We start from the raw sequence: 72089 nt of genomic DNA on the forward strand, positions 1-72089 counted from the left end.
GGATCTCTCTCTCTCTGTCTCTGTCACTGTCTCTCTCCCTCAGGGAGCTGAGGAGAGCAAGGTGGCGCCCCCTGCCCACCTCGCCTACCTCTCCATGGGCCCTTCTTTCTCTGGCCGCCACGGGAGCCCTGCGGGCTTGGGTTCAACACCCCACACACCGCACAGGCCAAGGGCGCATGCGCGACCGCCGGGGCCTAGGGCTGGCCTCGGGGGGGGGGGGGTCCTCAGTGAAGGCCCCGCCCTCCCTCCAGGCTCTGACCCAGCTGCAGCTCTTCCATCGCCGGCCTTCTGGACTCGGCTTCAGCTGTCTCACTCCCCTCCCCCACTCCCACTCAGCTTGGAGGCCGCTTCCCTGCCTTGAAAGCATGGCTCTGGCCCTGAGGGCCACAGACCTACTGGGCTTCAAGCTCAAGGCTCTGCCTGGGCCTGCTGCTTCGGCCAGGGGCTCATTTTTTCCTGGAAAGACAAAGCCATGGCCTCACCCCACGCCTGCACTTTGCCACGGCAGGCAGCCCAGATGTAGGAAAGGCTCTGTGGAGTCAGAAGTGCCGAGACAGGCAGATGGCACCAGAGGGTTTGGGGGCAAGGGGGCAACTGGGCTAGCCCCTCACCCCGGGAGTCGGGGAGGCCCGGCCTTCCTAGTGCCCAGGCCACGGCTCCGGGGAGAAACCTGCCATGGAGGGCACGCGGGAGGCCCTCTGCCTGAGGTGGCAGGTGTCACGCCAGGGCCACTGCAAGCCTGGCTCGGCTTGCCTGCTTTCTCCAAAGGAGGCTGGCCGACCAGCCGAACCTGGCACCTGGGCCAGGCCCCTTCCAAGGGGACGAGTTCCAGAGGCTAGAGCCCTGGGGGCGGCTGCCAAGTCTCCTGGGGCGTGTGCTGGGCCCCCGTCAGAGGAGGAAGCAGCCTGGTAAACGGTGTGCCAGGCCTGAGATCTGGAGGCCTCCCACAGCCGGGTCCCTGTCCTGCCCAGGCCCCCCGAGGGAGGACGATGGTCGGGCAGTGGCGAGCGGGGGTGGGGCTGGCGCCGAGCCTACCCTTGGATGCCCCGGGGAAGGGCGCCGGGGGATGGGCTGCCCCTGGCCAGGTCTGAGGGACCGACCCAGCTCGGGGCTGTCGGGGGCAGAGAGAGAACCCCCCTCCGCCCTTTCCCTTCAGGTTCTTAGGGCTGGCCAAATCCTTCCCAAGACAGCTTGTCTGGAGAAAATCAGACCCAGCTGAAGAACATGTGTCCATGGGGGAAACCCGGGAAACTGAGTCTCCCCACACAATAGCAGAGATTCTCATCTTGCATCCTCTCCTGAGCTAATGACAAAGGTGGATGTCCCGGGTGGGCCTGTGGAATGGGAGAGGGGAGGAAGTCTATTGTCATGCAGAGGGACATGGAAAGACTTGTCTGAAGCTTATCCGCTGCACTGGGGTCAGGTCGGGAAGGGACGGCACAGAGGTGAGCAGGAACCAACCGGCCTCTCTGTGGTGGGGCTGGCCCCGGTGCAGGCGTGGGGGTGATGGCTGGAAGTGGGATGGCGCGTGAGTTGGCACCAGCCAGCGGTGGAGGCAGAGACTCAGAGGTCAGGGATCTCTCTCTCTCTGTCTCTGTCACTGTCTCTCTCCCTCAGGGAGCTGAGGAGAGCAAGGTGGCGCCCCCTGCCCACCTCGCCTACCTCTCCATGGGCCCTTCTTTCTCTGGCCGCCACGGGAGCCCTGCGGGCTTGGGTTCAACACCCCACACACCGCACAGGCCAAGGGCGCATGCGCGACCGCCGGGGCCTAGGGCTGGCCTCGGGGGGGGGGGGGGGTCCTCAGTGAAGGCCCCGCCCTCCCTCCAGGCTCTGACCCAGCTGCAGCTCTTCCATCGCCGGCCTTCTGGACTCGGCTTCAGCTGTCTCACTCCCCTCCCCCACTCCCACTCAGCTTGGAGGCCGCTTCCCTGCCTTGAAAGCATGGCTCTGGCCCTGAGGGCCACAGACCTACTGGGCTTCAAGCTCAAGGCTCTGCCTGGGCCTGCTGCTTCGGCCAGGGGCTCATTTTTTCCTGGAAAGACAAAACCATGGCCTCACCCCACGCCTGCACTTTGCCACGGCAGGCAGCCCAGATGTAGGAAAGGCTCTGTGGAGTCAGAAGTGCCGAGACAGGCAGATGGCACCAGAGGTATTGGGGGCCAGGGCGCAACTGGGCTAGCCCCTCCTCCCGGGAGTCGGGGAGGCCCGGCCTTCCTAGTGCCCAGGCCACGGCTCCGGGGAGAAACCCACCATGGAGGGCACGCGGGAGGCCCTCTGCCTGAGGTGGCAGGTGTCACGCCAGGGCCACTGCAAGCCTGGCTCGGCTTGCCTGCTTTCTCCAAAGGAGGCTGGCCGACCAGCCGAACCTGGCACCTGGGCCAGGCCCCTTCCAAGGGGACGAGTTCCAGAGGATAGAGCCCTGGGGGCGGCTGCCAAGTCTCCTGGGGCGTGTGCTGGGCCCCCGTCAGAGGAGGAAGCAGCCTGGTAAACGGTGTGCCAGGCCTGAGATCTGGAGGCCTCCCACAGCCGGGTCCCTGTCCTGCCCAGGCCCCCCGAGGGAGGACGATGGTCGGGCAGTGGCGAGCGGGGTGGGGCTGGCGCCGAGCCTGCCCTTGGATGCCCCGGGGAAGGGCGCCGGGGGATGGGATGCCCCTGGCCAGGTCTGAGGGACCGACCCAGCTCGGGGCTGTCGGGGGCAGAGAGAGAACCCCCCTCCGCCCTTTCCCTTCAGGTTCTTAGGGCTGGCCAAATCCTTCCCAAGACAGCTTGTCTGGAGAAAATCAGACCCAGCTGAAGAACATGTGTCCATGGGGGAAACCCGGGAAACTGAGTCTCCCCACACAATAGCAGAGATTCTCATCTTGCATCCTCTCCTGAGCTAATGACAAAGGTGGATGTCCCGGGTGGGCCTGTGGAATGGGAGAGGGGAGGAAGTCTATTGTCATGCAGAGGGACATGGAAAGACTTGTCTGAAGCTTATCCCCTGCACTGGGGTCAGGTCGGGAAGGGACGGCACAGAGGTGAGCAGGAACCAACCGGCCTGTCTGTGGTGGGGCTGGCCCCGGGGCAGGCGTGGGGGTGATGGCTGGAAGTGGGATGGCGCGTGAGTTGGCACCAGCCAGCGGTGGAGGCAGAGACTCAGAGGTCAGGGATCTCTCTCTCTGTCTCTGTCTCTCTCTCTCTCCCTCAGGGAGCTGAGGAGAGTAAGGTGGCGCCCCCTGCCCACCTCGCCTACCTCTCCATGGGCCCTTCTTTCTCTGGCCGCTCCGGGAGCCCTGCGGGCTTGGGTTCAACCCCCCACACACCGCACAGGCCAAGGGCGCATGCGCGACCGCCGGGGCCTAGGGCTGGCCTCGGGGGGGGGGGTCCTCAGTGAAGGCCCCCCCTCACTCCAGGCTCTGACCCAGCTGCAGCTCTTCCATCGCCGCCCTTCTGGACTCGGCTTCAGCTGTCTCCCTCCCCTCCCCCACTCCCACTCAGCTTGCAGGCCGCTTCCCTGCCTTGAAAGCATGGCTCTGGCCCTGAGGGCCACAGACCTACTGGGCTTCAAGCTCAAGGCTCTGCCTGGGCCTGCTGCTTCGGCCAGGGGCTCATTTTTTCCTGGAAAGACAAAACCATGGCCTCACCCCACGCCTGCACTTTGCCACGGCAGGCAGCCCAGATGTAGGAAAGGCTCTGTGGAGTCAGAAGTGCCGAGACAGGCAGATGGCACCAGAGTGTTTGGGGGCCAGGGCGCAACTGGGGTAGCCCCTCCTCCCGGGAGTCGGGGAGGCCCGGTCTTCCTAGTGCCCAGGCCACGGCTCCGGGGAGAAACCCGCCATGTTGGGCACGCGGGAGGCCCTCTGCCTGAGGTGGCAGGTGTCACGCCAGGGCCACTGCAAGCCTGGCTCGGCTTGCCTGCTTTCTCCAAAGGAGGCTGGCCGACCAGCCGAACCTGGCACCTGGGCCAGGCCCCTTCCAAGGGGACGAGTTGCAGAGGATAGAGCCCTGGGGGCGGCTGCCAAGTCTCCTGGGGCGTGTGCTGGGCCCCCGTCAGAGGAGGAAGCAGCCTGGTAAACGGTGTGCCAGGCCTGAGATCTGGAGGCCTCCCACAGCCGGGTCCCTGTCCTGCCCAGGCCCCCCGAGGGAGGACGATGGTCGGGCAGTGGCGAGCGGGGTGGGGCTGGCGCCGAGCCTGCCCTTGGATGCCCCGGGGAAGGGCGCCGGGGGATGGGATGCCCCTGGCCAGGTCTGAGGGACCGACCCAGCTCGGGGCTGTCGGGGGCAGAGAGAGAACCCCCCTCCGCCCTTTCCCTTCAGGTTCTTAGGGCTGGCCAAATCCTTCCCAAGACAGCTTGTCTGGAGAAAATCAGACCCAGCTGAAGAACATGTGTCCATGGGGGAAACCCGGGAAACTGAGTCTCCCCACACAATAGCAGAGATTCTCATCTTGCATCCTCTCCTGAGCTAATGACAAAGGTGGATGTCCCGGGTGGGCCTGTGGAATGGGAGAGGGGAGGAAGTCTATTGTCATGCAGAGGGACATGGAAAGACTTGTCTGAAGCTTATCCCCTGCACTGGGGTCAGGTCGGGAAGGGACGGCACAGAGGTGAGCAGGAACCAACCGGCCTGTCTGTGGTGGGGCTGTCCCCAGGGCAGGCGTGGGGGTGATGGCTGGAAGTGGGATGGCGCGTGAGTTGGCACCAGCCAGCGGTGGAGGCAGAGACTCAGAGGTCAGGGATCTCTCTCTCTGTCCCTGTCTCTCTCTCTCTCCCTCCGGGAGCTGAGGAGAGTAAGGTGGCGCCCCCTGCCCACCTCGCCTACCTCTCCATGGGCCCTTCTTTCTCTGGCCGCTCCGGGAGCCCGGCGGGCTTGGGTTCAACCCCCCACACACTGCACAGGCCAAGGGCGCATGCCTGACCTCCGGGGCCTAGGGCTGGCCTCGGGGGGGGGTGGGGGTCCTGAGTGAAGGCCCCGCCCTCCCTCCAGGCTCTGACCCAGCTGCAGCTCTTCCATCGCCGCCCTTCTGGACTCGGCTTCAGCTGTCTCCCTCCCCTCCCCCACTCCCACTCAGCTTGCAGGCCGCTTCCCTGCCTTGAAAGCATGGCTCTGGCCCTGAGGGCCACAGACCTACTGGGCTTCAAGCTCAAGGCTCTGCCTGGGCCTGCTGCTTCGGCCAGGGTCTCATTTTTTCCTGGAAAGACAAAACCATGTCCTCACCCCACGCCTGCACTTTGCCACGGCAGGCAGCCCAGGTGTAGGAAAGGCTCTGTGGAGTCAGAAGTGCCGAGACAGGCAGATGGCACCAGAGGGTTTGGGGGCCAGGGCGCAACTGCGCTAGCCCCTCCTCCCGGGAGTCGGGGAGGCCCGGCCTTCCTAGTGCCCAGGCCACGGCTCCGGGGAGAAACCCGCCATGGAGGGCAAGCGGGAGGCCCTCTGCCTGAGGTGGAAGGTGTCACGCCAGGGCCACTGCAAGCCTGGCTCGGCTTGCCTGCTTTCTCCAAAGGAGGCTGGCCGACCAGCCGAACCTGGCACCTGGGCCAGGCCCCTTCCAAGGGGACGAGTTCCAGAGGATAGAGCCCTGGGGGCGGCTGCCAAGTCTCCTGGGGCGTGTGCTGGGCCCCCGTCAGAGGAGGAAGCAGCCTGGTAAACGGTGTGCCAGGCCTGAGATCTGGAGGCCTCCCACAGCCGGGTCCCTGTCCTGCCCAGGCCCCCCGAGGGAGGACGATGGTCGGGCAGTGGCGAGCGGGGTGGGGCTGGCGCCGAGCCTGCCCTTGGATGCCCCGGGGAAGGGCGCCGGGGGATGGGATGCCCCTGGCCAGGTCTGAGGGACCGACCCAGCTCGGGGCTGTCGGGGGCAGAGAGAGAACCCCCCTCCGCCCTTTCCCTTCAGGTTCTTAGGGCTGGCCAAATCCTTCCCAAGACAGCTTGTCTGGAGAAAATCAGACCCAGCTGAAGAACATGTGTCCATGGGGGAAACCCGGGAAACTGAGTCTCCCCACACAATAGCAGAGATTCTCATCTTGCATCCTCTCCTGAGCTAATGACAAAGGTGGATGTCCCGGGTGGGCCTGTGGAATGGGAGAGGGGAGGAAGTCTATTGTCATGCAGAGGGACATGTAAAGACTTGTCTGAAGCTTATCCCCTGCACTGGGGTCAGGTCGGGAAGGGACGGCACAGAGGTGAGCAGGAACCAACCGGCCTGTCTGTGGTGGGGCTGGCCCCGGGGCAGGCGTGGGGGTGATGGCTGGAAGTGGGATGGCGCGTGAGTTGGCACCAGCCAGCGGTGGAGGCAGAGACTCAGAGGTCAGGGATCTCTCTCTCTGTCTCTGTCTCTCTCTCTCTCCCTCAGGGAGCTGAGGAGAGTAAGGTGGCGCCCCCTGCCCACCTCGCCTACCTCTCCATGGGCCCTTCTTTCTCTGGCCGCTCCGGGAGCCCTGCGGGCTTGGGTTCAACCCCCCACACACCGCACAGGCCAAGGGCGCATGCGTGACCGCCAGGGCCTAGGGCTGGCCACGGGGGGGGGTCCTCAGTGAAGGCCCCGCCCTCCCTCCAGGCTCTGACCCAGCTGCAGCTCTTCCATCGCCGCCCTTCTGGACTCGGCTTCAGCTGTCTCCCTCCCCTCCCCCACTCCCACTCAGCTTGCAGGCCGCTTCCCTGCCTTGAAAGCATGGCTCTGGCCCTGAGGGCCACAGACCTACTGGGCTTCAAGCTCAAGGCTCTGCCTGGGCCTGCTGCTTCGGCCAGGGGCTCATTTTTTCCTGGAAAGACAAAACCATGGCCTCACCCCACGCCTGCACTTTGCCACGGCAGGCAGCCCAGATGTAGGAAAGGCTCTGTGGAGTCAGAAGTGCCGAGACAGGCAGAAAGCACCAGAGGGTTTGGGGGCCAGGGCGCAACTGGGCTAGCCCCTCCTCCCGGGAGTCGGGGAGGCCCGGCCTTCCTAGTGCCCAGGCCACGGCTCCGGGGAGAAACCCGCCATGGAGGGCACGCGGGAGGCCCTCTGCCTGAGGTGGCAGGTGTCACGCCAGGGCCACTGCAAGCCTGGCTCGGCTTGCCTGCTTTCTCCAAAGGAGGCTGGCCGACCAGCCGAACCTGGCACCTGGGCCAGGCCCCTTCCAATGGGACGAGTTCCAGAGGATAGAGCCCTGGGGGCGGCTGCCAAGTCTCCTGGGGCGTGTGCTGGGCCCCCGTCAGAGGAGGAAGCAGCCTGGTAAACGGTGTGCCAGGCCTTAGATCTGGAGGCCTCCCACAGCCGGGTCCCTGTCCTGCCCAGGCCCCCCGAGGGAGGACGATGGTCGGGCAGTGGTGAGCGGGGTGGGGCTGGCGCCGAGCCTGCCCTTGGATGCCCCGGGGAAGGGCGCCGGGGGATGGGATGCCCCTGGCCAGGTCTGAGGGACCGACCCAGCTCGGGGCTGTCGGGGGCAGAGAGAGAACCCCCCCTCCGCCCTTTCCCTTCAGGTTCTTAGGGCTGGCCAAATCCTTCCCAAGACAGCTTGTCTGGAGAAAATCAGACCCAGCTGAAGAACATGTGTCCATGGGGGAAACCCGGGAAACTGAGTCTCCCCACACAATAGCAGAGATTCTCATCTTGCATCCTCTCCGGAGCTAATGACAAAGGTGGATGTCCCGGGTGGGCCTGTGGAATGGGAGAGGGGAGGAAGTCTATTGTCATGCAGAGGGACATGGAAAGACTTGTCTGAAGCTTATCCCATGCACTGGGGTCAGGTCGGGAAGAGACGGCACAGAGGTGAGCAGGAACCAACCGGCCTGTCTGTGGTGGGGCTGGCACCGGGGCAGGCGTGGGGGTGATGGCTGGAAGTGGGATGGCGCGTGAGTTGGCACCAGCCAGCGGTGGAGGCAGAGACTCAGAGGTCAGGGATCTCTCTCTCTGTCTCTGTCTCTCTCTCTCTCCCTCAGGGAGCTGAGGAGAGTAAGGTGGCGCCCCCTGCCCACCTCGCCTACCTCTCCATGGGCCCTTCTTTCTCTGGCCGCTCCGGGAGCCCTGCGGGCTTGGGTTTAACCCCCCACACACCGCACAGGCCAAGGGCGCATGCGTGACCGCCGGGGCCTAGGGCTGGCCACGGGGGGGGGGGGTCCTCAGTGAAGGCCCCGCCCTCCCTCCAGGCTCTGACCCAGCTGCAGCTCTTCCATCGCCGTCCTTCTGGACTGGGCTTCAGCTGTCTCCCTCCCCTCCCCCACTCCCACTCAGCTTGCAGGCCGCTTCCCTGCCTTGAAAGCATGGCTCTGGCCCTGAGGGCCACAGACCTACTGGGCTTCAAGCTCAAGGCTCTGCCTGGGCCTGCTGCTTCGGCCAGGGGCTCATTTTTTCCTGGAAAGACAAAACCATGGCCTCACCCCACGCCTGCACTTTGCCATGGCAGGCAGCCCAGATGTAGGAAAGGCTCTGTGGAGTCAGAAGTGCCGAGACAGGCAGATGGCACCAGAGGGTTTGGGGGCCAGGGCGCAACTGGGCTAGCCCCTCCTCCCGGGAGTCGGGGAGGCCCGGCCTTCCTAGTGCCCAGGCCACGGCTCCGGGGAGAAACCCGCCATGGAGGGCACGCGGGAGGCCCTCTGCCTGAGGTGGCAGGTGTCACGCCAGGGCCACTGCAAGCCTGGCTCGGCTTGCCTGCTTTCTCCAAAGGAGGCTGGCCGACCAGCCGAACCTGGCACCTGGGCCAGGCCCCTTCCAAGGGGACGAGTTCCAGAGGATAGAGCCCTGGGGGCGGCTGCCAAGTCTCCTGGGGCGTGTGCTGGGCCCCCGTCAGAGGAGGAAGCAGCCTGGTAAACGGTGTGCCAGGCCTGAGATCTGGAGGCCTCCCACAGCCGGGTCCCTGTCCTGCCCAGGCCCCCCGAGGGAGGACGATGGTCGGGCAGTGGCGAGCGGGGTGGGGCTGGCGCCGAGCCTGCCCTTGGATGCCCCGGGGAAGGGCGCCGGGGGATGGGCTGCCCCTGGCCAGGTCTGAGGGACCGACCCAGCTCGGGGCTGTCGGGGGCAGAGAGAGAACCCCCCTCCGCCCTTTCCCTTCAGGTTCTTAGGGCTGGCCAAATCCTTCCCAAGACAGCTTGTCTGGAGAAAATCAGACCCAGCTGAAGAACATGTGTCCATGGGGGAAACCGGGGAAACTGAGTCTCCCCACACAATAGCAGAGATTCTCATCTTGCATCCTCTCCTGAGCTAATGACAAAGGTGGATGTCCCGGGTGGGCCTGTGGAATGGGAGAGGGGAGGAAGTCTATTGTCATGCAGAGGGACATGGAAAGACTTGTCTGAAGCTTATCCCCTGCACTGGGGTCAGGTCGGGAAGGGACGGCACAGAGGTGAGCAGGAACCAACCGGCCTGTCTGTGGTGGGGCTGGCCCCGGGGCAGGCGTGGGGGTGATGGCTGGAAGTGGGATGGCGCGTGAGTTGGCACCAGCCAGCGGTGGAGGCAGAGACTCAGAGGTCAGGGATCTCTCTCTCTGTCTCTGTCTCTCTCTCTCTCCCTCAGGGAGCTGAGGAGAGTAAGGTGGCGCCCCCTGCCCACCTCGCCTACCTCTCCATGGGCCCTTCTTTCTCTGGCCGCTCCGGGAGCCCTGCGGGCTTGGGTTCAACCCCCCACACACCGCACAGGCCAAGGGCGCATGCGTGACCGCCTGGGCCTAGGGATGGCCACGGGGGGGGGGGGGGTCCTCAGTGAAGGCCCCGCCCTCCCTCCAGGCTCTGACCCAGCTGCAGCTCTTCCATCGCCGCCCTTCTGGACTGGGCTTCAGCTGTCTCCCTCCCCTCCCCCACTCCCACTCAGCTTGCAGGCCGCTTCCCTGCCTTGAAAGCATGGCTCTGGCCCTGAGGGCCACAGACCTACTGGGCTTCAAGCTCAAGGCTCTGCCTGGGCCTGCTGCTTCGGCCAGGGGCTCATTTTTTCCTGGAAAGACAAAACCATGGCCTCACCCCACGCCTGCACTTTGCCACGGCAGGCAGCCCAGATGTAGGAAAGGCTCTGTGGAGTCAGAAGTGCCGAGACAGGCAGATGGCACCAGAGGGTTTGGGGGCCAGGGCGCAACTGGGCTAGCCCCTCCTCCCGGGAGTCGGGGAGGCCCGGCCTTCCTAGTGCCCAGGCCACGGCTCCGGGGAGAAACCCGCCATGGAGGGCACGCGGGAGGCCCTCTGCCTGAGGTGGCAGGTGTCACGCCAGGGCCACTGCAAGCCTGGCTCGGCTTGCCTGCTTTCTCCAAAGGAGGCTGGCCGACCAGCCGAACCTGGCACCTGGGCCAGGCCCCTTCCAAGGGGACGAGTTCCAGAGGATAGAGCCCTGGGGGCGGCTGCCAAGTCTCCTGGGGCGTGTGCTGGGCCCCCGTCAGAGGAGGAAGCAGCCTGGTAAACGGTGTGCCAGGCCTGAGATCTGGAGGCCTCCCACAGCCGGGTCCCTGTCCTGCCCAGGCCCCCCGAGGGAGGACGATGGTCGGGCAGTGGCGAGCGGGGTGGGGCTGGCGCCGAGCCTGCCCTTGGATGCCCCGGGGAAGGGCGCCGGGGGATGGGCTGCCCCTGGCCAGGTCTGAGGGACCGACCCAGCTCGGGGCTGTCGGGGGCAGAGAGAGAACCCCCCTCCGCCCTTTCCCTTCAGGTTCTTAGGGCTGGCCAAATCCTTCCCAAGACAGCTTGTCTGGAGAAAATCAGACCCAGCTGAAGAACATGTGTCCATGGGGGAAACCCGGGAAACTGAGTCTCCCCACACAATAGCAGAGATTCTCATCTTGCATCCTCTCCTGAGCTAATGACAAAGGTGGATGTCCCGGGTGGGCCTGTGGAATGGGAGAGGAGAGGAAGTCTATTGTCATGCAGAGGGACATGGAAAGACTTGTCTGAAGCTTATCCCCTGCACTGGGGTCAGGTCGGGAAGGGACGGCACAGAGGTGAGCAGGAACCAACCGGCCTGTCTGTGGTGGGGCTGGCCCAGGGGCAGGCGGGGGGGTGATGGCTGGAAGTGGGATGGCGCGTGAGTTGGCACCAGCCAGCGGTGGAGGCAGAGACTCAGAGGTCAGGGATCTCTCTCTCTGTCCCTGTCTCTCTCTCTCTCCCTCCGGGAGCTGAGGAGAGTAAGGTGGCGCCCCCTGCCCACCTCGCCTACCTCTCCATGGGCCCTTCTTTCTCTGGCCGCTCCGGGAGCCCTGCGGGCTTGGGTTCAACCCCCCACACACCACACAGGCCAAGGGCGCATGCCTGACCGCCGGGGCCTAGGGCTGGCCTCGGGGGGGTGTGGGGGTCCTGAGTGAAGGCCCCGCCCTCCCTCCAGGCTCTGACCCAGCTGCAGCTCTTCCATCGCCGCCCTTCTGGACTCGGCTTCAGCTGTCTCCCTCCCCTCCCCCACTCCCACTCAGCTTGCAGGCCGCTTCCCTGCCTTGAAAGCATTGCTCTGGCCCTGAGGGCCACAGACCTACTGGGCTTCAAGCTCAAGGCTCTGCCTGGGCCTGCTGCTTCGGCCAGGGGCTCATTTTTTCCTGGAAAGACAAAACCATGGCCTCACCCCACGCCTGCACTTTGCCACGGCAGGCAGCCCAGATGTAGGAAAGGCTCTGTGGAGTCAGAAGTGCCGAGACAGGCAGATGGCACCAGAGGTATTGGGGGCCAGGGCGCAACTGGGCTAGCCCCTCCTCCCGGGAGTCGGGGAGGCCCGGCCTTCCTAGTGCCCAGGCCACGGCTCCGGGGAGAAACCCACCATGGAGGGCACGCGGGAGGCCCTCTGCCTGAGGTGGCAGGTGTCACGCCAGGGCCACTGCAAGCCTGGCTCGGCTTGCCTGCTTTCTCCAAAGGAGGCTGGCCGACCAGCCGAACCTGGCACCTGGGCCAGGCCCCTTCCAAGGGGACGAGTTCCAGAGGATAGAGCCCTGGGGGCGGCTGCCAAGTCTCCTGGGGCGTGTGCTGGGCCCCCGTCAGAGGAGGAAGCAGCCTGGTAAACGGTGTGCCAGGCCTGAGATCTGGAGGCCTCCCACAGCCGGGTCCCTGTCCTGCCCAGGCCCCCCGAGGGAGGACGATGGTCGGGCAGTGGCGAGCGGGGTGGGGCTGGCGCCGAGCCTGCCCTTGGATGCCCCGGGGAAGGGCGCCGGGGGATGGGATGCCCCTGGCCAGGTCTGAGGGACCGACCCAGCTCGGGGCTGTCGGGGGCAGAGAGAGAACCCCCCTCCGCCCTTTCCCTTCAGGTTCTTAGGGCTGGCCAAATCCTTCCCAAGACAGCTTGTCTGGAGAAAATCAGACCCAGCTGAAGAACATGTGTCCATGGGGGAAACCCGGGAAACTGAGTCTCCCCACACAATAGCAGAGATTCTCATCTTGCATCCTCTCCTGAGCTAATGACAAAGGTGGATGTCCCGGGTGGGCCTGTGGAATGGGAGAGGGGAGGAAGTCTATTGTCATGCAGAGGGACATGGAAAGACTTGTCTGAAGCTTATCCCCTGCACTGGGGTCAGGTCGGGAAGGGACGGCACAGAGGTGAGCAGGAACCAACCGGCCTGTCTGTGGTGGGGCTGGCCCCGGGGCAGGCGTGGGGGTGATGGCTGGAAGTGGGATGGCGCGTGAGTTGGCACCAGCCAGCGGTGGAGGCAGAGACTCAGAGGTCAGGGATCTCTCTCTCTGTCTCTGTCTCTCTCTCTCTCCCTCAGGGAGCTGAGGAGAGTAAGGTGGCGCCCCCTGCCCACCTCGCCTACCTCTCCATGGGCCCTTCTTTCTCTGGCCGCTCCGGGAGCCCTGCGGGCTTGGGTTCAACCCCCCACACACCGCACAGGCCAAGGGCGCATGCGCGACCGCCGGGGCCTAGGGCTGGCCTCGGGGGGGGGGGTCCTCAGTGAAGGCCCCCCCTCACTCCAGGCTCTGACCCAGCTGCAGCTCTTCCATCGCCGCCCTTCTGGACTCGGCTTCAGCTGTCTCCCTCCCCTCCCCCACTCCCACTCAGCTTGCAGGCCGCTTCCCTGCCTTGAAAGCATGGCTCTGGCCCTGAGGGCCACAGACCTACTGGGCTTCAAGCTCAAGGCTCTGCCTGGGCCTGCTGCTTCGGCCAGGGGCTCATTTTTTCCTGGAAAGACAAAACCATGGCCTCACCCCACGCCTGCACTTTGCCACGGCAGGCAGCCCAGATGTAGGAAAGGCTCTGTGGAGTCAGAAGTGCCGAGACAGGCAGATGGCACCAGAGTGTTTGGGGGCCAGGGCGCAACTGGGGTAGCCCCTCCTCCCGGGAGTCGGGGAGGCCCGGTCTTCCTAGTGCCCAGGCCACGGCTCCGGGGAGAAACCCGCCATGTTGGGCACGCGGGAGGCCCTCTGCCTGAGGTGGCAGGTGTCACGCCAGGGCCACTGCAAGCCTGGCTCGGCTTGCCTGCTTTCTCCAAAGGAGGCTGGCCGACCAGCCGAACCTGGCACCTGGGCCAGGCCCCTTCCAAGGGGACGAGTTGCAGAGGATAGAGCCCTGGGGGCGGCTGCCAAGTCTCCTGGGGCGTGTGCTGGGCCCCCGTCAGAGGAGGAAGCAGCCTGGTAAACGGTGTGCCAGGCCTGAGATCTGGAGGCCTCCCACAGCCGGGTCCCTGTCCTGCCCAGGCCCCCCGAGGGAGGACGATGGTCGGGCAGTGGCGAGCGGGGTGGGGCTGGCGCCGAGCCTGCCCTTGGATGCCCCGGGGAAGGGCGCCGGGGGATGGGATGCCCCTGGCCAGGTCTGAGGGACCGACCCAGCTCGGGGCTGTCGGGGGCAGAGAGAGAACCCCCCTCCGCCCTTTCCCTTCAGGTTCTTAGGGCTGGCCAAATCCTTCCCAAGACAGCTTGTCTGGAGAAAATCAGACCCAGCTGAAGAACATGTGTCCATGGGGGAAACCCGGGAAACTGAGTCTCCCCACACAATAGCAGAGATTCTCATCTTGCATCCTCTCCTGAGCTAATGACAAAGGTGGATGTCCCGGGTGGGCCTGTGGAATGGGAGAGGGGAGGAAGTCTATTGTCATGCAGAGGGACATGGAAAGACTTGTCTGAAGCTTATCCCCTGCACTGGGGTCAGGTCGGGAAGGGACGGCACAGAGGTGAGCAGGAACCAACCGGCCTGTCTGTGGTGGGGCTGTCCCCAGGGCAGGCGTGGGGGTGATGGCTGGAAGTGGGATGGCGCGTGAGTTGGCACCAGCCAGCGGTGGAGGCAGAGACTCAGAGGTCAGGGATCTCTCTCTCTGTCCCTGTCTCTCTCTCTCTCCCTCCGGGAGCTGAGGAGAGTAAGGTGGCGCCCCCTGCCCACCTCGCCTACCTCTCCATGGGCCCTTCTTTCTCTGGCCGCTCCGGGAGCCCGGCGGGCTTGGGTTCAACCCCCCACACACTGCACAGGCCAAGGGCGCATGCCTGACCTCCGGGGCCTAGGGCTGGCCTCGGGGGGGGGTGGGGGTCCTGAGTGAAGGCCCCGCCCTCCCTCCAGGCTCTGACCCAGCTGCAGCTCTTCCATCGCCGCCCTTCTGGACTCGGCTTCAGCTGTCTCCCTCCCCTCCCCCACTCCCACTCAGCTTGCAGGCCGCTTCCCTGCCTTGAAAGCATGGCTCTGGCCCTGAGGGCCACAGACCTACTGGGCTTCAAGCTCAAGGCTCTGCCTGGGCCTGCTGCTTCGGCCAGGGTCTCATTTTTTCCTGGAAAGACAAAACCATGTCCTCACCCCACGCCTGCACTTTGCCACGGCAGGCAGCCCAGGTGTAGGAAAGGCTCTGTGGAGTCAGAAGTGCCGAGACAGGCAGATGGCACCAGAGGGTTTGGGGGCCAGGGCGCAACTGCGCTAGCCCCTCCTCCCGGGAGTCGGGGAGGCCCGGCCTTCCTAGTGCCCAGGCCACGGCTCCGGGGAGAAACCCGCCATGGAGGGCAAGCGGGAGGCCCTCTGCCTGAGGTGGAAGGTGTCACGCCAGGGCCACTGCAAGCCTGGCTCGGCTTGCCTGCTTTCTCCAAAGGAGGCTGGCCGACCAGCCGAACCTGGCACCTGGGCCAGGCCCCTTCCAAGGGGACGAGTTCCAGAGGATAGAGCCCTGGGGGCGGCTGCCAAGTCTCCTGGGGCGTGTGCTGGGCCCCCGTCAGAGGAGGAAGCAGCCTGGTAAACGGTGTGCCAGGCCTGAGATCTGGAGGCCTCCCACAGCCGGGTCCCTGTCCTGCCCAGGCCCCCCGAGGGAGGACGATGGTCGGGCAGTGGCGAGCGGGGTGGGGCTGGCGCCGAGCCTGCCCTTGGATGCCCCGGGGAAGGGCGCCGGGGGATGGGATGCCCCTGGCCAGGTCTGAGGGACCGACCCAGCTCGGGGCTGTCGGGGGCAGAGAGAGAACCCCCCTCCGCCCTTTCCCTTCAGGTTCTTAGGGCTGGCCAAATCCTTCCCAAGACAGCTTGTCTGGAGAAAATCAGACCCAGCTGAAGAACATGTGTCCATGGGGGAAACCCGGGAAACTGAGTCTCCCCACACAATAGCAGAGATTCTCATCTTGCATCCTCTCCTGAGCTAATGACAAAGGTGGATGTCCCGGGTGGGCCTGTGGAATGGGAGAGGGGAGGAAGTCTATTGTCATGCAGAGGGACATGGAAAGACTTGTCTGAAGCTTATCCCCTGCACTGGGGTCAGGTCGGGAAGGGACGGCACAGAGGTGAGCAGGAACCAACCGGCCTGTCTGTGGTGGGGCTGGCCCCGGGGCAGGCGTGGGGGTGATGGCTGGAAGTGGGATGGCGCGTGAGTTGGCACCAGCCAGCGGTGGAGGCAGAGACTCAGAGGTCAGGGATCTCTCTCTCTGTCTCTGTCTCTCTCTCTCTCCCTCAGGGAGCTGAGGAGAGTAAGGTGGCGCCCCCTGCCCACCTCGCCTACCTCTCCATGGGCCCTTCTTTCTCTGGCCGCTCCGGGAGCCCTGCGGGCTTGGGTTCAACCCCCCACACACCGCACAGGCCAAGGGCGCATGCGTGACCGCCAGGGCCTAGGGCTGGCCACGGGGGGGGGGGTCCTCAGTGAAGGCCCCGCCCTCCCTCCAGGCTCTGACCCAGCTGCAGCTCTTCCATCGCCGCCCTTCTGGACTCGGCTTCAGCTGTCTCCCTCCCCTCCCCCACTCCCACTCAGCTTGCAGGCCGCTTCCCTGCCTTGAAAGCATGGCTCTGGCCCTGAGGGCCACAGACCTACTGGGCTTCAAGCTCAAGGCTCTGCCTGGGCCTGCTGCTTCGGCCAGGGGCTCATTTTTTCCTGGAAAGACAAAACCATGGCCTCACCCCACGCCTGCACTTTGCCACGGCAGGCAGCCCAGATGTAGGAAAGGCTCTGTGGAGTCAGAAGTGCCGAGACAGGCAGAAAGCACCAGAGGGTTTGGGGGCCAGGGCGCAACTGGGCTAGCCCCTCCTCCCGGGAGTCGGGGAGGCCCGGCCTTCCTAGTGCCCAGGCCACGGCTCCGGGGAGAAACCCGCCATGGAGGGCACGCGGGAGGCCCTCTGCCTGAGGTGGCAGGTGTCACGCCAGGGCCACTGCAAGCCTGGCTCGGCTTGCCTGCTTTCTCCAAAGGAGGCTGGCCGACCAGCCGAACCTGGCACCTGGGCCAGGCCCCTTCCAATGGGACGAGTTCCAGAGGATAGAGCCCTGGGGGCGGCTGCCAAGTCTCCTGGGGCGTGTGCTGGGCCCCCGTCAGAGGAGGAAGCAGCCTGGTAAACGGTGTGCCAGGCCTTAGATCTGGAGGCCTCCCACAGCCGGGTCCCTGTCCTGCCCAGGCCCCCCGAGGGAGGACGATGGTCGGGCAGTGGTGAGCGGGGTGGGGCTGGCGCCGAGCCTGCCCTTGGATGCCCCGGGGAAGGGCGCCGGGGGATGGGATGCCCCTGGCCAGGTCTGAGGGACCGACCCAGCTCGGGGCTGTCGGGGGCAGAGAGAGAACCCCCCTCCGCCCTTTCCCTTCAGGTTCTTAGGGCTGGCCAAATCCTTCCCAAGACAGCTTGTCTGGAGAAAATCAGACCCAGCTGAAGAACATGTGTCCATGGGGGAAACCCGGGAAACTGAGTCTCCCCACACAATAGCAGAGATTCTCATCTTGCATCCTCTCCGGAGCTAATGACAAAGGTGGATGTCCCGGGTGGGCCTGTGGAATGGGAGAGGGGAGGAAGTCTATTGTCATGCAGAGGGACATGGAAAGACTTGTCTGAAGCTTATCCCATGCACTGGGGTCAGGTCGGGAAGAGACGGCACAGAGGTGAGCAGGAACCAACCGGCCTGTCTGTGGTGGGGCTGGCACCGGGGCAGGCGTGGGGGTGATGGCTGGAAGTGGGATGGCGCGTGAGTTGGCACCAGCCAGCGGTGGAGGCAGAGACTCAGAGGTCAGGGATCTCTCTCTCTGTCTCTGTCTCTCTCTCTCTCCCTCAGGGAGCTGAGGAGAGTAAGGTGGCGCCCCCTGCCCACCTCGCCTACCTCTCCATGGGCCCTTCTTTCTCTGGCCGCTCCGGGAGCCCTGCGGGCTTGGGTTTAACCCCCCACACACCGCACAGGCCAAGGGCGCATGCGTGACCGCCGGGGCCTAGGGCTGGCCACGGGGGGGGGGGGTCCTCAGTGAAGGCCCCGCCCTCCCTCCAGGCTCTGACCCAGCTGCAGCTCTTCCATCGCCGTCCTTCTGGACTGGGCTTCAGCTGTCTCCCTCCCCTCCCCCACTCCCACTCAGCTTGCAGGCCGCTTCCCTGCCTTGAAAGCATGGCTCTGGCCCTGAGGGCCACAGACCTACTGGGCTTCAAGCTCAAGGCTCTGCCTGGGCCTGCTGCTTCGGCCAGGGGCTCATTTTTTCCTGGAAAGACAAAACCATGGCCTCACCCCACGCCTGCACTTTGCCATGGCAGGCAGCCCAGATGTAGGAAAGGCTCTGTGGAGTCAGAAGTGCCGAGACAGGCAGATGGCACCAGAGGGTTTGGGGGCCAGGGCGCAACTGGGCTAGCCCCTCCTCCCGGGAGTCGGGGAGGCCCGGCCTTCCTAGTGCCCAGGCCACGGCTCCGGGGAGAAACCCGCCATGGAGGGCACGCGGGAGGCCCTCTGCCTGAGGTGGCAGGTGTCACGCCAGGGCCACTGCAAGCCTGGCTCGGCTTGCCTGCTTTCTCCAAAGGAGGCTGGCCGACCAGCCGAACCTGGCACCTGGGCCAGGCCCCTTCCAAGGGGACGAGTTCCAGAGGATAGAGCCCTGGGGGCGGCTGCCAAGTCTCCTGGGGCGTGTGCTGGGCCCCCGTCAGAGGAGGAAGCAGCCTGGTAAACGGTGTGCCAGGCCTGAGATCTGGAGGCCTCCCACAGCCGGGTCCCTGTCCTGCCCAGGCCCCCCGAGGGAGGACGATGGTCGGGCAGTGGCGAGCGGGGTGGGGCTGGCGCCGAGCCTGCCCTTGGATGCCCCGGGGAAGGGCGCCGGGGGATGGGCTGCCCCTGGCCAGGTCTGAGGGACCGACCCAGCTCGGGGCTGTCGGGGGCAGAGAGAGAACCCCCCTCCGCCCTTTCCCTTCAGGTTCTTAGGGCTGGCCAAATCCTTCCCAAGACAGCTTGTCTGGAGAAAATCAGACCCAGCTGAAGAACATGTGTCCATGGGGGAAACCGGGGAAACTGAGTCTCCCCACACAATAGCAGAGATTCTCATCTTGCATCCTCTCCTGAGCTAATGACAAAGGTGGATGTCCCGGGTGGGCCTGTGGAATGGGAGAGGGGAGGAAGTCTATTGTCATGCAGAGGGACATGGAAAGACTTGTCTGAAGCTTATCCCCTGCACTGGGGTCAGGTCGGGAAGGGACGGCACAGAGGTGAGCAGGAACCAACCGGCCTGTCTGTGGTGGGGCTGGCCCCGGGGCAGGCGTGGGGGTGATGGCTGGAAGTGGGATGGCGCGTGAGTTGGCACCAGCCAGCGGTGGAGGCAGAGACTCAGAGGTCAGGGATCTCTCTCTCTGTCTCTGTCTCTCTCTCTCTCCCTCAGGGAGCTGAGGAGAGTAAGGTGGCGCCCCCTGCCCACCTCGCCTACCTCTCCATGGGCCCTTCTTTCTCTGGCCGCTCCGGGAGCCCTGCGGGCTTGGGTTCAACCCCCCACACACCGCACAGGCCAAGGGCGCATGCGTGACCGCCTGGGCCTAGGGATGGCCACGGGGGGGGGGGTCCTCAGTGAAGGCCCCGCCCTCCCTCCAGGCTCTGACCCAGCTGCAGCTCTTCCATCGCCGCCCTTCTGGACTGGGCTTCAGCTGTCTCCCTCCCCTCCCCCACTCCCACTCAGCTTGCAGGCCGCTTCCCTGCCTTGAAAGCATGGCTCTGGCCCTGAGGGCCACAGACCTACTGGGCTTCAAGCTCAAGGCTCTGCCTGGGCCTGCTGCTTCGGCCAGGGGCTCATTTTTTCCTGGAAAGACAAAACCATGGCCTCACCCCACGCCTGCACTTTGCCACGGCAGGCAGCCCAGATGTAGGAAAGGCTCTGTGGAGTCAGAAGTGCCGAGACAGGCAGATGGCACCAGAGGGTTTGGGGGCCAGGGCGCAACTGGGCTAGCCCCTCCTCCCGGGAGTCGGGGAGGCCCGGCCTTCCTAGTGCCCAGGCCACGGCTCCGGGGAGAAACCCGCCATGGAGGGCACGCGGGAGGCCCTCTGCCTGAGGTGGCAGGTGTCACGCCAGGGCCACTGCAAGCCTGGCTCGGCTTGCCTGCTTTCTCCAAAGGAGGCTGGCCGACCAGCCGAACCTGGCACCTGGGCCAGGCCCCTTCCAAGGGGACGAGTTCCAGAGGATAGAGCCCTGGGGGCGGCTGCCAAGTCTCCTGGGGCGTGTGCTGGGCCCCCGTCAGAGGAGGAAGCAGCCTGGTAAACGGTGTGCCAGGCCTGAGATCTGGAGGCCTCCCACAGCCGGGTCCCTGTCCTGCCCAGGCCCCCCGAGGGAGGACGATGGTCGGGCAGTGGCGAGCGGGGTGGGGCTGGCGCCGAGCCTGCCCTTGGATGCCCCGGGGAAGGGCGCCGGGGGATGGGCTGCCCCTGGCCAGGTCTGAGGGACCGACCCAGCTCGGGGCTGTCGGGGGCAGAGAGAGAACCCCCCTCCGCCCTTTCCCTTCAGGTTCTTAGGGCTGGCCAAATCCTTCCCAAGACAGCTTGTCTGGAGAAAATCAGACCCAGCTGAAGAACATGTGTCCATGGTGGAAACCCGGGAAACTGAGTCTCCCCACACAATAGCAGAGATTCTCATCTTGCATCCTCTCCTGAGCTAATGACAAAGGTGGATGTCCCGGGTGGGCCTGTGGAATGGGAGAGGGGAGGAAGTCTATTGTCATGCAGAGGGACATGGAAAGACTTGTCTGAAGCTTATCCCCTGCACTGGGGTCTGGTCGGGAAGGGACGGCACAGAGGTGAGCAGGAACCAACCGGCCTGTCTGTGGTGGGGCTGGCCCCGGGGCAGGCGTGGGGGTGATGGCTGGAAGTGGGATGGCGCGTGAGTTGGCACCAGCCAGCGGTGGAGGCAGAGACTCAGAGGTCAGGGATCTCTCTCTCTGTCTCTGTCTCTCTCTCTCTCCCTCAGGGAGCTGAGGAGAGTAAGGTGGCGCCCCCTGCCCACCTCGCCTACCTCTCCATGGGCCCTTCTTTCTCTGGCCGCTCCGGGAGCCCTGCGGGCTTGGGTTCAACCCCCCACACACCGCACAGGCCAAGGGCGCATGCGTGACCGCCAGGGCCTAGGGCTGTCCTCGGGGGGGGGGGGGTCCTCAGTGAAGGCCCCGCCCTCCCTCCAGGCTCTGACCCAGCTGCAGCTCTTCCATCGCCGCCCTTCTGGACTCGGCTTCAGCTGTCTCCCTCCCCTCCCCCACTCCCACTCAGCTTGGAGGCTGCTTCCCTGCCTTGAAAGCATGGCTCTGGCCCTGAGGGCCACACACCTACTGGGCTTCAAGCTCAATCTCTGCCTGGGCCTGCTGCTTCGGCCAGGGGCTCATTTTTTCCTGGAAAGTCAAAGCCATGGCCTCATAAATTAAGATAATGTACTGTCTTTTGGATGATAGGGATTCATATGGGTCCATTTTGGAAATATGCCCATCTGTCTTTGCTCCCCATGGGGACTTTCTGGTCACTAGGTCTCCAGGTGGCTTGCATAAGCCCTAGGTCTGTAATAGCTTGGTGCCTTTCCTTCTAATTGGGGTGGAAATAAAACAGATAAGAAAGACTTATTAAAGTTTTGGTTGCATGAAGTCTTCTATGAAGACCATCCATGCATATTGTTCTGGATAGCTCTCTGTTTCTAAGACTACTAGTTATTTTAATGGCTTGTCAGGAACTGTGAAACGTCTGATATTTTACCTTTCCTGCAAGCTAATAAGTTAGCCTACAGTGGTTTAACAGATGCTGACAAAAGACACGAGACCCGTAGGTCAGAGACAAAGGACTTAATGACACAACAATAACAGTGGCCAGAGTATCAGCATTTGCACCGGTTCACTAAGTCCCACTTCCTACAGGGTGAGACAAGTGGTCCAGGTGACATGCAGAGCGTTGCAAGATCTCAGAGCCTAAGGAACTCCAATCTTTTATAACGGGCAGGATGTCTGCTAACCTTTGCCCTGGGGGAGTGTTAGTTTTATTATACTGGGCAGTAAGCAAGCATGCCCTTTGCTCCAGAGGAGACCACTATTTCTATCTTCCAAGGATGACAGCTCTACACACATCCTTGAAAAGATAACCTGGTCTTACTGGCTTTCAAAGATAAGCTTGAATGAGACTTGATCATCATTCAGTTCTTCTGTTTCCTTTATTGAGATTGTGCAAATATGCTCTTTTCTCTGTAAAGTTCACTAACTTTATTCATACATAAGGGATGCTTTTGGTTTTATTTATTAAGTTGAAATTGTCTTATTAGAGTAAATGATGAAACTTTTATGGGTTGGATCTGAAAGTATGATTTCCAGGAAAAATGTGAAAGAAGATTTGTGCTCACAGAACTTTGCCACAAGGAGCTGATAGCAACTTAAATGATTTTAATTTGAATACTGTTTTATACAACTTTCTTCCATTTACTTCATCCTCTCTGCTTCTTGTAACTCTCATATGGGAATGGGGCACTTTCAGGGATTCACTGAACTCATTTACAATATTCAAATGGTTTTGTCTGTTGTGTTTTTTTTTATTGAGGTAAAGTTGACATACAACATTATATCAGTTTCATGAGTACAACGTAGATTCAATGTTTGAGTATATATTGAAATGATCACCACAATAAGTCCAGTTAACATCCGTCCATACATAGTTACAAATATTTTTCTCTTGTGATGAGGACATGGCATATTTCAAGGTGCAGAAGAATCAACGATGGTGTCATACTTTTCTATATACAGCTTGATGAATTTGGACATAAGTATACACCCTTGAGACTGTCATCACCATCAAGGCCACAAACATATCCATCACCTTCCAAAGTTTTCTCTCACCTCCTTTATTACTATCATTCTGTGGTAAGAACTCTTAGTATCTACTCTAGTAACACATGTGACTTATGCAATAGAGTTTTGTTAGCTGAAGGCACTACGCCATATCCTACATCTCCAGAACTTATTTATCTTGATAACTGAAACTTTGTATCCTTTGATAATCAGCTCCCCATTTCCCCATCCCTGCAGCCCCTGGCAACCACCATTCTAACCTCTGCTTGTATGAGTTTCACAATTTTAGATTCCACATATAAGTATTTGCCTTTCTCTGTCTGCCTTATTTCACTTAGCATAGTATCTTCTAGGTCCCTCATGTTGTCAAAAATGGCAGGAATTCCTTCTTTATTCAAGGTTGACGAATATTCCATTTCTTTATCCATTCACCCATCAGTGACATTTAGGTTACTTCCATATCTTCGCTATTGTGAATTAGCTGCAATGAACATTAGAGTACTGTATCTCTTTGAGACCCTGATTTCAATTCCTGTGGGTGTATACCAGAAGTGGGATTGCTGGATCATATGCTAGTTTTCTTTTTTGGAGGAACCTCCATACTGTTTTCCATGATGGCTGTACTAGTTTACATTCCCACAAGGTTTCCTTTTCTCCACATCTTCACCAATATTTGTCATCTTTAGTTTTTTTGATAATCGCCATCTTAACAGGTGTGAAGTTATACCTCATTGTGGTTTTGATTTGCATTCCCTGATGATTAACGATGCGAAACACCTTTTCATACACCTATTGGTCACTTGTATGTCTGCATTGGAAAAAGTCTATTGTGGTCTTTAGCCCATTTTTTAAATTGATTTGTCTTTTTGTTATTGAGCCAATAGAAAAAAAGGAGAACAAAATTTCCAGGCCTTATGGGTACTTCCCAGTTGAGGCAGACGGTTTTGTCTTTACGGTGGTACCAAAAGGTCATGTTTCGTGCTTTTTCTTCAGCTTGTCATAAGACCAGCAGTAGCTGCGGCATGGCAGATAATCGGGATCCTCTGGGTTTGGAGGTTTACAAAATAAATGAGTGGTAAGGAATTTTTTATTTTTCCAAGGAAATTATTGTGATCATAATCCATGGAATCCAGGATTGATAGGTGCAGGAAGAAATTAAGTTGAGGATCGTTGATCTGACATTACTACTGATCTTGAGGGACAGGTATCTACTATATGAATGTTTGAATAAAAATATTAGAGATCAGGAATTTGTGGTGGATGAATATGTTTTGTGAATTATTTACTTTTGAACATAACCATTTGGATTATGTGAACATCTGGGATATGGGATTAAGTTGCTAAGAGGGGGTGGTTGATAACGTCACTATTGATCTAATCTCTATGAACACCAATGGTCAATGGATTAAGCAAATGAGTAGACAGAAAACACAGAAATGGTAAGATTTGGGATTTAGTAAAGGACTGGGGACTGACTGTCCTGAGAGAGAGTGTCAGGACTTGTGCAGTTGAGAGTGACAAGGAAAAGAAGAGAATAGAAACACACTCAAACAAGGAGGGCGTGTTAACAGGATGGAGGGGCGGAAATGATCTGGAGTAGCCTTGAATTTTGACCTTGAGCTTTCTGTTCTTGATGCAAATCTGCCTGATAACATCCCAGGACACAGGTCAGATCTATGCCCAGAGGATAGAGGGAGGGTGGAAGTACAAAACAGCCAGGATAATTGTCCTAAAAAGGCAGGCTTCTTTTATCATTTGACCCACTTTCATGATTAATTTTTGTAGGGTAAGAGGAAAAGAAGGATGATAATAAGGATGATAGTCACGTCTTCGCAGAGGAAGCAGCATAACTGTGAAAACCAGTCCAAACCAAAGCCTGGTTTAAGCATCTCCATCCCTTTGAGGATGTCCAGTGACATATTCAAGAGGCCGGTGACTAGAATCCCATCACATCCTGACAATGACGGGTCTCTGGGAGGACTCCTTGGACCAGTCCCACCAAGTCTGCTGGCCCGAGAGACCGCAAGGACTGAAGGCCGGCAGCAGTGCAGGACAACCCGTAAGTCCTTTCAATCTTGCCAAAGCATTGCAAAAACTTGCACCTAGTCACACAGGTGAATCCCTGCCAGGTGTTCTCGCAGGTGGTCTGCATTCCAGGTCCCTTGCCCACTCCTGCTGGTCTTCAGAATTGGCAGAGATGATTCCAGGAGCTGATATGGGCATTCCACAGCTCGACTGCCAACAATTTCTGACGACTGAGGAAGGTATCAGGAAGGAGGAAAAGGCAGTGTAGAGCACAGGAGCGAGATTGATGATAGCACTGATGGAGGACAGACTTGCTAGCTAGGCAGAGAAAGTGAGGGGCCAAGAAGGCCGTCCTGACAGCAGATGAAATGGAGCAGGCACCTCAGTGAGGTCTCATGTCTGCGTCCCTAATGTTTCCTTGCTTTGAGCTCTTGAACTTTTAAAATATTCCAATACTTTTCTTTTATTAAACTCTACTGCGTGACATAGAAAATATACATAGCGGTTTCTTTCTGAGTTGAGAGGTTGAGTTTTAGGTGAGGAGAGAAAGATCTTCCTTTTTCATGCTGTTTTCTCATTGTCCTTTACTATGTACAATATTTATTTGTACTTTAAAGTCAGCATCCAGTTATCAACATCATGGGATGATTCAGCTTTTCCCCTCACAGTCACAGTAAAACCTACATAAAGTGGATTATTCTTTGTGTGTAATATTCCAATAGATTCCTAATATTATTTCAAAAGCACTTTTGTGTCTATGTTCTCATATTAGATATTTACTTCTAGGTCTCCATTTTTCTGTTCTCTGTTGCATGCTAATTCAGAGTTGCATCTAAGGAAATACCAGATTTCCCTCAGTTTTTTAGATCAATGTGTTTTGGATATGTGATTCATGAAAATGGACATGACAGTTGGGGGATCGTGCTATTATCGAAAGAGATCTTTTCAGCATCAGTAATGCTGAGAGCAACCACTGCTTGTTGGGATTTAATTGTCTATTTGAGGGATCAAGCTTTCACTCTTGGCACTTCTCTTTCTCTTTGGAGGGAAAGTACGGCCTTCCCAGTATTTCCATTACCAAATCACTTTCCTGGGTGGCTGTGCCATGTCAGGAAGGGCTTGAGATGACGGGAACCAGGGTTCATCCTCAACTTCTGGCTGTCCTGAGAAGTCTTCCCTGGCAGAGTGCAGCCTGTGTGTCTGGGTGACATTTGCAGCCATCAGAAAGGAGAGGATAACTCACAAGTGCCAAGCGATTCATCTGTCCCTTGTCTTACAGGATGTTCCCAAGGGATGAGGTTCAAAATGCCACTTGGTAACCATTTGAAATCTTCTAGTCATGGGGTGGGTTCTCTGTGTGAGCTCAGAGCAGTGTCTGTTCACCACCAGATGGGAAGCATTTCAGTATTTTAATTGGTAAGTCTGTGTTAATGTACGTCCATGGACCATCAGTTCCATGGCATTCCCTGCTGGAGCCCCCCACACCCCTGTCATACCTTATCTTTCAAAGTTCCAAACAGTCTTCACACCCCAGGAGGTGGTGGTAATGTAACCACAACACAGGATTGGGGAAAAAAACACAACCGCCCAGGGGTGACACAGTTTAAGGGCTCGGGCCCAATTGCCCCATTTGGACGAGTTGGTAACACCAACACTTAGTGTGTAAACTGGAGGATTGTCCAAGATCTTGGACCTAAGAACGACACGGGCTCAGATGTCACCTTGGACAGCAAGGGACAGTGTGGGGTCACTCACTGGCCAGGATTATGGTCCCTTATACTGGCAAAGTAGAGCTCACCGGGCAACCTCTTGCCAGGCCAGAGAGGAGGCTTGGGACCTTCTAGGGAATTTCTTCCCTAAAGGGAATTGCTTAAGGAAGGCAGGGGTGCTGAAAATCCTAGTTGACAGGGAGCAGTCATGTTTATGGAACGAGGCCCAGCAGTAGCCTTAAAAGCTGCGTCACAAATCTTTCCTCCTTGATACAGAACAAGCAGGAAAAGGAATTCAGAGTCTTGGACAAGGATCACAGCAGGATTTAAATCCAGGTCATGGGTGAACAGGGAGCCCCTAGAGGGGCCTCAGGAGCGAGGTCTTGCCTGCCTTTAGTCCATTTGCAAATGAGCTTCCTTGGGCCTTGTCCTCTCCAGGTGCACGTTTTGATCTTTTTACTTTGTTTTCCCCACTTAGAGCTGATGCAATTCCAGAGATTGAACTAGAAAACTACAAGTTCCTAAAATTTAGTCAAGAGAAATCTCAACAAGAGAAGCAGAAAACATTCCCTGTTCCTCAAGAATGTAGAAAGGCAGCCCCTGCCTGTGGCACGACATGGTCCTAGGTAGTGCTGTTTTAAAGACACCCACATTTCAGTGGTTGTTGCTCTGCCTGTGAAAGTACCTTCAACCTTAAAATCCCAAGAGAACGGGCGGGGGGCCATGTCTGCTCCTGGAGGAGCAGAATGATACTGAAATGAACTGGTCTTCGGAATTAGGGGGACTTGGGAATGTCCCCACTAGCCAGGGAAGGGGCTGGCCCTTCTCCATTCTCCCACATACAATAAGCTGATGACCCGGAAGAGTTCGTGATTTAAGGAGAAATGTGAGATTCAGTGTCTCACTTACATGCCTACGGAAAGCCACAGAACCACACCACAACTCCCAGGCTGTAAAGGGAAAAGGACTTTAATATAATATTCAAATATGGCATTTATTGTTTACAACAAATAAATTCTGTCCCTCACCAATGGGTGAATAGTTGCTGGCGTAAAGATGCCAGGGAGCTGAGGTGGGTGTGTCCCCTCTCTCTTGGGCTTCAGGGGTCGCAGGAAACAGCTTACAATGCTCCCCTTACTGTCAGGTGGGAGGAGCTGGCCAGGTGCCTGGAAAACCTCCCAGCTGTGTCCCCGCTGCTGAGGATGGGGCTGTGATCGCCCACTGGTATGGGAGTTGGTGTTGGGGCTGGGGACTGAGTAGAAGAGTCGGGTTATCTTGGCGGCCTGGAAGAATGATGGCCCCCCATCTTGTCCCCACTGCACTGGGTGCTCCAGACTCTGTGCTCAGTGCTGTCAGCCACCAGTACCCCATTTGTCCCTGCCACGCGAGTGATAATTTAGTATCACCTATTTCACAGAGGGGTAAATGGAGTCTCAGGAAGCTGAAGAGAGTCACCCCAGTCACAGGACTTCTCAGTAGTGGAGCTGGGATCCCAGTGCCAGCTGTTTGACTACCCAAGGCCATGCTTAGCCCGAAGCCTTACTGAACCCCTAAGAGTCAGTCACCCCGGCCCAGACACTCACTCACCTCTGACCTTGATGATGGTGGGTTCTTCTTGGCCTTGAGTATTCTGCTGGCCAACTAGGTCTGGGGGTCCAGCTGGCACGACAGGCTGTAGCTCCAGGACAGAGAGGCTTCTGTGAACCTACCAGAAACCACACCTCATGTGTCCTCCCACTGCCTGCCCAGCAGCTTGAGTCTGAGTGTCCCAGAGGTCGCCATTCAATAAGCCCTGGGGCTGAGTGGGGGGCCACGGAGACAGGCTTTGTGGACTGGCCAACAGGGAGAGGTCACCCCTGCCCTCACCCAACTCCTGCCCGGCCTCACCTATCATTCTCATTGAGCAGCTCCATGTCTTGGAACCAGGCCACAAATCGCTCCTCGGGCTCTAGATTGTAATTCTTTGTGGCCACCTGGAGCAGCAGGATCTCCCTCATGACTGGGTATTCCAGGGACCAGAGGGAAGGAGAGACTGCAGTTAGGGCCTGGGTGAGAGATGTTGCATGGGCCTTGTCGGGTGTCAGGGATGGGGCAGTGACAAGTCCAGGGAACCCTCCTTCCCTCCAGTTCCTACCAGGTTTTACCTGTTCTCAGAATGGTAATAAGCAGTGCCTCCTCTAGGATGTTTTCCTTGATGCCATCCTCCCCTCAACCCACCTGCCAATTGGATGGGTCTTCCACTTCTCTGTTATCAAACTCTTCCACTCAATGTAAGATACAGGGGGTGGACACAGGGACTGTTCTGCCCAGAGGGTCTCTGAATTCCTTCTCCTTCCCCTCCCCTGCAGGGGGTGCTGCAGCTGTTCACTTCAGTCCTCTTCTCAGGTTGATCTCATTCCCTTGGAAGGCAGAGAGCCAGAGTCCATCAGACAGAGCCCCCTAGCCTGACTAGCCCCCTAGGCCCACTCCTTCTCAAGTTGCACTACTGCCAGGTCCCCAGAGGGGGCCGGGCATGCAGAGAAAACAGGACTTGGACCTAGGCCGGGCTCTGGGCTCCAGAGAAGGAGCACATGGGGGAGAGGCTGAGGGACCTGGCAGCACAGCCCTCTCTGATGACAGACTTGGAGGCTGAGGCCTCAGGCAGAAGGGACTGCTCAGCCACTTATGTGCTGCCTGACTTGGAGGGACCAGAAGCCTCTCTCCCTCCACGGGCAGCATGGGAGGGAGAGGCTGAGTCCAGCTCAGATAAAACCTCACGCAGCTGTGCCATCAGGCAGCTCTGAGCTTCTCCTGCCTGGGGAACCACAATGGGTGTTTCAGGTGGAACTTCTGTTCACTCATCCATAAGATGTGCCTGATACCCCAGCACCCAGAGGCAGCTGTGAGGCTCTCAGGAGAGATGTGAAAAGTGCTGAGAGCTCAGAGCTCAGTTCGGGGGCTCCCACATCCCAAGGCTCAGGATCCTGGTCCTCAATACTTGTCCTCAGGTGCACCCACCTCCAGATTATCACCCATCAACAGGTGCAGCATCAGCAGGTGACCAAGGACAGTGCCAAGATAGGGGATGACACTCTGTGACATCGGAGTGTGGGTGGGATGAGCCCTTGCTCTCAAATCGGGCCCTGAAGACCCTCCACTGAAAAGTCCTTACCCTCAGCCTCCTGGCCCACCCCAGGGTTCCCACGGGGAGCAGCCTAGGACCCTTAGCAGCCTCCCCTCAATTCCTCCTCCCTTCACATCCCAAGAACACCACACTCCTGCTCCTCACCTCCCAGGGCCGGCTTCTGGCAAATCACAGGGTATGCGGTCCCTGGCCCTCCGCACAACAACCCATCCTGCACCAGCTCTTCCAGGCCCTCCTCCCGGTCACTTCTACGGGGGGATTCAGGCACTGTGACAGCAAGAGGAAGGGCCGTCCTCTCTTGATTTGATGGCTCCAGCTGGGAGGGCAGAGCCCCTCCCCCACAGGCACACTCATCTGCTGCTGCTGCTTCTTCTGCACTCTCTGGGGCCTGATCTGCTGGAGGGCAAACGTGGAGGGCACCTCCTGCCAGGGTCAAGGAGAGTGTCAGCGGGCCATACTCCCCTCACCCCATTTCTCTCCAGCACCACTGGCCTCCGAACCTGGACATCTGACTCGAGTCAACTGGTACCAACGCTACTCCATCCTCCAAGTTGTTGTGATTCTAGAACAAGCCTAGCTCCAACTTTCACTCTGGGTGTGAGCTTGGGCTTTCGGTCTGGCCTCCTCGAGCCTGTTTCCTCATCTGGAATGTGTGAGAACTCCAGCTACCTCACAAGTACTCCTGAGGACTCAGTGTCACAAAACTGTCATCATTCTGCTCGCCCTCACCCCTCCAGGTGGAGCAGGCAGAAAGCTCCGACAGTCCTTTCCTCCCTCTTAACTCATCACCACCCTGTGAGACCTGCATCACACAATCACCATCCCTCCCTTCCCTGATGAGGAGACAGAGGCCCAAACAGGGGCAGTGAGTTGCTTAGGGGCCCAGAGAGGACAGGCCACTTGCCCTTCCCAGCCATATGCCCTGTTCCCACATCCTCACCTAACCCCCAGCCCCACCACTGACAACATTCCTGTCCTCTGATCTCTCAAAGCTTGGTCCTTGGCCGAGCAGTGGAGAGGACGGTGTGTCTTGGGAGTCTGGTTGAGTGGCTCCTGCCTGCCCCAGTCTCGTGGAGTGTCTGGCCCCCAGGCTGGGCCAGAGGCCATGTCAAAGCATTCTCCTCCCCAAGGAACCCCTCAGGAAATTCCCTGCACTGAACTCTTTCTTTATCCACTCAGGAACTGAACTCCCAATGTGCCACCTCTGATCCACAGGGAAGGTGGTGACAGGACGCTTTGCTTCCTCATTTACGTGAAGCTCCTAACGTCCTTTCAGCAGGATCCACTAAGAATCCATGAGTTGCCTAGACGCTTCTCATAAGCCCCTGGGGGCATATGTCATTGCCAACCAGGCATTCAGGTGAGACTCTTGTTGTTGGCTCAAGTGACTGCTCTAGGGGTCCGGGGGTGGTCACCGAAAGCACACACATCTGTCTCTGGTCCAGCCGTTCAGGCCCAAGGATGAGCAGCCTGTTTGTCCACCTGGACCATGGGAATCCTCTGCCATGCATGTCCCTGGGACAGGCAGGGTACCCTCCCCTTGGAGACATGGTGAAGACAGAAGGAGCAACAGGGGCCTGGCTTGCTGAGGACAGGTTTAGGCTGAGGGCTAAACCCACTGCAACAGCCTGGAAGAAGCTACATCCAGCAGGATGGACGTGCACGGAAGCCAGAGACCTGCTGATGGCACCAGCTCGGCAACTCCTCCTGGAACAGCCCAGCCAACACCACTGTGTCCCATGACCAGGGCCTCCTGCCCAAAAATGGCACGCTGCTGCCCATGAGCTGAACAGATCCCTCTGCTTGTTAACCTGGACAAGATAGATGGGAATGTTTCAGAGAAAGTTCAAGTGAGAAACTATCAAAACCACAGCCTGCCCAGTACCTCTGCCCCTCTCTCCCCTCCTCTCTTTCCAGACCTACAGCCTCCATTCTATCTTGGTCATCAGTTTTCTGCTCAAGGACTCGTCTTGGCTATAGAGCTCCTTAAGGTTTTCAGAGCTTTACCCGAGGGGAGGGGAAAGAGAGAAGGATAAATTTAGGGATAATGTGAGGGATCTGAGTTCAAATCCCTTTTCTTTGACAACCCCAGAGATTCAACTTGCCTGGAGGAGCGTTCTCACTGGGCTCCTCTGAGCGCTAAGGTCTCATGGGACTGGGAGGGGACTCTCCTGTTGGTCACTGGGGTCTCCACTCCCCAGCTCTACAGAGCAGCTCTGTTTTGGCCACTATGAGTTTCAACTGGCCATAGAGTTCTGTTGCTATAAACACTTGAAAATCTCCAATGTGGCTCAACTCAATAGCTGACATTTAGGGAAACCGAGTCCTGAAGCAGAACTGGTACACTAAGGACACCAGGAGACTTAGAGACCAACTGCCCACTCCCAGGTCCTGTCCCCAGCATTTGCTGCCTCCCAGGAGATCCTGGTTGACTGAGACGGCAATGGCAGACATACAGGAGATCCTCCATCCATCCTGGTCCTCCTATGGCTAGAGGTCTACCCACAGGGAAACTTCCCCCCGTGTGTTTTTCAGGTGGCTTGTGGAGGTTTTCTGCAGAGCAGAGATGAGAGTGCGGGGCGAGGAGAAGTTCTTCCAGATCTCGCACTCCTGGGGAAGGGAAGAGAATGAGGTGTGAGGTTGGGCACTGGAGCCCCGCTTGCTCTAGCTTCAGTCCCCTTCTATTTAAATCTCCACTCCTGGATGAGACAGATGCTCAGGGAGCCCCAGAAGGACATTTAGGACCCAGAAAGTAACAATCACAAGGAGGAAGAGTTTAGCTCAACCAAGAAGGAGCCAGGTAGGAAGTGAGCATCCTCCCACTGGGACCTGGAGTCAAGGTCAGCGGGCCCCTGGCAGGAAGGGCCTAGGGACTTGCAGGAGATTAGACCACACACTGCAATCCTGGGAGCTGATAAAGGTGGAGAGGCGGTTCCCAAGTCTCCAGAGAGGGGCTCTACTGGGCCTCCCATGGCACACCTGGGCCACCTGGACTCAGTGCTCTACCATCCTCGCCCTGTCCTGGGCTGTCATGCTCGGGTCCCCGAGGCAGGTGGTGATGACGAGGCTGGCCACCCTTCAGAACTGGTCGATGGTGGCCTGGATGGTGGGTGTCTAGTGCTCATTGCCAGGTTTGTTCGTCTTGCCCCAGGTGGATCCCAGGCACTGAGAGGGCACCACCTTCCAGCAGAGCTCCTGGGGAACAGGGGGAGTGTCATCCAGCCCTGCCACAGGCCACCTCTGTGTCCACAGCCACTAAAGACCCACACAGTTGTCACAGTTTAGAGCTGGAGCTCAGGGAGCTCAGGAAGCTCAGGATGTGGCCTCAGCCTTGTGAGAGTCCCTGGGTTTTCTTCTCTGTCCACCGAGAGTACCCAGCACAGGATGACCCAGGACCCAATCCCGGCAGGGAAGGAAGAGGGGCATTTGCACCCAGCCCGTCCTGGCTAACCCCAAGCTCCAGACGGTGGCTCAACTCAGCTCATGCCGAGGGAGCATCTTCCACCACCATGATCTGCCCTCTGGTCCCACTCCCCATTCTGATGCACATTCCCCCGTGGCAGCTACAACCACTTGCCTTGTCTGTCTCCCTTGTAGTGAAGCACACATCAGGTGTGAAGTCCTGAGGCTGTTGAGCCTCCTGAGGAGCCGGCTGGGCCACTGTAGACCTGGCTGCACACAGTGAGTTCCCCTCCACCACTGATGGGCCAGCCCCTGCCCAGCTTTCCATCTCTTCTACCTCATCGAGCCGGCACAGCCACTCTGCGGAGCAGGTCCTGTTAGTGTCCACCTCTACGGTCTGCAGGTGGACAGCAAAGGCTTAGGGGTTCCAGAAGTTGCCCAGGTCATATGGTTGGTAAAGGGTGCAGCTGGGATTTGGGCCCAGATCATGGGAGTCTGGATCAGGTCTGGGGCAACGATGGCAGAGGGAAGACCTGCTCCACCCCGCCCTGAGGGCCCAGCTGTTCACCACATCCATCACGGTCAACTGCTCCACCACCAGCTTAGGAGAGAAGGCCGTGAGGTTGGGCTTCTTCTCACGCTCCTTAACAGCCACAGGTGGAGATGGACTTCCCACTAGAAATGATGATCCAGGTGACTCCAGCTCAGCAGCTCTCACTCCTGCTGAAGCTGATGTCGGCCCTTGCTCCAGCTCCAACACTGCTGATGGAGGGGACGCTGGGCTCAGAGCTAGTAGTAGTGATGTGAACGGAGCTGTAGCCAGCTCTACCTCCACCACTGCCCACTGCTCTGCTTCTGCCACTGGCTGGAGCTCTGCAGCTGGCGCTACAGTGGGATAAAGAGAAAGATTCACCCACATAGCTGACTTTCCATGTGTCCTTCTAAACACAGGAAAGATCCCACTTCCCTTCCAGGAATATCCAGCCTGCAGTCCCCCTTACCCTCTGCCTCTGCCTCAGTGGCCTCCAGAAGCTCACACCGGGCAAGGGTAAGAGGGTCATGGCAGCTCAGCTCCGAACCAGGCAAGGTTACCTGCGTGTACATCCTCTTTAGTTTGTAAAAGAGACAGCCCCAGTCTGGTCACGCCCTAGTTCTGGTCCAACCTGGTCATCTCAAGGTGCTGAGTGTGGAGACCCTCTGCTCCTCCTCTCATCTCAGAACAGCACTGGATGGTGTTTGTGACCTCATGCACCTTCCCCTTGCCTAGTGAGTTGGTGAAATTGAAACAAGTGGGCAGCTCCTCGATGACCTTCTGACTAGAGTTCTGCAAAGACTGCTCTGGAGCTAGGCCAGAAGGAATCAGGGGCTGCCTGCAGACTGCCACTGGGGTCATCCCCCAAGAGAAAGTCTGCTCCTCAGTTCAGGCACAGAGGGACATCCCTGCAAAGAACTGTGGTCAGGCAGGAAAAGAGATGAAACCTCTATGGCTCAGTAACATAAGAGTAGAGGAACTCACCTTCTCATGCTGCCAGCCATGACCTGGGATATGAACATGACAGGCCCACCATGCTTCCGACAACTAACAACCAGCTCCTGCCCAGGAATGGCCTGCCCCTCATACCCTGCCTTCTCCCCTCCACACAAACACACACAGACACACGCACACACAAGATGAGGGACAAGGGGTGTGGGGCTGATCAGGTGGGATCACAGTTGTGTCCCGGCCTGCACTAGCCTTTCCTGGGCTGCCCCGTGTTACCCTTCACTGCCTCCTGCCAGACGCCCAGAGGCGTCGGGGATGAGGGCTGAGCCAACGTCGGCAACGACCAAATTTTCTCTTTCTGGGTATTTTTGAGCCTAGATCCTCCAAAAGTTGGGATACAACAACAAAATATTTTTTCCTGTTGACTGTCTCCAGTCAAGTGAGCTGGATGGGGGGCTGTGGGTGCCTGGTTACCAGAGTTCTAAGATCTGTTGAGGTCTATGACCAAGGAAGTGACGTCATTTTTCAAGATTCTTTTACCTGGGCCCCTTCCCTCAATCAGACATGTCCAGAGCTGCCCCCTGTGCCCTGGCTGCTAACCCTCCTCCCCCATGTCATCTCCTGAACTGTACACAAGGAGCCTACACAGCCCTAGCCACAGCTCCCTGGAAACCTAAGTCGGGTCCTAGCTTTGAGGAGACAGAGATGAATGCAGACCTCCTTTTTCTTACCAGTTCTTCATCCTGAGAAAGTCCCTGTACCTCTCAGGTCCTCCCCAGTCTCTAAAACTGCACCATGGGGATCAGGTTAGAATCTACTTCCTAGGGATGTCACCCGGTGTATATGACATAATATCTATTACCCCTGTGGGCTGGTGTCACATGTACCTAAGACACAAACTTAGAGATGGAAGAATAACAAGAAGGAGTGACAGGCAGCACAGAATACCCCTCAAAACAGGCCTGGGTTCTAGCAATGTGCTATGGAACAGTCGCTTCCAACTTGGCCTCATTTTCAGGTCAGCATCATGAGGGGGTTGAAACTAATGGAAATTTAGATACTGCCATCCTGTGGCATAAAACCATTCAATTGTTTCCTGTTTACTGGAGAATGCGACCCAAGTGCCTCGTCTTGGCCTATGAGGTGGGCGATCTCCACAGTGGTACCCAGTAAGCCCCACCCATGGTATACCCATCCCAGTAGAACCACTAAGTAGTTAGTAACTGGCTTCTTAACATAATAACAGCCAAAGTGATGGGATGTCTTGTCTAAATTTTAACTAAAAAAGTCTCTCACTTCCTCTTACTCCCTCTTTCATGTTCCATCTCTCTCTCTCTCTCTCTCACTCTGTCTAATCCCTGTAACTGAGGAATCAAATACCAGTGTTTTGGGGCTGCCCAATGTGGACGCCTATAGAGGAGAGAAGCACGAGATTGCCCAGGCCGACAGAAAGAAACTCAGGCTCTCAGTCCGAACTGAACCCTGAAAGCTGAGAGTGAACTTGGGGGCCAGCCCCCCCCCAAGTTGAGCCTCAGTTGCAGGCCACACAGGGTGGTGATGAGGTAAGAGGGAGGAAAGGAATGTGGAAGCTTTCTGCCTGCTCCACCTGGAAGGATGAGGGCGAGAACAGTGTCATGTGACACTGAGTCCTCAGGAGAACCTGTGAGGTAGCTGGAGTTCTCATACCTTCCAGATGAGGAAACAGGCTCGGGGAGGCCTGGCCCAAAGCCTAAGCTCACACCCAGAGTGAAAGTTAGAGTTGGCCTTGTTCTAGACTCACAATATCTTGGAGGATGGAGTGCTATTTGTACCAGTTGCCTGGAGTCAGATGTCCAGGGTCAGAGGCCAGTGGTGCTGGAGAGATGTGTGGTGAGAGGACTATGGCCTTACTTACACTCTCCTCGACCCTGACACGAGGGGCCTTCCACGTTTGCCCCCCAGCAGATCAGCCCCCAGAGAGTGCAGGAGAAGCAGCAGCAGCAGAAGGTGTGTGTGCCTGTGGGGGAGGGGCTCTGCTTTCCCTGCTGGAGGCCTCAAATCAAGAGAGGACGGCCCTTCCTCTTGCTGCCACAGTGCCTGAATCCCCCAGTAGAAGTGACCGGGAGGAGGGCCTGGAAGAGCTGGTGCAGGATGGGTTGTTGTGTGGAGGGCCAGGGACCGCATACCCTGTGATTAGCCAGAAGCCGGCCCTGGGAGGTGAGGAGCAGGAGTGTGGTGTTCTTGGTGTGTGAAGGGAGGAGGAATTGAGGGGAGGCTGCTAAGGGTCCTAGGCTGCTCCCCGTGGGAACCCTGGGGTGGGCCAGGAGGCTGAGGGTAAGGACTTTTCAGGGGAGGGTCTTCAGGGGGCCGACTTGAGAGCAAGGGCTCATCCCACCCACACTCTGATGTCACAGAGTGTCATCCCCTATCTTGGCACTTTCCTTGGTCACCTGCTTATGCTGCACCTGCTGATAGGTGATAATCTCGAGGTGGGTGCACCTGAGGACCAGGCAGGGAGAGCCAGGATCCTGAGGCATGGGCTGCGGGAGCCCCCGAACTGAGCTCTGACTCTCAGCACTTGGCACATCTCTCATGAGAGCCTCACAACCGCCCCTTGTAGCTGGGTCATCAGGCCCATCTTATGGATGAGTGAACAGAGGCTCCACCTGAGACACCCATTCCGGTTCCCCAGGATGGGGAAGCTCAGAGCTGTCAGACGGCACAGCTGCGTGAGGTTTTATCTGAGCTGGACTCAGCCTCTCCCTCCCATGCTGCCCGTGGAGGGAGAGAGGCTTCGGGCTCCTCCAAGTCAGGCAGCACATAAGTGGCTGAGCAGTCCCCTCTGCCTGAGGCCTTAGCCTCCAAGTCTGTCATCAGAGAGGGTTGTGCTGCCAGGTCCCTCAGCCTCTCCCCCATGTGCTCCTTCTCTGGAGCCCAGAGCCCGGCCTAGGTCCAAGTCCTGTTTTCTCTGCATGCCCGGCTCCCTCTGGGGACCTGGCAGTAGTGCAACTTGAGAAGGAGTGGGCCTAGGGGGCTAGTCAGGCTAGGGGGCTCTGTCTGATGGACTCTTGCTGTCTGCCTTCCAGGGGAAGGAGATCAACCTGAGAAGAGGACTGAAGTGAACAGCTGCAGCACCCCCTGCAGGGGAGGGGAAGGAGGAGTAATTCAGAGACCCTCTGGGCAGAACAGTCCCTGACTCCACCCCCTGTATCTTACATTGAGTGGAAGAGTTTGATGAGAGAGAAGTGGGAGACCCATCCAATTGGCGGGTGGGTTGAAGGGAGGATGGCATCAAGGAAAATTTCCTGGAGTAGGAGCTGATTATTCCCATTCTACAAACAGGTAGAGCCTGGATGAAACTGGAGGGAAGGACAGTTCCCAGGACTGTTCCCCTGCCCAACTCCTCACCACCCACAATGTCCATGCAGCATCCCCCACTCAGGCCCTATCTGCAGCCTCTCTTTCCCCCTGGTCCCAGGAATACCCAGTCATGAGGGAGATCCTGCTGCTCCAGGTGGCCATAAAGAATTACAACCTAGAGCCCAAGGAGATATTTGGGGCCTGGTTCCAGGACATGGAGCTGCTCAACGAGAATGATAGGTGAGGCCGGGCAGGAGTTGGGTGAGGGCAGGGGTGACCTCTCCCTGTTGGCCAGTCCAGAGAGCCTGTCTCCGTGGCCCCCCACTCAGCCAAAAGCCTTATTGCATGGCGACCTCTGGGACACCCAGACTCCAGCTGCTGGGCAGGCAGTGAGGGGACACCTGAGGTGTGGTTTCTGGTAGGTTCACAGAAGCCTCTCTGTCCTGGAGCTACAGCCTGTCGTGCCAGCTGGACCCCCAGACCTAGTTGGCCAGCAGAATACTTAAGGATAAGAAGAACCCGCCATCATCAAGGTCAGGGGTGAGTGAGTGTCTGGGCTGTGGTGACTGACTCCTAGCGGTTCAGTAAAACTTTGAGCTAAACGTGCCCTTGGGGAGTCGGACAACTGGCACTGGGATCCCAGCTCCACTACTGAGCAGTCCTGTGACTGGGGTGACTCTCTTCAGCATCCTGAGACTCCGTTTCCTCCTCTGTGAAATAGGTGATACTAAATGATCTCTTGCATGGCAGGGACAAATGGGGTACTGGTGGCTGACAGCACTGAGCACAGAGTCTGGAGCACTCAGTGCAGTGGGGACATGGTGGGGGCCATGATTCTGAGGGAGGCCCCCCAGGATAACCCGACTCTTCTACTCAGTCCCCAGGCCCCAACACCAACCCCCGTACCAGTGGGCGATCACAGCCCCATCCTCAGCAGCGGGGACACAGCTGGGATGCTTGGGATGCACTGGGCCAGCTCCTCCCAACTGACGGGTAGGGGAGCATTGTAAGCTGATCTCTGAGGTCCCCTTAAACCAAAGAAAGAGGGGACCACCCCACCCCAGATCCCTGATGTCTCTACCCCAGCACCTATTCACACATTGTGGAGGGACAGTAGTTATTTGTTGTAAATTATAAATACCATATTTGAATATTATATTAAAGTCCTGTTCCCTTTAGAGCCTGGGAGTTGTGGTGTGGTTCTGTGGCTTTCCGTAGGCATGTAAGTGAGACACTGAATCTCACATTTCTCCTTGAATCATGAACTCTTCTGGGTCAACAGCTTATTTTATGTGGGAGAAGGGAGAAGGGCCAGCCTTTCCCTGGCTAGTGGGAACACTCCCAAGTCCCCTTAATTCCGAAGACCAGTTCATTTCAGTATCATTCTGCTCCTCCAGGAGCAGACATGGCCCTCCGCCTGTTCTCTTGGGATTTTAAGGTTGAAGGTACTTTCACAAGCAGAGCAACAACCACTGAAATGTGGGTGTCTTTAAAACAGCACTATCCAGGACCATGTCGTGTCACAGGCAGGGGCTGCCTTTCTACATTCTTGAGGAACAGGGAACGTTTTCTGCTTCTCTTGTTGAGATTTCTTTTGACTAAATTTTAGGATCTTGTAGTTTTCTAGTTCAATCTCTGGAATTGCATCAGCTCTAAGTGGGGAAAATAATGTAAAAAGATCAAAATGTGCACGTGGAGAGAACAAGGCCCAAGGAAGCTCATTTGCAAATGGACTAAAGGCAGGCAGGACCTAGCTCCTGAGGCCTCTCTAGGGGCTCCCTGTTCACCCCTGACCTGGATTTGAATCCTGCTGGGATCTTTGTCCAGGACTCTGAATTCCTTTTCCTGCTTGTTTTGTATCCAGGCGGAAAGATTTGTTATGCAGCTTTTAAGGCTATTGCTGGGCCTCGTTCCATAAACATGACTGCTCCCTGTGACCTAGGATTTTCAGCACCCTTGCCTTCTTTATGCAATTCCCTTTAGGGCAGAAATTCCCCAGAAGGCCCCAAGCCTCCTCTCTCGCTTGTCTTGATGGACCCCCGGTTACCTCTACTTTGCCAGTATAAGCGACCATAATCCTGGCCAGTGAGTGACCTCAGACTGTTCCTTGCTGTCCAAGGTGACTTCGGAGCCCATGTCATTCTGAGGTCCATGGTCTTGGACAATCCTCCAGTTTACACACTAAGTGTTGGTGTTACCAACTCGTCCAAATGGGGCAATTGGGCCCTAGCCCTTAAACTCTGTCGCCCCTGGGTTGTTGTGTTTTGGTCCCCAGTCCTGTGCTGTGGTTACATTACCACCACCTGCTGGGGTGTGAACACGGTTTGAAGCTTTGAAAGATGAAGCATGACAGGGGTGTGGAGGGCTACAGCAGGGAGTGCCACGGAACTGATGGTCCATGGATGTACATTAACACAACCTTACCAATTAAAATACTGAAATGCTTCCTACCTGGTGGTGAACAGACACTGCTCTGAGCTCGCACCGAGAGTCCACCCCATGACTAGGAGCTTTCAAAGGGATACCAAGTGTCATTTTGAACCTCATCACTTGGGAACACACTGTAAGACAAGGACCAGATGAATCGCTTCGCACTTGTGAATTGTCCCCTCCTTTCTGATGGCTGCAAGTTTCACCCAGACATACAGGCTGCACTCTGCCAGGGAAGCCTTCTCAGGACAACCAGAAGCTGAAGATGAATCCTGGTTCCCGGCATCTCAAGCCCTTCCTGACACGTCACAGCCACCCAGGAATGTGATTTGGTAATGGAAAGACTGGGAAGGCTGTACATTCCCTCCAAAAAGAAAGAGAAGTGCCAACAGTGAAAGCTTGATCCCTCAAATAGACAATTAAATCCCAACATGCAGTGGGTTCTTTCAACATTACTGATGCTGAAAAGATCTCTTTTGATAATAGCACGATCCCCCAACTGCCATGTCCATCTCCATGAATCAAATTTCCAACACATATGGATCTAAAATACTGAGGAAAATCTGGTATTTCCTTAGATGCAACTCTGAATTAGCATGCAACAGAGAACATAAAAATGGAGACCTAGAAGTAAATATCTAATTTGAGAACATAGACATAAAAGTGCTTTTGAAATAATATTTTGGAATCTATTGGAATATTATACAAAAAGAATAATCCACTTTTAGTAGGTTTTACTGTGACTGTGAGGGGAAAAACTGAATCACCCCGTGACTTTGATAACTGGCTGCTGACTTTAAAGTACAAATAAATAATATACATAGTAAAGGAAAATGAGAGAACAGCATGAAAAAGGAAGATCTTTCTCTCCTTACCTGAAACTCAACCTCTCACCTCAGAAAGAAACTGTTGTTTATATTTTCTATGTCTTGAAGCAGAGTTTAATAAAAAAAAAGTATCGATATATTCTAAAGTTTCAAGAGCTCAAAGCAAGGAAACATTAGGGACGCTGCCAAGAAACCTCACTGAGGTGCCTGCTCGATTTCATCTGCTGTCAGGTCGGCTTTCTTAGACCCTCACTTTCTCTGCCTTGCTAGCAAGTCTGTCCGCCATCAGTGCTATCACCAGTCTCGCTCCTGTGCTCTTCACTGAACTTTACTCCTTTCTGATACCTCCACAGTGGAGCTGTGGCATGCACAGATCAGTTCCTGGCATCAACTCTGCCAAAACTGAAGACCAGCAGGAGTGAGCATGGGACCTGGAATGCAGACCACCTGCGAGCACACCTGGCAGGGATTCACCTATGTGACTAGGTGCAAGTTTTTGCAACGTTTTGGCAAGATTGAAAGTACTTACGAGTTGTCCTGCGCTGCTGCAGGCCTGGAGTCCTTGCGGTCTCTCGGGCCAGCAGATCTGGTGGGGCTGGTCCAAGTTGTCCTCTCAGAGACCATTCATTTCAAGAATGGGATGGGATTCTAGTAATTGGCCTCTTGAATATGTCACTGGACATCCTCAAAAGAATGGAAATGCTTAAACCAGGCTTTGGTTTGGACTGGTTCCCACAGTTACACTGCTTCTTCTGTGAAGATGTGACTTTTCATCCTTCTTTTCCTCTTACCCTATAAAAACAAATCATGAAACTGGGTCAAATGATAAAGGAGGCCTGCCTTTTTAGGACAATTATCCTGGCTGTTTTGTACTTCCACCCTCCCTCTATCCTCTGGGGATAGATCTGACCTGTGTCCTGGGATGTTATCAGGCAGATTTGCATCAAGAACAGAAAGCTCAAGGTCAAAACTCAAGGCTCCTCCAGATCATTTCCGCCCCTCCATCCTGTTAACACGCCCTCCTTGTTTGAGTGTGTTTCTATTCTCTTCTTTTCCTTGTCACTCTCAACTGCACAAGTCCTGACACTCTCTCTCAGGACAGTCAGTCCCCAGTCCTTTACTAAATCCCAAATCTTACCATTTCTGTGTTTTCTGTCTACTCATTTGCTTAATCCATTGACCATTGGTGTTCATAGAGATTAGATCAATAGTGACGTTATCAACCACCCCCTCTTAGCAACTTAATCCCATATCCCAGATGTTCACATAATCCAAATGGTTATGTTCAAAAGTAAATAATTCACAAAACATATTCATCCACCACAAATTCCTGATCTCTAATATTTTTATTCAAACATTCATATAGTAGATACCTGTCCCTCAAGATCAGTAGTAATGCCAGATCAACGATCCTCAACTTAATTTCTTCCTTCACCTATCAATCCTGGATTCCATGGATTATGATCACAATAATTTCCTTGAAAAAATAAAAAATTCCTTACCACTCATTTATTTTGTAAACCTCCAAACCCAGAGGATCCCGATTATCTGCCATGCCGCAGCTACTGCTGGTCTTATGACAAGCTGAAGAAAAAGCACGAAACATGATCTTTTGGTACCACTGTAAATACAAAGCCATCTGCATCAACTGGGAAGCACCCATAATATCTGGAAATTTTGTTCTCTTTTTTTGTTTGGCTCAAATACAAAAGGACAAATCAATTTAAAAAATGGACAAGGGACCAGAGTATAATTTTTCCAGTGAAGACATACAGGTGGCCAGCAGGTGTATGAAAAGGTGTTCAGCATCACAAATCAGGGAATGCAAATCAAAACCACAATGAGCTATCATTTCACACCTGTTAAGATGGCGATTATCAAAAAAACTAAAGATGACAAATGTTGGTGAGGATGTGGAGAAAAAGAAACCTCGTGGGAATGTAAACTAGTACAGCCATTATGGAAAACAGTATGGAATTTCCTCCAAAAATGAAAACTAGCCTATGATCCAGCAATCCCACTTCTGGTAGACACCCACAAGAATTGAAATCAGGGTCTCAAAGAGATATCTGCCCTCTAATGTTCATTGCAGCAAATTCACAATAGCGAAGATATGGAAGTAACCTAAACGTCACTGATGGATGAATGGATAAAGAAATGGAATATTCGTCAACATTGAAAAAAGAAGGAATTTCTGCTATTTTTGACAACATGAATGCACCTAGAAGATATTGTGCTAAGTGAAATAAGGCAGACAGAGAAAGGCAAATATTCCCTTATTTGTGGAAGCTAAAACAGTTAAACTTACACAAGCAGAGTTTAGAATGGTGGTTGCCAGGGGCTGGGGAGTTGAAGAAATGGGGAGCTGATGTTCAAAGATACAAAGTTTCAGTTATCAAGATAAATAAGTTCTGGAAATCTAGGATACGGCATAGTGCCTACAGCTAAAAAGACTGTATTGCATACCTTACATTTGCTAATAAAGTAGATATTAAGAGTTCTTACCAGAGAATAAAAGTAATAAAGGAGGTGAGAGAAAACTTTGGGAGATGATGGATATGTTTGTGGCCTTGATGGTGGTGACAGTCTCAAGGGTGTATGCTTATGTCCAAATTCATCAAGCTGTATATGGAAAAGTATGACATCATCGTTGATTCTTCTGCACCTTGAAATATGCCATGTCCTCATCACAAGAGAAAAAATTTGTAACTCTATATGGGGACGGATGTTAATTGGACTTATTGTGGTGATCATTTCAACATATATACATTGAATCGTTATGTCGTACCGCTGAAACTAATTTAATGTTGTATGTCAACTTTATCTCAATTAAAAAAACACAACAGACAAAACCATTTGAATACTGTATATGAGTTCAGTGAATCCCTGAAACTGTCCCATTCCCATATGGGAATTACAGGAAGCAGAGAGGATGATGTAAGATGGAAGAAAGTTGTATAAAACAGTATTCAAATTAAAATCATTTAAGTTGCTATCAGCTCCTTGTGGCAAAGTTCTGTGAGCACCGATCTACTTTCACATTTTTCTGGGAAAAACATACTTTCACATCCAACCCATAATAGTTTCATCATTTTCTCTAATAAGAAAATTTCAACTTAATAAATACAACGAAAAGTTGTATTTCTTATGTATGAATAAAGTTAGTGAACTTTACAGAGAAAAGAGCATATTTGCACAATCTCAATAAAGGAAACAGAAGAACTGAATGATGATCAAATCTCATTCAAGCTTATCTTTGAAAGCCAGTAAAACCAGGCTGTCTTTTCAAGGATGTGTGTAGAGCTGTCAGCCTTGGAAGATAGAAATAGTGGCCTCCTCTGGAGCAAAGGGCAGGCTTGATTACTGCCCAGTATAATAAAAATAACACCCTCCCAGGGCAAACGTTAGCAGACATCCTGCCCGTTATCAAAGATTTGAATTCCTTAGGCTCTGAGATCTTGCAACCCTCTGCATGTCACCTGGCCCACTGTGTATCACCCTGTAGGAAGTGAGATTTAGTGAACCGGTGCAAATGCTGATACTCTGGCCACTGCTATTGTTGTGTCATTAAGTCCTTTGTCTCTGATGCATGGGACTCGTGACTTTTGCCAGCATCTTTAAGACCATTGTAGGCTAAATTATTGGTTTGCAGGTAAGGTAAAACATCAGAGGTTTCACAGTTCCTGACAAGCTCTTAAAATAACTAGTAGTCTTAGGAACAGAGAGCTATCCAGAACAATATGCATGGATGGTCTTCATAGAAGACTTCATGCAACCAAAACTTTAATAATTCTCTCTGACCTCTTTTATTTCTACCCCAAGTAGAAGGAGAGACACCAAGCTATAACAGACCTACGGCTTGTGCAAGCCACCTGGAGACCTAGTGACCAGAAACTTCCCATGGGAAGCAAAGGCAGATGGGCATATTTCCAAAATGGACCCATGTGCCTCCCGGTCATCGAAAAGACAGTGCATTATCTTAAGTTATGATGATTTGAGTCATTAAAATCTTGTGATGGGCCAAAGATACACTTCTAAGAGGAGTGAGGCACATGGCAGTTGTAAGCAGATTAACACACTTGGTGTATATCAAACTCTGAACTAACTTTAGTGTTCTAATCAATTAAAAGGTACAACAAATTTAATTAGGTAGATTAAATGATATTTAATGGTATCGCTGATTATTACTCTGCAATAATGAACAAGAAGCTCATGTAAATAACTATAATTGGTCTTATTTAAAAGACGATAGTCAGGACTGTTTGAGATAAGCTGGAGAGAAGGAAGGGGAGAAATAGACAAAAGTTAGCTGCTCTGAAGCCACTGTCAAGACCTCTGGATCTACATGTAACCCAGGAGATCGAGACAAAAGGCTGTGCCCCTAGATCCTCCTGCACTATGGTTCTCAGGGATGTCACGGGGCTGAAGCAGCTTCCTGAATCGTGTTTACATAGCCATGTGTACAATACCCCTGACCGTGGGGATGAACCACCATTCAATCATCCCTTACACCCCTCTAATTAACAATTAGATTTCAGAATCATTGTATCATTACATGATAATTTATTCCTCAAACCTGTAGGATGCCGAACTAAAAGAAAATCAAATATCAATGGCTTCTTTTCTTTGAAAGACCAAGATGTTCTTTCACACTTGGAACCCTGATTAGAGGATAAATCCATGAAATCAATAGAAACAACTTAAGAAATGGACAGAGGGATATTTCATTCATATATATACATTTTGCATTGTTGCAAAAATAGAGTTACATTTAAAAAAGTAGAACTTTTTGAAATTTCATAGATATTAAAGACTTTGTTCTGCTTATACTCCCTTTGGTTTACCAAATCAAACTCACTCTTTAATGGGTATTTCTAGCATTCGGTGCTAGTAACAACAGTTTTTTGAAATTCTTGTTTTTCCCAGGTCAAAGAACAAGGGCAGAGGTCGTAGAAAGGTCAAGTCTAATCTACCTACAGATGTGGCAGGCTTAACTATGGATGTTCAAGACAGGCATTGCCAGCAGAACCACATCTCTTCATCCATAGGTGAGTTTTTATTAGTAATCACAGAGACTTGAGGATATCAAAGGAAATTCTTCATTAAGAACCAAAGTTATAGATTCCTATCTTGGGTTCATTAGTTTGAATTTTTGACCAAAATCATATATATCGATTGGACCATGTTCAATTCTATGATCTTTAGAAGATGCAGCCTACAGCTGAAGAGAAACAGATACAACACAAACATCTTATCCTCTCTGAAGCCCAACTGAGATCCCCTGGAGTCAGAAGTTTTCAAGACAAGAGAAAGTCATCCTTCTTCTGAATAAAGACTGTAGAGGCTATACAAACATTCATCTTTATTTATTTTGTTTTTTTATTTTTGTTTAGTGAGGAGATTGGCCCTGAGCTAACATCTGCCAATCCTCCTCTTTTTGCTGAGGAAGATTGGACGTGGGCTGACATCCATGCCCATCTTCCTCCATTTTATATGGGATGCCGCCACAGCATGGCTTGACAAGCAGTGTATTGGTGAGTGCCCGGGATCCGAACCCGTGAACCTCGGGCCACCGCGAACCCTGGGCCGCCGCAGCGGAGCACGCGCACTTAACCGCTTGCGCCACCGGGCCAGCCCAATCATTCAACGTTAAATTGTTAACGTGACTTGTTAGAATGTGATGCAGCAAGCATAATACCTTCTAAGTTTCATGATTTTTCTCCAGAATACTGAGATGGATGACCTTGGAGTCCAGTTTCCCCATAAATGTCTTTATTCAGAGATAAAATTAATTTCCCTATAAAATAATTCCCATAAAATTGTTAAAAATATATCATAGTCTCTGACTAAAAGGGAACAAAGCAAATTGAGCAGTTGAATAGCAGTGTAATAAATTCCATACAAGGATCTTACTGCAGCATTATGTATAATAGTGAAACTGGAAATAACCCCATCTCTATCAAAGAAGAAATAAACAGATCGTGGTATTCCTGTTCTTTGGAGTAGCTCTAAAACTTCTAAACAGCTAAGTTAGAGTGACGTACACTGATAAGGAGAGACGTCTATAATATATGGTTTGGGAAACAGCAAGTTGCAAAACGATGTAGTTATGTAATTTACGTTAAAAAATCTTTATGTGTATTTATAAATTCATTGGAAATGTCCAGAAGAATAAGCTGCAACCTCTTAACAATAGTTCCTTCTGAGTAGGGGAGTGAGTTTGCAGGGAAGGGGATGGAAGGGGAAGGTTTCACTTTACTCTACGTAGATCTGTATAATTTGACTTTTTTTACAAAGTATGTAATTCTTTCATAATTGGAAAAATGAGTGATGTGACCGTTTGGTGCACGGCAACAGTATTATGTTCACCAGTCTCTGTACTGTATGTTACTGCACAGCACGGACTGTAGGAGAAAGCCCAGAGGAGCAATGAAGACAAAAAGACAAAACGCCTGCAAAAAGTCAGTGGAGTATTTCTACATAAGAAACCTTGCAGGTGAGTGATGGTCAGTATCTTCCACTACTCCAGCTCTTGCAGTAAACATAGAATCTGCCCAGGGTAGGCTGGATGACCACGCCCTGCTAATCCACTCCCCACCCAGGGCCTGTTTGTGCAGGGTGACTGCCAACAATCAGACAATGGACTCAGGATGGGACTTGTGCCTTTGGGGCGGCTGGCAGAGAGGGACAAAGTGGAATACCAGCTAAGTGCACACACTTGAGAGGCGTAGTTCCAGGTGGAGACTCAAAATGCACCAAGAAACTGTGTGAAGGAAGCTACTCAACCTCTCTGAGCCTCAGTGTCCCCCCTGTAAAATGGGGATCACAGGCTTACTTCACAGAGCTGTTGGGGAAGATACATAGAAGTGCCTGTGACAGCCAGTGTCACATTATTAACAAAGTCGTATCCGACTTCAGAATAATCGATGAAAATAATAATGTGATGAGACCAAAGACGAGATGACCAGATTCGTAAGCAGCCCCAACAGCATGAGAATGAGAGGAGCTCCGAGTAAGCAAGGTTCTTCACAGCTCCAATTTAGAGGACGAACATGGGCTACACCAGGATAAGTGGCTGTTGTATAGTGACTCGTGTAGTGAGGGTGGGTCCCTAAAGACACTGTGAAATCCAGTTACACACAGTGGCTCCTAGGAAACAACTACAAAGCAATCAATGCAGCAGTTAGGAATGGGAAGAGGGTGAGTAGAGGAGGGTCAGAGTCACAAAATCTGATGGAAGACACTTCAACACGACGAGAGCCCAGCTCTGTCAACAGCTGCTGTGGTTGCACCAGGAGATCAAATGTCTGAGGCAGCCATTGTGGGGACTGCTGGGAGCACAGTGGTCACTGAAGCCACACCCCAACAGCAGTGCATCGGAGCACACAGACGCAGAGACTTTCCTCTCAATTAATCCTTGTTTCAAGATGAAGAATATCCTCATGTTACAATGTCTCCTTCCAACACTTGTGGACGAGTGTCATCAGAACCCCCTGAAGAGGTCACAGGCCAGAGTAGGATGGAACACTGGGGGCTGTGGAGCTGCGCTGCACCTGACCACACGGACTATCACCTGGGCCTGTTGAACACGAGAGAAGAACCCGAGGATGTGGTCTAATGAGAATTCCCCGTCTTGCCACATTCAGAGACACTGCAGAGTTTCTCATCCTTTCTTTACAAAAATGTTAAAGAATTCATGTGTCATTAATTCATAAAGAGGCAAATTCTTGACAAGGTGACAGGGTCTAGTTTCCAAGATCAGGTTTTCCAGTTGTTTCGATAATATTCCACATTCGGGAATCGGAAATGTAACCTATTGGGCTGTGTAATATAAACAAGGACTTTTTTCGTTTAGATTAACTCCCAGACTTTTAAGGATGACATAAATCAGAAAAAATGCTAATCGTTCCTCCACAGGTTTCAATAAGACTTTTAAATTAATTTACCAATCTCAGGAAAAGAGAATATGGCAATTCAAGTTTTTTGTTTCTGCATTCAAGCATACAGTACAGCCAAGAGAATGAGCAGAAAAAAATTAGCAAGAAAGTCTTGCTTGCATTTTATCTTTTGCAAATGAGCAGGATATTTTATGTTCTGTTCTTTTCACTGATGTAATCAATTTTTAAAGAATATGGCACATCTGACTATCCCAAGGCGTGTTTATCTGGGAACCTTGCCTGAATCCAAAGCAGAGATGTTAAAGCAATGGGTTTCAAATGCTGCCCAGGTGCTGTCTACCATGAACATGCCTCTCCCAAAGCTGGACCACCGGTCTCTTCCTGAGGGATAAGAATCACCACCCATGTCCCTGAAAGACTGGCCTCTCAGGCCTGAGCTGAGTTTAGGTGATCAATCTAAAGGGCAAAATACTTAAGCTATTCTCATCTTAAGGATGTTGTTTCGGAGGCCTCTGCACTGGAATGGGTTGGTGAAAACGTCCTACTAGATACTTGCCTGGGAATTGATTTGTTCTCCTCTGCTCTTAGTGGATCCTGGGGAAACCAGTGATTAACCTCACAGATGCCTCAACTTCCACATCTGAGAAAAAAGCAAGCAACAGCCAATGTTACCACCCTGCAAACTCTTAAGTTATGCTTGCAAGAGGGGCCACAAGGGTGAATGTCTCCCAAAAGCTGATGAAATGATGACACTTTGGCTGGAGAAGGCAGAGGGTAGCAGGCAAACTGGAAAGTTTCTGGGATGTTAAACCAGTTCCCATAAGCACTTTCGAGAAGCACCTGGCCCTGGACTAGGTTGGAGGCTGTGGAAAGACCCACAGGCACACAGGGGGGAGGAGGAATCAAGCAGCGGAGGGAGGCAGTGGGGAAGAGGCGCGAGTCCAGCTTCAATTTTGGACAAAAGCCGTTGCACGCTGCAGGCCTGTGGCTGCCCATGCAGCTGCCACACCCTCCTAATTCCCTGGTCCCTCTCGTCCCGTCACATCCCTCCGGGACTCAGTCCAGTTGGAGCGGGTGCAGGACCAGAGTCCCGAGTCAAAGGTGATTTGGCCCTCAGGCAAGCCTTCACCGCCCTGCTCCTCCCCCCAGGGCTAGGCACCGCCCCGTGCCCAGAGCATCTTGGGAGTTGTAGTCCTGCTGTCCTGCAAGCTCCCAGCCGGGAATGGTTGAGACGAAAGCACTCAGCATACACAGCTAGGGGACCCAACTCCCACCTGTCCCTCCACCCCTGGCCCACGCCCCTTTGCTTCTACACCCCACCTTCTACCCCGCCCCTTCTCTATATGATGCCATCTCTCCATGCCTTGCCCATCCCCCAGAGTATGTGCAGTGTGGTTGGGCTGCATCCTTTGAGGCCAGTACTCAGGTAGGGGTGGGGCTCACCAGCCTGGCTATTGCTGAGAATGCTTGCAGCCCTGGTGGAAGCTCCCTGGCCAGTATTTGAAATGTAAATTCAATACCAAAAATGGAAATACCGGGTGCATGGGATCCTGGAATTTGCCTTTTCAAGGCCATCTCTCCTACCATCCCCTCCATCCATCCAGCCTGCCATGATCCTCCCTCTGGATCCCGTGATCAGGGTTGCTGCAGAGATCCTCCCCTTGGAACCCACCCACCTTAAGCGCCCATACCCATCATAAAAACTCAAAGCCATGCCACTTGCCAAATTGAGGCAAAAATGGAACGACCCAGGGGGGCCACTCAAGGGTGAGGGCATTACTAGATACTTGGGAGTATAAAAACCCATCTGATGATATCATGAGTGAACGTGTTCCACTTTAAAACAAAACACTGCTGTTATTCTGAGATATTGAGTTAGGATCTTTTTGCAAATATGCCGGATTTAAAATGTTTATTGATGTATAACATGCGTATAGAAATATACGCAGAAGTCATCCATGTAAACCTCAAAGAATTATTACAAAGTGAACACACTTGTGTGACCAAGAACTAACACCAGCTTTACTCAGTCCCCAACAATCCCTTTCTCCCTCCTTCCTCCCCAAAGGTAACTGACATCTTACCAGCGAACACTATATATCGAGTTTGTCTTCTTATACAAGTGTTTTATTGCAGAACAATTTAAACAATATACAAAATAAACAAAACAGCATAGTAGGCTCGTCACCCAGCTTCAACAATTACTAATCATCTGCCATTTTTCTTTCTTCCACACTCCATCCCATTCACACCTCACTTTATTATTCTTTTAGTCTCTTGTGTGTGTGGGGGGGTAAGAAGTACGCACACTGAAAGGCACAAATCTCAACCTTACATTTTTGGCAAATAAACATGCCCATATAACTTTCACCCCTTTAAGAATAGGATATTTCCATCACCCCCAGAAAACCTCTTCCTGTCCTTCCTAGGCAATTTCTTCCTTCCCCCGAGGCAACCACTGTTCTGGTTTTTTCAGCATAGGTTCATCTTGGCTGAAATCATCCCACGTGTATTGTTTTCTGTCCAGCTTGCTTCCCTCGGCACGAGGTTGATGAGTCTCTCACAGCATGTGTGTGTCAGCGTTTGCTCCTCGCACAGCTGAGGGCGTTCTGCTCTGTGGATGCCCCGCAGTGGGCTCATCTTCCTCCTGGGGACGTGCAGGTCATCTCCTGTGATCATTCTTGTACAGACCCTTTTTGTATGCTGTTTAATTCCTTTATTAACATTTAAGTGACACAACTTTGCATTTTTTAGTGGTTGGTCCAGATTAGAATATGCATCTTTAACATATCACAGCCTACCTAGACTTAATAGTTCACCAGTTTAATCAATGTAAAATATGGAAGACTTGCTACAGAACAGTTCCATTTACCTCTGTCTGTCCTTTGTGCTATTGTTATCATAAATTTTACATCTTCCCATGTTATAAATCCCACAATAGTGTTATAATTTTTGCTTTCGATAGTCATAAGTCTTTTAAAGTAATTAACATAAAAAAGTTATGTATTTTGAGGCAGATTATTTGAGGCTCTGCAAATGTATTTTTTTTTAAGTTTCACCCACAGTTTTTGCATTCATCAGTCAGCCTTACCCACAATAATTATTACTGTGGTGTTTTAGTGGCGATTTTCTATTTCATGTTATCCAGCCACATTTATTATTTGGAATTCTATGAGGAAGATTCCCTCCCTCACTCCCTCTCCCTTCCTTCTTCCTTTCTTTCTCTTATTCTTTTTTATTCCTCTTTCTTTCTTCCCTTCTTATTTAATCTATTTTATGTCAGTATAGACTCATGGATATTTATTTTATTCTCTGTGTAATAGTTGAATGCTACCATTATTTATTATGTTGCACAAAGTTTTACAGCTTGAGCCATTGAGAAGTCTTTCAGATTGATTCCTTTTGACACATCTCATCATTTGCTGTGTTTTATTTAAAGCACTTTCTTACTTTCTGGCACTACAAGATGGTCCAGGCTCATATTGCATTTTCCATCTCCAGCCCTAGAATTAGCCATTTCTCCAAGAAAACCTGGTTCTTTTTATTGGAGAATGATATTTAGACACCAAAATCTGGGAGCTAAGTGTGCTCATTGATACTAAAGTGTCACTGCTTCTGGACCCTCTCAGCAGAGCCTGGAAATGTATGTATGAATATAAACTCAGGTATACACATCTATCTATTGATCTATCAATCTATCCATCTATCTGGATAGATATATTAGAAGTGACATGGATTCATACTGATACTTCCAACTCCTATCCAGCACCACAGAGTTTATTCTAGCATTCTCCTTTTGTTTATTTTTAACTTCTTTCACCAACAGTGAGAAACTTAACTCCAGTTAGCTACAATATATTTCCTAATGTGTCAACTAGTTTCAGAATTGCTAATCCATACCCTTATGAAAAACAAACTTACCACCTAGAGTACAGTGTTTCTGTACAGTACTTTAGTTTTACAGTATCCCATCAAAACACTGTCTTCCAATGTAACTTAGGTCAGGACCTTTCATCCCCACCCATTATGTGTGGCTACGTCACATGCTTGTAACACAGTGAGATTCATTTGTCACTGCATTTCATCTGAGTTCCCCAGCATCCTGATTGATTTTTAAAATTTGCAGAGTAAAATTCACTCTTTGTAGTGTACAGTTCTGTGGGTTTTGACAACTTTATGGTCATGTTTCCACCTCCACAGTAGCATACAGAGCTGTTTTTTTCACCCCCCCAAATTCTCTCATACTGTCCGTTTGTAGTCAACCCCTTCCCCCATTCCACCCCTTGGCAACCATTGATCATTTTTCATCTCTGTAATGCTGACTTTTCTAGAAAGTCATACAAATGAAATCATATACTGTACAGCCTTTTGAATCGAGCTTCCTTCACTTAAAGAAATGCAGCCAAGATTCATCCATGTTGTTGTGTGAATCAAGAGTTTATCCTTTTTATTGCCAAGTAGTATTCTAATGTCCCAATTCACCACAATTTCTTTCTCCATTCACCTGATGAAGGACATTTAGTTTATTTCCAGCTTGTGGCAATTATGAATAACATGGTTATGAAGATTCACCCAAAGATTTTGTTTAAACATTAGTTTTCAATTTGCTTGAGTAAATCCCTAGGAGTGGGGTATCTGATTCATATAAGTGTATGATTAACTTTATAAAAACCTGCTAAACCTTTATCCGAATGCAACTATCATGTTGCATTCCCAGTTCTAGTTGCTCCTTGTCCTCACCAGGACTTGATATTTGCAATTTTATTTTTTATTTCAGCCACCTAATAGTTGTGCGGATTATTATTGTGGCTTCTGCCTCCTTTTTGAAAGTGAGATCTGCTAAATATAGAATCCTGTGTTGACTTTTGTGTTTTCTTTCTGCACTTGAAAGATGTCATTTTGTTGTTGATTTGTCTCTTTTGTTTTTGATAATATATCATCCATCATTGACATTATTTCTCCCTGTATGTAATGTCTTCCCCTGTATATATGTATTTCCCTGACTGCTTTCAAGATTTTGTTTTTACCTTTGGATTTTAGCAGCTTGACTATCATGTGCTCAGGTATGGTTTTATTTTGTATTTTATTTTCTGGGTTTGCTGACTTCCTTGGATCTAAAATTTTAGATTTTCCACCAAATTTTGGAAGTTTTATGCTATTACATATTGATTTGCCTTTCTGCCTCATTTAATTTTTCTGTCTCTCCCCTCTCTGCTGGGGACTCAATCATCTCACAGGTAAGGCTTTCTTCATTTTTCTTCAAAATTTTTACATTCTTTTGTTCAGACTGGATAATTTCTATTGCTCTATCTTCATGTTTCTTCTACTGTTTTTTTTTATTTTTAGTTTTATTTGTTTATTTATTTTTCGCCCCAAAGCCCCAGTAGATAGTTCTATGTCATAGCTGCACATCCTTCTAGTTGCTGTATGTGGGACGCAGCCTCAGCATGGCCAGTGAAGCAGTGCATCGGTGCGCACCCGGGATCCGAACCCAGGGCCGCCAGCAGTGGAGCATGCACACTTAACCTCTAAGAATCAGGGCCGGCCCTCTTCTACTGTTTCTAATGTACATGTAAACTCAAAAGTATTTTTTTAATTTAATCTTCCTATTTGGTTCTTTTTTGTAATTTCCATTTCTCTGCTGAGTTTCCAGATATGTTCATTCATTATGAGAATATTTTTCATACCAACTTGATCATCTTTATAATAACCGCTGTCTTATCCTTGTCAGCTAATTGCAACACCTTGGGGAGAGTTTCTACTCCCTGCTTTTGGTCATATATGGATTACATTTTCCCATCTCTTCAAATCTCATGATTTTTTAAACTGTGTACTGGAGGGCCGGACCCATGGCTTAGCGGTTAAGTGCGCATGCTCTGCTACTGGCGGCCTGGGTTCGGATCCCGGGCTCGCACTGACGCACTGCTTCTCTGGTCATGCTGAGGCCACGCCCCACATACAGCAACTAGAAGGACGTGCAGCTATAACACACAACTATGTACTGGGGCTTTGGGGGAAAAATAAATTAAAAAAATTAAACTGTGTACTGGAAACCATGAATGATAGTTATAGAGACTCTGGATTCTATTGTATTCCTTTGAAGAATGTTGTTATTTTTCTAGCAGGGAGTTAACTTGGCTGGACTGAAACTCCAATCTTCTCTCCTTTACAGTGAGCATAGCTGAAATCCTCATTCAGTTCTTTCATCTACCAATTGCTGTTTTTAAACTAAGCCCTCTGGGGTCTACCCTGCATGTGTATTGTTCAAAGATCTGCCAATTTGGTGTGTGTGTGGGGGAGACTTACATACATATTTTGAGATTTTCCTCTGTGTGTCTCCCTCCCTTCCAGAATTTCTCCCTTAACTTTCCAACTACTCTGTCAGCACCAAAATACATCCTCTAACATTACAAGTAAGACTGTAGTTTTTCCCCTGTCTGGGTCATGTACAGATTTTGGAATGCTTTGAGGCAAAAGACTCAAGCTTGCAAATATCTCCTCGTGCAATTCCCACCACTTAAGGGAAGACTCCCTCTCAGTTCTGCTTGCTTTCGGAAGAGATTTATACATACACACATATACACATTTATTACATGTCTATTACATATAAATACATGATTCTATATAAATACATATAATATTTTATGCAGATTTTATCATTGTTATCTGTGAGAGTGTTAGTTCAAGAAACCACTCCACGATTACTGGAAGCCAGACCTCGGTTTTGTTTCTTTTTTAGATTTTATATAAATGGAATTAAAAAATCTATAGCCTTTTGAATATAATTTCTTTTATGCAGCATTTTGGTTGTGATATTCATCTATGCTATTGCATGTAGCTAGTGTTTGTTCATTTGTTGAAAATAATTAATTTTTTTAAATGGTCGTACAATATGCATAACCTAAAATTGACCATTTTAACCATTTTTAATTGTACAGTTCAGTGACATGCAGTACATTCACATTATTGTGTAGCCATAACCTCCAACCATCCACAGAACTATTTTCACCTTTCACTGAAACTCTGTGCTCATTAAGCAACAACTCCATGTTATCCCTCCCTCTTGTCCTTGGGAAACAACATTCTCCTTTTTATTCCTATGAATTTGAGTACTCTAAGTACCTTATATGAGTGGAATCATACAGTATTTTTCCTTTTGTGGATGGCTTTATTTCACTTAGCATAAAGTCCTCAAGGTTCATCCTTGTCATAGCATGTGTCAGAATTTCTTCCTTTTTAAGGGTGAATGGTATTCCATTGTGTGTATACACCACATTTCTTTGTCATTTCATCTGTTGATGCACACCTGGTTTGCTTCCAGCTTCTGGCTATTTTGAATAATGCTGTTAAGAACACGGGTGTACATTTATGTCTTTATATCTCTGCATTCAATCATTTCGGTTGTATGTTCATAAATGGTGTTCTGAGATTCATTTTTTCACACGTGGGAGGGTTCCCCACACCTCCAACAAGCAATTCTTGGAATGCCAGCTAGTCGTCATATAATTCAACTCAATTTGATGTTGTCAACTCAGAGATACATCAGATTCCACAGGTTGATGGCTTAGTCCTATAAGTCTGCACACCCACCCAACCTCACCTCAACTTCAGATGCCAGTTGCAAGCCCAGGCTGTTACCTGTACTTCTGACTGACTGGCTATAAACCAAAGGTTCCCACAACCTCCTCATTGGGTTTGATTAATTTGCTAGAGTGGCTCACACAACTCAGAGAAACATTTACTAGATCACCAGTTTATTATAAGAGGATATGACTCAAGAACAGCCTGATGGAAGTGGTGCATAGGGAAAGGTATGTGAGAAGGGGCACAGAGCTTTCATGCCATATCCAAGTACACCACTCTCCAAGCACTCCTTGTCATTGCCAACCTGGAAGCTCTCTGAACCTCCTTCTATTGGGATTTTAACGGAGGTTCTGTCACGTAGACATGATTAATTATTAACTCAGTTTCCAGCCCCCCTCCCCTCTCTGCAAGATAAGGGGTTGGGCTAAAAATTCGCAGCTTCTAATCAGGGCTTGGTTTTCCTGATGACCAGCCCCCATCCAGGAGCCATCCAGAAGCCCACCCAGAGTTGCCTCAATAGAACAAAATCTTCTCCTAATGTTCTTATCAATTAGGAAATTGCAAGGAGGTCGGCCCCATGGCTCAGCAGTTAAGTGCACACGCTCCGCTACTGGCAGCCCAGGTTCGGATGCCGGGCGCACATCGACGCACCGCTTCTCCGGCCATGCTAAGCCACATCAGACATACAGCAACTAGAAGGCTATGCAAGTATGACATACAACTATCTACTGTGGCTTTGGGGAGAAAAAAGGAGGAGGATTGGCAATAGATGTTAGCTCAGAGCCGGTCTTCCTCAGCAAAAAGAGGAGGATTATCACGGATGTTAGCTCAGGGCTGATCTTTCTAAAAAAAAGGAAATTACAAGGGTTTTAGGGTCTCTGTGTCAGGGATGGTGTCAAAGACAAATATAAGAATAAGAGTTGCTCCTAGTGTTCTTATCATTTAGGAAATTACAATGTTTTAGGAGCTCTGTGCCAGGAACTGGAGGCAGAGACTGATAAATATATTTTCTATTATTTCAGAACCCCTAAGTGGAATTGCTAGATCATATGGTGAATTTTATTTTTAATTTTTGAAGGAACTGCCATATTGTTTTTCACTTTTATGTTCTCACCTTCATTGCACAAGCAGTCTAATTTCTCAACATCCTTGCCAACACTTGTTATTTTCTGATTTTGTGATAGTAACTATGCTAATGGGTGTGAACATGTATCTCATTGTGGTTTTATTTTGCATTTTCCTGATACTCAGTGATGTTGAACATCTTTTCGTGTGTTTACTGGCCATTTTATATCTTGTTTGGAGAAATGTCTATTCAAGTCCTTTGTGCATTTTTAAAATGTTTTTTTTTATTGTTGAGTTGTAGGAGTTCTTTATATATGCTAGATATTAATCCCTTATCAGATATGTGATTTGCAAATATTTTCAACCATTCTGTGCATTGCCTTTTTACTCTGTTGCTAGTATCTTGTGATACAGAAAATGTCTCATTTTGATGAAGTCCAATTTGTTATTTTTTTTGTTGCTTATGTCTTTGGTGTCATAGTAAAGAAATCATTGTTGACAATGGCATTTGGACCCAATGACATGCAGCTTTTACCCTGTGTTTTCTTCTAAGTATTTTATAGCTTCAACTCTAACATTTATATCTTGGATCCATTTTGAGTTAATTTTTGAATATGGTGTAAGGTAAGAGTCCAACATCATTCTATTGCATGTGCGTATCCAGTTTTCCAGCACCATTTGTTGAAAAACTTATCCTTTTTCCAATGAATGATCTTTGCACCCTTGTCAAAAATCATTTGACCATATATGCAAAGGTTTATTTTAGGGCTCTCTATAATGTTTCATTAGTATATTGTGTGTATTTATGCCAGTACCGCACTGTTTTGATTACTTTGTAGTAAGTCTTGAAATCAGGAAGTGTGTGTTCTCTAACTTTGTTCTTCTTTTTCTAGATTGTTATGGCTATTCAGGGTCCCTTGAGAGTCCATATGAATTTTAGGATAGATTTTTCTATATTTGCAAAAAATTCATTGGAATTTTTACCTCCATGAGTAAGTTGAGTCTTAAGTATTTTACTCTTTTTGATGCTATTGTAAATAAAAATGTAAAGTTTTAAAATTTCTTTTTCAGATAACTTGTTATTAATGTATAGAAGAACAACTAATTTTTGCAGGTTAATTTTTTGTCCCACTACTCTGCATAATTTATTAGTTCTAAAATTTTTTTGTGGAATTTTTAGAGGTTTCAACATATAAGATATTATGTGTAAACAAATATAATATTACTTCTTCCTTTCCAATTTGAATGCTATTTCTTTCTTTTTCTTATCTAATTGCTTTGGCTAGAACTTCTAATACCGTGTTGAATAGAAGTGGTGAAAGTAGGCCTTCTTGCCTTTCTCCTGGTCTTAGATAAAAAGATTTCACTCTTTCACCCTTGAATACGATGTTCTCTGTGGATTTCTGTATATGGCTTTTATTATGTTGAAGTAGCTTCCTTTTACTCTGAGGGTTTTTTAGTGTTTTTAACATGAAAGCATGTTTAGTTTTGTCAAACGCCTTTTCTGCATCCATTGGGATGATCACTTTTTTTCCTTCATTCTGTTAATGTGGTTAATTACACTGATTCATTTTCATATATTGAAACATCCTTGTATTCCAGGAATAAATCCCACTTAAAAATGATGTATAATCCTTTTAATATGCTGTTGAATTTGCTTTGTTACTATTTTATTGAGGACTTCTGTATCAATATTCATGAAAGGTATTGACCTGTAGTCTTCCTTTCTCTTAGTGTCTTTGGCTTTGATATCAGGGTAGTACTAACCCCATAGGATGACTTTAGATGTATTCTCTCTTCTTCAACTTTTTGAAAGAGTGTGAAAAGAGTTGGTGTTAGTTAATTAAAAAAAGTCTTTGGGCCTAGGAATAAATTCAGCATAAAATAAATACAAATAAATATTTTTTTAAAATGTGAGAAAGTCTTTTCCTAAAAAAATTAAAAATTAAGCAAGTACATCATTTATCACTGTATTTCTAAAAATTGTTTGTAACCTAATAGTAAGCATGAACAAATTGTTAGAATTAAAATGACTCAAGTGTTAATTTTCTTCATTGCAAATTTTCTGACATAAGTATTTGATGCCATCATGTATGACATCTTTTATGAAAAAATGGTCATTTTTTGTAGTATTTGAGAACATTATGAATTTTGTCAGTGGCCTCTGACAATACTGTGATATGCAAAGTTATCTTTTCAACATGTATGTCTTATCATCATCTTTAACAAATTAACAAACTCTGTCAGGTGCTAATTAATCAACTACTTTTCATATGATTCAGGTTCTCTGCCATCAACTTCTCTAACCATCAGTAAATTCTACAACTTCTGCAAGATTAACAATTTTACCATATTGTATTCATCTCGTGTGGTTTAAAACATCCAAAAATCATTGATAAACTCACCCTGCCCAAACAAAAGCATGGTGAATTATGAAAGATGGTCTCTGTTAAGTGGGGAGGGATTTCACGTTAAACTTAATTTTATAATTGGTCAATTTATTACAGTGTACTCTTCTGTTATGTATTTCACTACTTTTTTTTAAAAAAAGTGATAGTTGAGGGCACTTAGATAAATAAAAAGTTGAGAAAATAAGGAACTGATACACACTATAAGCTTCAAATATTTTCAAGCATAAGATGCAGTAAGAACTAAAACTAAGAAATGGCAGAGCCAATAGAGATAAGGTGATAAAATTTCAAAACTGAATCTATAATAACATCTCAATGGCTACTGTTTTGGTGCCAAGAAGATGGTGAAATCAAAGCATTCTTAAAGATGATAATAAACAGACTGCAAAGAAAAAAGACTGAAATTTTTTTTGTGTGTGTGTATCAGGAAGATCAGCCCTGAGCTAACATCCGTGCTAATCCTCCTCTTTTTGCTGAGGAAGACTGGCTCTGAGCTAAGATCTATTGTCAATCTTCCTCCTTTTTTTCCTCAAAGCCTCAATAGATAGTTGTATGTTATATTTGTACACCCTTCTAGTTGCTGTATGTGGGATGCGGCCTCAGCATGGCCGGAGAAGCGGTGCATCCGTGTGCGCCCGGGATCCGAACCCGGGCCGCCAGTAGCAGACCGCACGCACTTAACCACTAAGCCACGGGGCTGGCCCAAGACTGAAATCTTTAAAGAGAGAATTTTTACAGCCATATTACAGATAGGTAACAGGGAAGAGAGTTGGAGTGAGAGACTATCTGTTTCTTAAATTACTTACACTGTAGAGAACAAAAAACCAATTTGCTGAAATCTTTATTCCCCTCTATGACCCTATCTTTACCTGCAAAATCTGAGCACTGAATCAATGTCACATTCTTCCTTTTCCATCTCTGTGTAACAGAGCAATTAAGCTCATCTGAAACCTCAACTGCCCAGTCTGTGAAATAAGGCCAGCCATCCATTCTCACAGAGGAGCCAACTGGGGGTAGGATTTTTGGTTCTGAATTCAGCTAAACATCTTCAAAGAATTGTATCTGGTCTTCTTTATCCAGGGCTATCAATGAAGGGCTCATTGGCTTTAGAGAAGACCAATTCACAGTCAACTCAGACATTTTCTGTTGAGCTCTCTAAAGAAGGCTGTGGGGCTTTTCACTAAGAGTTGATTTCTATACGGGTTATAATTTTATTTTATTCAGAGATGTATAAAGAAATTTACATGGTAAATATTACTTATTATCAAGAAAAAAGTGGTCTATTCTCTGATCATTTAAGCAAAATCCTCCTCTCAGGTCCCAGCCATGAACAAAGCCCAGATTCAATCTCCAAGAGTCTGCCAGGCACTCTGTGGTCCATGGGAAGCCCTCAAGTTGGCAGCCTGTTCCCTTGTGTCTTGTGCTGGTACTTAATCTTCCATCTCTTCAGAGTACAACTAGACAGAAGCTCAAAGGACTTGACATTGGAGAAATGTACTTTTCATTATCTTTAGACTTCTACACTTTTTCAAAAGACTCTCAGCATTTCCAGTAATTGTACAGCAATTTACCCAACACTAAGGTTCTCACTATTAAAAATTAAAATAAATAAGTTTTGAAAAGGAAAAAAGTGATCTTTGCAGCTTTGTACAGAATCTATACAATGGGTACATCCTTATAAAGTGAGGAAAGATAACAAATTTAACTATTTTGGTTAGTTAACACTGTAAGTAATATACTTTATATATTAGCATTTTTGAGATTATTTGTATTTAAAGATACTGCTTCAAACCCCTAAATCATTGTATGTAGTGGAGTCTACCATCTGCTTCGGCTGAACAATTATATACAGTAAGTCAGCCAAAATTCTTCCATTCCTGTATAATCTTATATGTGGGTGGCAATGGTTAGTTCTTACAGATTATTTGAACACGTGCATATCACAAAATACAAGTGACCATTAAAAATTAAAGTGTTCGCCTGATAGAAGATTATCTGATTCCCAGAAAAAGAAAACATTACTGTGACATTAAGGCTAAAACTGTCAAAAAGGAAGCCAAGATACAGTCAAGTAAAGCTTTTGCTGAAAAGTTAATTGGCTCATCTTTGATACTTTATCAGGTTTACTATGTAAGCAAGATATTTTCAGAGCCTAGAATATAGAAAGTGCTTATTGGTACGTTAACAATGTGATCATTTATTTTGTAAATGTTAATATTACAGATGGAATTCACTTTCTACTATATTCAGATTTTCAAGTTCTGCTAAATCTTAAGGCCACATTACTGGCAAGTTGGGAAACCTCTAGACATCTGAAAAATATTAATCCTACACAGAAGCATATGAATTCTCTATTCATCAGGTTCTAAATTCTAAAACATTCTAAGCTTTTGGAAGAAACCAATGGCATTCCAAATTGACAATAAGGCTGCATGTGCGATACATGATCCTATAGGAAGAGAATTCCAGATTTTAAATAGAGGAGATTGTGCACAAAAATAAAGTACATTTTGAAGTCTCAAAGGGGATTTCAAGAAATAAGGGACTCTCAGAACATGTGGTAATTGGTAAATAACTTACCAAGGGCTCTCTAAAGGAGAACATATTGTGGACAAAAGAGCTTCACATGCAGAGAGCTAAAATGGCATCTCTGGAGTCCTCCTGATGAAACAGACACTGAATTACTTTTTCCTAAAATTTAAAATGTGTCATATCCTCCAAACAAATTCCACCTCCTTGCCCTGTGGCTTACCTGGGCATGGTGACGTGTTGGAATCATTTTTCTATTCATTGGCTCCTAAACTTCATGGGCACCAGAGCACCTGGAGACCTTGTTGAAACCCAGATTGCCAGGCCCAACCCCAGAATTTCCAGTTCAGCAGGTCTGCAGCAGCACCTGACAATTTGCATTTCTTCCCAGATCCCAGGTGATGCTGATGCTGCTGGTCCAGGGACCCCACTTTGAAAACCACAGCCTAACTTACATCCTATATATGGTTACCAAATCCATTATTTCATCCCTTGGCTGCTACTTTTCCTTTATCACATCAGCACCTTAGCTCCGAATCTCCTCACCAAACACTGGGAATACTTAGAGAGTTTAACAGCTGGTTCTTCTTTCTGGCTCAGTTCTCCCTCTTCCTCTCAAAACTACAGTCTCTTGCCAGGTAATTTTTCCTTAAACATCAGTTCATCATAGATCTTCTTTGCTCAAAAACTCATGGCTCTTAGGCTGAACACAAGACTTTTTAAATTCTCTACTTAGCTCATAAGGTCTGTAATAGCCCATAGAATGTGGACACCCTGTTCCTTACCCTGCCTGTTATAAAGGAGTATGTGAAGATTACATAAGATACAGTCAGTTCTCATTATGCACAGTATGACATTCTATAAAGTCACTGTGAACACTGAATCAGTGAATATGACCCACTGCTCCTACAGGAAATGCAGGGTTAGGTTCCTGCAAACCTTAGTCATATTTTCTTCAACTGATCAATACATAACCTTTTTCTCTGTGTGTTTCTCTTTAAAGTCACCTTATTTAATATATATTGTTGATATATTAACATTGAACTTAGACTAACAGCACTGTACCTCGTGTCTGAAGGAAGCCTATCGAACACAAATACTTTCTCTGTAAAGACACGTCACAGCCTTTTGCCCTGAGGATCACCAGGCAGCATTGCAGCACTACACATGGGGGACATATTAAACAGCCGAGTCACCAACACAAGGCACAAAAAGATAACAAATGAGGCACTAAATAGACTGCAAGAAGGACACTTGTTTACAGCATGGGCTGAAACAACAGGGCAGAGCGTCACCTTGTTCCCCTCAGCTGGGAACGTGCACTTCGAGTGAATCAAATTTTTCACCACTTTGTGCTTATCTGCAAATGGACATGAAAGCTCTGTGAGTGTTGATTTGGGGGCTCCCAGTACATTTTAGCTAGTAGGCAAGTGTGCAGACACGGAATCCACAAATAATGAGGATCAACTGTATTATGAAAACATCTTTTCAAAACCAAAGTATTGTTAAGATATAAGAGCAATAATGATAACACAACAGCTAACATGTTAATGCCTACTATGTGCCAGGAGCTCTTCTAAATACTTTACATAAGTTAATGCATTTAAATCTCACTAAAACTCTATGAGACAGGAGTTCTCAGTAACCCCATTTTATAGATGAGGAAACTAAGGCACAGAGACTAAATACTTTGCACAGCTTCTCCAGTTAAATGCGGGATAACTGGGATTGGTGCCAAGGCAAACAGGTCCAAAGCCCACAGCCTCAACCACTATGGTAGGAACGTGAGTGAATTTTCTACCACTCCCCAAAATGCCCCTTCTGCTCCAGCCAGTGTGGTCTCCCACATACTTATTCACTCATCAAACATTTTCTGAGTGCCCCCAAGGTGTCAGGTACTGTGTTCAGACACTGGAGGGACAAATAGAATGTCGATGCAAATAATCCATAAAAAATCTATAAAACCAACTTGGGCTGAGTTTACTATCAGCCAATCTTTGACGACCATATAGCCCAGGAGAGTCCTTTCACAAAGAAATGGAGCATTCCAAAGAAGTGGGGTGTACAGCGTGGTTATATACCATCAAAGAGCATGTACCACATGTGATTGCAATGTCTCTTTTACAATAGCCGCAACCTTGACCTCTCAGCACCTCCATTGATGGACACAGTGGGTATCAGGTTTGCTGTCTCCATGGGCGTGGCTGTTGTCTGGAGTTGGGTGGTCACAGGATGAGTGCAGCAATCAAATTCTAGCCTAGGGAGAAATGATTATATTTAAGGAAATGCCAATGTGGGGGAAGTTGCATTTATACCTTAAGGGCATTGTTTTTGTCTTTGGGACATGTTAATTGCTTAGGGCGGATATACAATGGATGAACAGAGGCTACAGGCCCCTTTTGGGGAAAAAAAAAAAAACCAATGTCAGGCCCAATCAGTTTTACACCAAATGGCTTCCTCATATGCTCCAATGTATCCTATTGCTGGCCATTTATTTATCAAGAAGAAGGATAGTCTCAGCTTTAAGGAGCTCACTGTCTATGAGACATGAATAAAACAACAGTTATGGAAAAGTAGATAAGTACAGGGTCCCAGAGTGGGGACATCAAAATGGATCTCTAGATGGAGACCTCTCAGGAAAAGTCTCCAAGAGAAAGGAACGTTTGACATGAGTTTAGATTAAGAAATAGAAATTAAGTTGATTGAAAAACTGGGTAGGAGGACAGAAGAAGCACATATAAAAAGACAGATATAGAAGATGCTAAATCTTTCAGAAAATGGGTGGTATTTTTAAGGCTGGAACAAAGCAAACATGTAGGACAGAGTGGGTGATGAGGGTAAAGATGAGGACAGCAAGGGAAAGCCTGCGTGTCCAGCTCAGGAGTCTGAATGTTCTCTAGGCTACTCTGAACAGTCATTGAAGGAGTCGAAGCAGATATCAGATTTAAGCAAATTTGGATTCTAGAATGTAACACTGGAGGCATGGTGGAGGAAAGATTAGAAGAAATTAAGACTGGAAGTAAAGGGACCTGTTGGGAGACTAGGCAGTGATCCAGATAAGATAGGCCTTGGCTCAGGCATGGGGTTTGCAGGTGGAGGAGGCAGGAGGTGGGAAGCAGTGCTGGGCTCCTGCAGGAGGAAACTGAGCTGCCTCTAGTCACGGGAAGACTGTGTCTGTCATGGCCTCCCCACCTCCATGCACAAATGCCATGTTTCTTTCCACTTCTGTACCTTTCCTCTCTTCCCCCATCTGAAATCCTCACTCTTTCTTCCCTCCACCTGCCCAAAAGTGGTCCCTTTGAGGACTTGATCTAGTCCATCTCTCCTAAGAAGCTGTCTTTAGTTACAATTTCTCAATAACATTGTCATTTTTTTTAGGTTCTATAATTCAACATACACTAAATACCTTGGCAGAATCAAATTACATCTTGCAAACCATGTCATGTATGTGGAGGAGCTTGGAACCTTATAATTCTTTGTATTTCCTTCAATACCTACCACAAATACCTTGCACATATAGGTCAATGGATGTCCAGTAAAATTGAGTAAAGTAGAAGCACCCTTTATAAGCTAAGAACTTTTATGAGCTCAGTTATTCCTTTAGATCAGCTGTTTATATCATTTGTTTTTCTCCACAGGTCAACAGTGTTGCCCAGCACAAAAGAATTTTACACCTTCTCAAACTCAATAGAGCAAAGATAGAATTTCATTCCCCCTGCAAGCCTTACTGCCTCAGAGAAAAGGAAAAACAACATGTGACATCTAATTCTTTCTTCACATTCTCATCTCAAATTGCAACTGATTTCCAAATGTTAACTGGTTTTCATTGTTAAAACTGACAGAAAAAATTTCCCTTCTGGCTTTGTTTCTTTCTTTTTTTGTGTGAGGAAGATCAGCCCTGAGGTAACTTTTGATGCCAATCCTCCTCTTTTTGCTGAGGAAGATTAGCCCTGGGCTAACAACTGTGCCCATCTTTCTCTACTTTATATGGGATGCCGCCACAACATGGCTTAACAAGCGGTGTGTCTTTGCGCGCCCGGGATCTGAACCTGTGACTCTGAGGCCACCGCACCGGAGTGCGTTCACTTAACCACTGCACCACGGGGCTGGCCCCTCTCTTTATTTCTAAAGCTGAAATGTCTAAATCTTTCACTGGGCTTGTTGGAGTTTCCATAAAATGAAAACGTACATTCCAGAAAAATCCTTAACTTTCCAGAATAATCCTTAATATATTATGGTAAACACTTTTGCAAAATGTCACTGATTTTCAATGTCAGTGCCTCCGCAAGGGTATCTTTGCATTATCTCCCCTCCCAGCCACGTGTCACTTTGCTCCTCCCCAGGCTCATGGGGTCAAAGTGTTTACTGAGCACTAGGAATGATCAGAGTCTGAGGGAGACCTCAAGGATGACTAAGCCATATTTTCTGACCCAAACCATCTCTTTCCATCTCTCCTTTAACCTCTATTTTTCTCACTCTGGTTTCTACTTTAGTTGTTTACTTGTCTTGTGAATTGTTGTTTTGTGGTTTATAATTACCATGTAAATTCATGTTACTTTTTGCCTTAGAGTTTAGAAAGAACTTACATTAAACAATGTTTTTTCCCAGCTCTTTGATGTGTCTAATAACTTCCAACACAATTCAAGGGGTTTCTTGTTTTTACGTCTCCATCATTATTCCTTCAGAATTATGTTCACCCCACACTTTTGATCTGACCAATGCTGCTTTACCCTTTGAATTTTCTATGCCAAGACTCACATGAGGAATCCCTCGAACACCATCAGCTAGGTGATCCCACATTCCTCACATCTGTTTTCTTGATTTGTTCCTAAATAAGCATGTTTCTGAAACTAATAATAAATTGTACCAAGCGGTCGTTGCATAAAAAGCACTATCACAGATACCTTAAAGAGAAGAAATGGAAAAGAATATTCAATTCCTCAGATAAGTTTACAATCAAATGAGGCATTGAGGGGACCTGGGGGCACTGATCAGAGCAAAATCCTAAGAGAACAGTTTTCAGTCCATTTCAAATGAGGTTAAAACTGGAATGAGATAGTATTTTAACAGTTATCTGAAATCATAAACATTTTTCTGACCTTTGAGAATTTATTTGCGTATAAACTGTACAACATGTGGGGTAAGAGAGTGTTGATATTGTTCAATTTCTTTTTATTTTTCAGCACTTTGTAATAGATGTGGCTATTCACAATTAATAAATATCATATTGTGGTGAGACCCAACTTTCAACTGCCTGATATTATCAATTCTTACACAAAGCTCGAGTTTTAAAGATCAAATTTCATTTTAGTTACCTTTCATCTAGTCGATTTATATCAGAAAGTTGTTGAGTTTTAGGAAAATACTTCAGAACACAAATTTTATATGTAATTTCAAAAGCAAAAAATGAGTTAAAAACTGGATGGTAACCAGTTTTGCTACCATATATTAACCTTTAACATGGGAGCAAACTATTTTAGAGAATATAATTGATATTTGCCTATTTGTATATGGTAGAATGCTAAATTATTTACAGTCTTAATAATAATTTGAAATACCAGAGAATAAAAATCAGAAGTTTAAGTTTTATGAAATGGTTTTTTATTTATTTTTTTAATGATTTTATTTATTTATTTTTCCCCGAAAGCCCCAGTAGATAGTTGTCTGTCATAGGTGCATATCCTTCTAGTTGCTGTACGTGGGACGTGGCCTCAGCATGGCCAGAGAAGCGGTGAGTCGATGCGATCCCGGGATCCGAACCCGGGCCGCCATCAGCAGAGCGCGCGCACTTTACCGCTAAGCCATGGGGCCGGCCTGAAATGGTTTTTTAGACATAGCAGATTTCAGAGCATATTACTTGAAAATAAAACAATCAGTTAGTGAGGTTTAAGCAATGTGGTTTTCTTTTAAACTTGCTCATTCCATGGGAGAATCAATAAAAGCCCTCTAGGAGTGGCTGACACTCTTGCCTTCTGCCTGAGCACCAGCTGTATTTTCTTTAAGCATCAGACTCTCGGGCAACACCATAGCCCTCAACTCCGTTTAGTTGAGAAAAGGCTTTATGAGTCCTGTGTTTTTTCTAGGGGTATGGAGCTCCCAGACTTATTGACTACAGTGAGAGAGTAAGAGTCAGAACACATTCAATAAACTCCAGTGTGCTCAGGTGAGGGGACAGGTGTCTGAACTCACATCTGAAGAAGAATTTAGAGGATGCTTTCTGACTCTGCTTCGTGCCTCTGACTAAGCAGTCCTGGACATCCCCGTTACAGCCACGGAATAACACAGGCAGCCTTGATGGAGCAGAATTCCTCCTATGTCCATCATTTGTGCAGAGCAAACTGGCTTAAGACCTCTCGTTTCCTGCTGCAGTGGTAATTTACAGAGATACAGAACTGTCATCTAGTGAATAAGAAGAAAACAGTAAGATGTTTGACATGAAAAGTGACATTCTGGGTTTTTTCAAAAAGAACAGTGAAGCACTAAAGTTGGTAAAGTTGACACAAAGTTGACACGATGTCGCACACGAAAGTTATAGTAAATCTGAAAAATGTGTAGGTTAACTAATCAGTTGCTCTCTATGCCTCTAAAACATGTCTTGACATCTGACTCATAAATAGTACAGCTTAAATATAATAGAATATCTTTGGAAATAACTTCTCATCTCATCTAATCCAATGCTGTTGGCAGGAGCCGGTATTAAATAGCCAGATGGTGAGTACCCATGTTGAAGCACCATTTTTATCACAATGGAGAGAATATGAGGCATAAGCCCAACGGACTGATGTTCAGATCTTCCCTCTTACCCTTGATCAATTTTGTAAACATGGTTTTCTTTATCAAATATGAGTTATAACAGTTACTTTAAAGGATTACAGTAAGAATTGCATAAGGTAATACAGTAAAGGAACCGGTACACAGTAGATTGATAGTTAATTCTCCTTCCCTGTCTCTCTTCTAAGAAACATACAGAAATAATCTAAGAAGAGAATCCGTGTATAAAGTAAACTTATGACAAAAAGTCAATGGCTCCTGAAGTAAGGGACATCATTGTTGAGTCCTTAACCTCAACTGCCCCCAAATACTGTTAACTCTCAATTAATTTTACGTGTTTTCTGTCTTCCAAACACTTCACTGGCTACAAGGAAAGGAGAAGGTGTGAAATTGAAATTGATTTCACCCTTGAATGGTCTAGCTGTAATATCAGGTGTTTTAAATCACCTAGTTTTTCAGGTTTCCTGCTTATTCCTGTATATTTTACCATGGTTCCCAGTCAGAGAAAATTAGAAAATCATTATAATTTTACACACATGAATATATATCTCGACTATTACAGCTGGACTCTTAATATATAGAGCAATGTTGTACATGTTTTGTCCTTGTGGATATTACAGAATACTTTTGTCCAGGTTTTCTTTGGCATTATCATTTATAATGAAGAACTCAGTAATATATGCCCTGGAGATAAGGATTTAGAAAAATCTAACATACTATCCTAGTCATGCCTCAAAAAGAAATAAAATAAGTTAAAAGCCATAAAAATAATGAGAGGATATTTTGAAGGCACTATTTTTCTTAATTATTTCCAACTTTATTTCCCTTTACCTCTTTTTAATCTTTCTCCGTCTTATTTGCTATTGGCTAATCATCTCACAGTAATTAAACCACCCTCAGCTGAGTCCCCCATGCCTCTTCAAGTGCCCCAGCCTGATGTAAGTCTCAGCTCTGACAAAAAGAAGCTGGAAAACCTGTTTTGTGGCACTATTCTTAAGAATATCTTTACTCTTACAATAATAGCTATATGTTTGAAAGGCATCAGTAGATTGCAAAATGAAGTACCCGACCAATGTTGTATCCTCATTTTCCCTCCAGGGGGAGCACAACTTTCATGTGTAATGCAGGGCTGCTGCTTTATTGTTTTTTCCTTTCAAAACATTTTATTGCTTGTAAAACATAATAGGGTTAATAGTGATATATGAGTAACAATATAAACTTACAGACAGCAAAAAGATTCTATTTTAGTGTCATAATTTTATATAGTGTAACAAACAGTAATACTTTCATAATGTAATATCTTGATTGATCATAAATTTTTTCCTGGCTCATTTTTATGCTAATTCATTTATTAGAGTATCAAATATATACTTTTATGATCTTTATTTTCAATCAATATAATTGAAGGGACATCAGTTGTTCTTGGTAAGCGAAAGGTCACAAAAAATTTTTGATAATTTATAAGTTTGAGAAGGATCTTTCTACTTTTTTAAAAGAGAAGTCATTTAATATTTGGGAAAGTTCTCAAAAAACTTCAAATTCTTTAATTTTACAGAAAAGAATACTATGTTCCAGAGAGCCTAAGTACATTGTCACACACTAACCAGAAACAGACCTGGGCCTAGAACTCAGGTCTGAGTCACTTGACTTCTACTGGACCACACTCAAGGGACCACACCCTCTTCTTACTGGTAATTTCTAATACTAAGGTATTTTCAAAAGCACAGTTGGGAGAAAGTGTAAATAAATAAAACAGATGATTTTATATAAAAAGTAGCAATTGCTACCCACAATTTCTATTCCATATGAGTGTTTCCTTTCTTGCAGGTTTCTTTTTTTTTTAATAGTAAATCCATTTTGGTAACAAGAAAAAAGATGAAATTTGGCTTCTTTAGTAACAAAAAAAAAGCTTCTGTTGAAATTAAAAAGACACTAACTAATGTTTCATCTACAGCAATTTAAGAATATTATTTGATTTTGGAAAAGCTCTGAGAGATTTTTTTAAAACTCATATCCATGTGACTATTAGTCCAGCCAGGCACATCTCCACATGACATCTCCTAGAGTGTCCAGTTTTCTGCTGGATCCAGCTGTTGTCAGGCCCAATGCTCTGTCTGGGTAGAGAATGATGCAGCTTCTGAAAAGCATGTGCTCAGTTCCACTTCAAGGCTGATTTTCTCTGCAAAGTGTAAGTGGAAGAAAACATCCCCTTCCACCTGACTGGATTCCCCTGCAGGCTTAGAGAAACAAGGTGGCCTAGTCAGATGGGCAGACAGGAAGATAAATGAGAGTGTGTCACAATTTTATGATACATAAGAGAGAAAAGGATTTGACATCCTACCAAGATTTTCTTACCTGTTGAACAGCATCTGAACATATTTTTCAGAGTTTCCAAAATAGCAGATTGAGATTCTAGGTTGGAAAGGAAGAAGATAGTCAATATATTAAAAAATAAATTTTCTCATTTCCTCAATCAGAAAACAAAACTAAATAAAATACATCTTTAACCATAAGTACCAAAAACATCCAGTTTATCTTCCAGTTATAATTCTTTGTTATGAGAATATGAATACTTTTCAATATATTTAATATGTACAGTGACTAACACTCATTCCATTAATTATTTTTGAAATTAGACTAGCCCTATGCCCTTATTGACAGACATCAATCATAATTACTTTTCTCAATTCTTAGTTTCTATTTTGTGTCAGAAAATACCTGCTGAGACATTCACTTTTTATATAATTCACTTAGCATAAGTCTGTAAAATGATGGACGACAACTCAGCCATCTTGAAGGATGGGGTCTCAAATGCTATATCTCACTATTGACAAATCACCTTCTGGTTTGAATGAGAGACAATGAGCACTGTCACAAGAGACACTCGGAAAAAAGGGATCTTGGTCCTTTTGTCTGTCCTTTGGGAGTCCGTGAGACTGCAAACTCTTCATACTGGAAAACCTAAGTGAGGACCAAGTCCAGGAATCTTTTTAAAGCTAGGGGACACTTTCTTCTACGTGAAGCTTGCATCGAAGTTTATAAACATAAGAAAAAAAACAAAGAGCCTTCAGGGCCAGCTGGGTGGGGCAAGCGGTTAAGTGAGCGCGCTCTGCTGCAGTGGCCCAGGGTTCGCCGGTTCGGATCCTGGGCGCGCACCGATGCACTGCTTGTCAGGCCATGGTGTGG

Source organism: Diceros bicornis (genome assembly GCF_020826845.1).
Source record: "Diceros bicornis minor isolate mBicDic1 chromosome 16 unlocalized genomic scaffold, mDicBic1.mat.cur SUPER_16_unloc_1, whole genome shotgun sequence".
Classification (NCBI taxonomy): Eukaryota; Metazoa; Chordata; class Mammalia; order Perissodactyla; family Rhinocerotidae; genus Diceros; species Diceros bicornis.